Here is a 72,089-nt window from a genome sequence, read left to right on the forward strand (position 1 = left end):
AGGACCGCCTAACCACAAACACGTGGACACAGGTGAATGTGGCCAGGGACGGTACGGAGCCAGTCCACAACTTTTTTTGCTGAGAGTTGTAATTAGCTCGGTAAAAGGACTGGCATAGAGGGAAACCCTATCTACCCTGCGTGTCATTTCTCCCAGGAAGTCCTGTAATTGAGCTTGTTGCAGAAGCAATGGCAGCCCGTCCAACATCAACTCGCACTTGTCGGTTGTGCTTTGACACACACACATCTTTCTTTGCGCATTTAATGTCTTGAATACAGAGTTGGACAATGGCCTGATCTGTAATGCGTTTTGAGAAATAAGATGCATAAGCATGGCCGATCCACATTAAAAAAGCAGTCATAGAGTGTCCGGGAACCTTCCCCCACACTTTTCTTAGCCAGGGCTGCTTTTCGGCAGGGTTGGACGGGCCCACCAGACAACCAGAGACTCCTCCGGCGGGCCCTGGCTTCTCCTTCAGGAGAGTTCATAGTGCCGAGGTGAGGCCATGATGATGATAGAGGCCACCATCTGCTTAGTTTTCTGTTACTTGGAATGCAAGTGCAAGTATGCAGCCAGCCACCTACCCACCCACAGGCCGCAACACTAAACTGCCAGATTTCTGGGCAGCTCTTTTGCACTTGAAATATGGCCTTTTAAGCTCGTGTAGACGGAATCTTTTCACAACCTCATGTCAGCGGCGGCCGGGTGTCCATACTCTTTCCCCAGCCGCCACTATATTTCCCGGTATCGCCTCCGCCTTCCATAAGCACGGGTCCCACAACATTACCCGTGCCCTCCCCAGTGCACTTACTGGGAAGGACCGCCTAACCACAAACACGTGGACAGGTGAATGTGGCCAGGGACAGTACGGAGCCAATCCACAACTTTTTTTGCTGAGAGTTGTATTTAGCTCGGTAAAAGGACTGGCATAGAGGGAAACCGTATCTACCCTGCGTGTCATTTCTCCCAGGAAGTCCTCTAAAGCCGCTTGCACTTGAAATGTGTCCTGAACATTACTGCTGGTACTTTTCTGTGGGAATCTGCATGCCTCCTACCAGCCTGGAATATTTCCAGCAAACTATGGTACAACGCCATGGTATTAGCACTGCCCCCAGTACCAGTAGCGAAGCCATCCCCAATTTCCTTCTCAGGAATTTTATTTGGTAGACTGAGTGGCTGCCCAAATACATTTTCTCACAAAGGAGCTGAAGATAGAGTGGCAGTAGGTGCAAGTTTCTCCAGCTTGTTAGATATTAGAGGGTGAACGGCAGCACATTGGATCAGTGGTTAGCACTGAAGCCTTGCAGCGCTGGGATCCTGGGTTCAAATCCCAGCAAGGACAACAACTGCAAGGACTTTGTATGCTCTCCCCGTGTTTGTGTGTGTTTCCTCCTCAGTAAAAATAGAGTGTCCGGGAACCTTCCCACACACTTTTCTTAGCAAGGACTGCTTCTCGGCAGGGTTGAACGGTCCCACCAGAGAATCCTCTGGTGTGCCTTGGCTTCTACCTCAGGAAAGTTCATGATAGCGCTAACTTTGCAGCTGCTATGGGGTTCTTGAGCGAGGGAGAAAGGTTATCCCTCAGAATCAAATCCTCTGGTGGGCACAATGTTTTTCAATCTGAAACAGCTTCTCAGTGGGAGTTGTATTTCACCACAGCCATATTCTTTAGCTCGGTGAAAGGACTGGCATAGATGGAAACCGCATCTACCCCGGCTGTCATTTCTCCGTCACCAGGTTCCGCCCATTGTCACACACGACCATGCCTGGCTGTATGTTCAGCGGTGAGAGCCACAGATCAGGCTTCTGTGTTACAGCTTTCAACAACTCTGCACCGCTGGGCGGTTTGTCAATTAAGCATTAAGCATGTTATCTTCAGCACAGCCTGTTGCCGCTTGGCCAAGGCAGTGCTGCAGTGCCTTGGCCAATGACTGATGTAGTCATTTCGGAGATGGAGGAGGAGGTGCATCAGCCGGCTATGCTTTGTTGTTCCCATTATTAACAAGTGGGTCTCCTATACTGTTATTGCATATCCAGTGACTGCAAGGGCTGCCAAAAATTTGGACGCAACCCAATACCCCTTTGAAGAGACATTAGAAAGGAGAGGGTCTGCTATATAGTTATAGGGTATGCAGTGAGTCCAATGGTTGACCAACTTTAGGAAAAACCCCACTAAGAATTTAAAGACAGACAGAGCAGGGCCACAGTAACAAGGTACGACATGTTCCCATTGGAAAGGAGAGGGTCTGCTATACAGTTATAAGGTATTATTTTTGAACTTTGCGATTTATACATTTACTTTCAGTTATTTGTGTATTTTTCTTGTCTTTGGTTTCTCACAGTTATAGGGTATGCAGTGAGTCCAACAACTGACCAATTTTAGGAAAAACCCCACTAAGAATTTAAAGACACATAGAGCAGGGCCACAGTAATGGCAAATTCTCATTAGAAAGGAGAGAGTCTCCCATAGTGTTGGCCTATGCAGTGAATGCAAGGGCTGCCAAAAATTTGGAGGCACTTCAATGACCCTTGGAAGAGACGTGGAGGAGGGCCTCATAAAATAATGTTCCCATTAGAAAGGAGATGGGCCTCCTATACTTGTAGTGCCCATGCACTAAGTGTATGGGCTGACAAACATTTACCCCTGGGGGGTATACATCAACATACTGTATAATTTTTTTTTTTTTTACGGGCATCATAAACATCCTTTAAAAAAATTATGTGGGTGTTGCATCACGGACCACGGTCACCCTGGTAATATGGTGGTGGAGGATGAGGAGAAGTAGGAGGACAAGAGCAAATAGCCGAAATCAGGAAGCGTTTACCCATGTGTGGGTGTGAAAAGGTGCATGGGAATATGTGGTGCCCCTGCGGGTTCAGTCGCCACAGAGGTACTGCATCTCACCCAGAGGTGTGGTATCTCACTCTCAGGTAAGGAAGGAGTACTGCCCGGGACCCTAACACCTGCATCCAACACTACACTACTCCAGACCGGAAGGAGGGGCAAGATGCGCTGCTCCTCTGCTGAGCCCTGTCCCTAGGAAACCGGAGGCTGCAGTATTTCAGGTACTGCAGCCACAAGCCACATCTGTCTCACCAAGAAGGTGGCCATAGAGGACCCAGGGGATAGAGAAGACGTCGCCCGGCAAGGCCCGCGGTCACTGGATTGGGACACTAGGTGCGAGGCGCAGGGAGACGGCCAGAGGGAATACACAGAAGGGGGTCCCGTTACGTACTCCGGATTGCCTGAGGGTCGGCTGAACCCCTCCCTGAGTAAGCACAGAACGCCGTGGGAAGTTACTCTAGTACTGGAAACTGGAAGATTAAGAAACCGTGAGTAAACCCTGAGGACTGCACCTTACTGTCTCTGTGATCATTATCTGCGCCATCCTCTGCACTACACCATAACAGCAACATCTACACTGCCCTGGAGCTAAACTCTACCTGTGGAGAGCTAAACCAACTCTGCTGCATTCACACCAGCTCCACACAGGCGTACTTTAACAAGCAGACCTGGCAGTTCTGGGTAGGATTTGAGAAACCGCTGAACCACGAGGTTAAGCACATGGGCCAGGCATGGTACGTGTGTGAGCTAAGCATAGTAGCTTCAGCACAGCCTGTTGCCGCTTGGCCAAGGCAGTGCTGCAGTGCTTCCAGCTTGTGACTGATGTGGTCATTTCGGAGATGGAGGCTGAAGAGGAGGAGGAGGCTGAGGAGGATGAGGTGATGGAGCTGTAGACCATGGGGGCAACCCTGATTGACCTAGGGCCCGCAATCCTTGGCGTCGGGAGGACGTGTTCCGTCCCAAGGTCCGACTGGGTCCCGGCTTCCACTATGTTAACCCAGTGTGCCGTCAGCGAGATGTACCGTCCCTGCCCACAAGCACTTGTCCACGTGTCCGTGGTTAGGTGTACTTTATCGGTAACTGCGTTGTTGAGAGCACGGCTAATGTTTTGGGACACGTGCTTGTGTAATGTGGGGATGGCACACCGGGAGAAATAGTGGCGGCTGGGGACCGAGTACCGAGGGACGGCCGCCGCCATCAGGTTGCGGAATGCTTCCGTCTCCACGAGCCTAAAAGGCAACATTTCGAGCGCAAGCAGTCGTGAAATGTGCGAATTTAGTAGTGTGGCCTGTGGGGCGTTGGCTGCATATTTGCGCTTGCATTCCAAGGACTGGGGTATGGACAACTGAACGCTGCGCTGGGACAAGGACATGGACATGCTTCCTGAATCATAGAATCATAGAATCATAGAATGGTAGAGTTGGAAGGGACCTCCTGGGTCATCTGGTCCAACCCCCTGCTCAAAGCAGGATTCACTAGATCATCTCAGACAGATGTCTGTCCAGCCTCTGTTTGAAGACGTCCATTGAAGGGGAACTCACCACCTCTCGTGGCAGCCTGTTCCACTCATTAATCACCCTAACTGTCAAAAAGTTTTTTCTAATATCTAATCTGCGTCTCCTCCCATTTAGTTTCATCCCATTGCTTCTAGTCTTTCCTTGTGCAAATGAGAATAAAGATGATCCTTCTACAATGTGACAGCCCTTGACATATTTGTAGACAGCTATTAAGTCTCCTCTCAGTCTTCTTTTTTGCAAGCTAAACATTCCCAAATCCTGCAACCGTTCCTCATAGGACATGGTTTGCAGACCAGTCACCATTCTGGTCGCTCTTCTCTGAACTTGCTCCAGTTTGTCTATGTCTTTTTTAAAATGTGGTGCCCAAAACTGTACACAGTATTCCAGATGAGGTCTGACCAAAGAGGAGTAAAGACCGATAATGACTTCACGTGATCTAGACTGTATGCTTCTGTTAATACATCCCAGAATTGTATTTGCCTTTTTTGCTGCTGCATCACACTGTTGACTCATGTTCAGTCTATGATCTATTAGTATACCTAAGTCTTTTTCACATGTACTGTTGCTTAGCTCTATTCCTCCCATTCTGTATATGCTTTTTTCATTTTTATTGCCCAGATGTAGTACTTTGCATTTTTCCCTGTTAAAAACCATTCTGTTGGTTGCTGCCCACTGCTCCAGTTTATTTAGGTCTTTTTGAATCCTCTCTCTCTCTTCTCTAGTATTAGCTATCCCTCCTAGCTTTGTGTCATCAGCAAATTTAATCAGTTTACCCTCAATTCCTTCATCTAAATCATTGATAAAGATGTTGAACAATACAGGTCCCAGGACGGAGCCCTGTGGTACCCCACTTGAGACATTCACCCAGCTGGATGTGAAGCCATTTACAACCACCCTTTGAGTCCGATCACTAAGCCAGTTATGAATCCACCTAACAGTTGCCTGGTCCATTGCATACTTGGTCATTTTTTCAATAAGGATGGTGTGAGATACTTTGTCAAATGCTTTGCTGAAGTCAAGATATACTATATCTACAGCATTTCCCTGATCCACCCAGTCAGTGATTCTGTCATAGAAGGAAATTAAGTTAGTCTGACATGACTTGTTAGTTACAAACCCATGCTGGCTCTGGTTAATCACTTCATTCTTATCCATGTACTTACATACATGTTGTTTAATAATTTGTTCAAAGATCTTTCCTGGTATAGAAGTCAGACTCACCGGCCTATAGTTCCCTGGGTCCACCTTCTTCCCCTTTTTGAAGATAGGAACAACATTTGCTCTTCTCCAGTCTTCTGGGACTTCTCCTGTTCTCCAAGAATTTTCAAAGATTATGGAGAGTGGTTCTAAAATTTCTTCTACGATCTCCTTCAGTACTCTGGGGTGTAATTCATCTGGACCTGGTGACTTGAACTCATTTATGTTAGCTAAATATTCCTTCACAATCTTTCTGTTTACAGATAACTTGGATTCCTCTATTCCTTTAAAAGGACAGTGAAGATCAGTTGATGTTACATTTTCTTTCTGAGAGAAAACAGATGCAAAATAGGAATTAAAAAGTTCGGCCTTCTCAACATCCTCTCTTACCATTTCTCCATTTTCATCCTGTAAAAATCCTATAGCATCTTTGACTTTTCTTTTACTTTTGACATACCCCCAAAATCCTTTTTTATTGCTTTTGACATCTCTTGCAAGCCTTAATTCATTGTCAGCTTTAGCTAACCTGATACGTGCCCTGCAGGATCTGCAGACTGCATTATAATCTTCTTTAGATATGCCTCCCTCTTTCCATTTAATAAACATTTCTTTCTTTCTTTTTAGCATGTGTTTAAGTTCTGTGTTCATCCATCCTGGTTTCCTTAAATGCTTCCCATTCTTCCTACTTTTCGGGATTGTTAACGATTGTGCTTTGAGAATCTCATTTTTAAAAATTTCCCATCCTTCCTGGACATTTTTGTCCTTAAGGACATCCAGCCATTGGATCCCTCCTATTCTCTTTCTGAGTCTCTTAAAATCTGCCTTTCTAAAATCTAACCTTGAAGTTTGAGTCTTCACATGTCTTCCTCCTCTAGTTATCCAAAATTCTATAATAGCATGATCGCTGCCTCCTAGGGTCCCAGCCACCTTTACCTCCTCAACCATTTCCTCCCTGTTTATAAGGATTAGATCCAAAGTAGCAGATCCCCTTGTTTTCTCCCCTACCTTTTGGAAGATAAAGTTGTCAGCAAGAGAGGATAAGAATTTGCTTGACCTGTTAGTTTTACTTGAGAGAGATTCCCAACAAATGTCTGGATAGTTGAAATCTCCCATGACCACTACGTCATATTTTTTGGAGAACTTGGTCATTTGATACATAAAGAGTTCATCCATATCTTCAGCTTGCCCAGGTGGCCTGTAGTAAATGCCTACAATGGTGTCCTTTCCGTTGTTCTCTCCTTGTATTCTTACCCAAACAGTTTCCACAGAACTCCCAGTCTCTGAAGCTTCCATCTCTGTGCAGATATACGCTTTTCTAACATACAATGCAACACCTCCTCCTCGTTTATCAAGTCTGTTTCTTGCAAATAAGTTGTATCCTTTTAGCCTTTTATTCCAATCATGTGTATCGTCCCACCAAGTTTCAGTGATTCCAATGACATCATATTCCTTTTCCTGCATTAGTAGTTCCTGATGCTGCTACTTGAGAGTGTGCAACGATGGTGCAGGGCAGGAGGGGACTTCGCATGCACCATGGACAGGGGATTGGCTTGCATGCACAACAGCGGAAGAAGCAATGGTGCCACCCGCAGACACTGTTCCTGGACCCTGGGGTTCGGCCCACAAAGTCGGGTGCTTTGCTGCCATGTGCCTGATCATGCTGGTGGTGGTCAGGCAGGTCGTTTTGCCACCCCTGCTGATGCTGGCCTGGCAGGTGGTGCAAATGGCCTTTTTGGGCTTATCGGCAGAGTCTTTAAAAAACAACCAGACTCGGGAAGACCTAACAGTTGTACTGGCAACTTCCTTCATGTTGGTGTTGCGGGGAACGGTTGCCTACCTTCTGTCTGCGGCCACCACACTGCTTCTTCCTGCTTGTTGGGGTGCTCTGCCTCCCTCCCCTTGTGTGCTGCTGTCCTCGCTCTGCATGTCCTCCTGCCAGGTTGGGTCAGTTACTATATCATCCACCACCTTGTCTTCCTCTTCCGCACCCTGGTCCTCCTCCTGACTTTCTGGCAATTGTGTCTCATCATCGTCCACCTCTTGTGACACTTTCCCACCGTCGCCTTCGTGTGACCGTGGCTGCTCAAATATTTGGGCATCGCTACACGTGATCTCCTCTTGCCCCGCTTCAAGTGGACCGGGCAAGAGGCCCGAATCTATAAATGGAAAGGTGAACAGCTCTTCAGAGTGTCCAAGTGTGGGATCAGTTGTCTCTGGGTACTCGGCATGGTGGGAGGAAGGAGGATCAGGGTGAGGAATATGCGGTCCAGACGGCCTTGTCCTCCGCCTCTGCATGCACCATTACCATCAAGTCCAGTTCCCCGTCCCTTGCCACGTGCCTTGCCCATTTTAAATGGAGGACAGTATCTTCCACGCTCACTACAAATGACTGAGTTTGGAGCGAACTTATATGTGATCCGTGTGATGGAGAAAACAGAGGTTTAAATACCTGGCCTGTAGGTAAGTAGTTTGACCAGCAAACTGCTGTGAATTGCTTCACTGACACACTGAAAGAAATTTTTAATGGAGGCCAGAAATGGCAGTATTTTCTAACAAAATATATGTAATCCGTGTGATGGAGAAAACAGAGTTTTAAATACCTGGCCTGTAGGTAAGTAGTTTGAACAGCAAACTGCTGTGAATTGCTTCACTGACACACTAAAGGAAATTTTTAATGGAGGCCAGAAATGGCAGTATTTCCTTTCTAAATGGAATTTGTCATTACTGTGGCCCTGCTCTTAGTGGGGTTTTTCCCAAATTTTGGCAGCCCTTCCAGTCACAGCATGGGCATTACCACTATAGGAGACCCACTCCTTTATAATGGTAACATTTTTTTTACTGAGACCCTCCTCTATATCTCTTCAAAGGGGTATTGGGTTGTGTCCAAATTTTTGGCAGCCCTTGCAGTCACTGGATACGCAATAACAGTATAGGAGACCCCCTTGTTAATAATAAGAACAACAAAGCATAACCGGCTGATGGCTCTCTAACAATAGCGAGGGCCGACTGCTGGCCTTTTAAGAATAGTAAGGGCCGTCTGATGGTCCTCTAAAAATAGGCTTTATGACTTTCAGAGACCCTCCATCATAAATAAAACAAGATGTGTCTGGTGATGTGTCACACACCACATTGCCAGATAAGGTTGTAAAATGTTAAAATGACATTTCCCGGTGAATACATTTGTCTTAAAAAATAACGTTAAAAAAAACAAAACAATAGGATTTTTTTTATTATAAAAAACAGCATCACCAATTTAACCTCAATATAATCACATTGTTCAGCTCATGCACCTCCTCCTCCATCTCCGAAATGACTACATTAGTCACAAGCTGACAGCACTGCAGCACTGCCTTGGCCAAGTGGCAACAGGCTGTGCTGAAGATAACATGCTTAATGCTTAATTGACAAACCGCCCCGCGCTGCAGAGTTGTTGAAAGCTGTAACACAGCAGCCTGATCTGTGGCTCTCACTGCTGAACATACAGCCAGGCATGGTCATGTGTGACAATGGGCGGAACCTGGTGAAGGAGAAATGACAGCTGGGGTAGATATGGTTTCCCTCTATGCCAGTCCTTTCACCGAGCTAAAGAATATGGCTGTGGTTAAATACAACTCCCACTGAGAATCTGTTTCAGATTGAAAAACATTGTGCCCACCAGAGGATTTAATTCTGAGCGATAACCTTTCTCACCTGCTCAAGAGCCCCATAGCAGCTGCAAAGTTAGCGCTATCATGAACTCTCCTGAGGTAGAAGCCAAGGCACACCAGAGGGTTCTCTGGTGGGACCATTCAATCCTGACAAAAAGCAGTCCTTGCTAAGAAAAGTGTGTGGGAAGGTTCCCAGACAGTCTATTTTTACTGAGGAGGAAACACATGTAAACACAGGGAGAATATACAAAGTCCTTGCAGATGTTGTCCTTGCTAGGATTTGAACCCAGGATCCCAGTGCTGCAAGGCTTCAGTGCTAACCACTGATCCAATGTGCTGCCGTTCACCCTCTAATATCTAACAGGCTGGAGAAACTTGCACCTACTGCCACTCTATCTTCAGCTCCTTTGTGAGAAAATGTATTTGGGCAGCCACTCAGTCTACCAAATAAAATTCTTGAGAAGGAAATTGGGGATGGCTTCGCTACTGGTACTGGGGGCAGTGCTAATACCATGGCGTCGTACCATAGTTTGCTGGAAATATTCCAGGCTGGTAGGAGGCAAGCAAATTCCCACAGAAAAGTACCAGCAGTAATGTTCAGGCCACATTTCAAGTGCAAGCAGCTTTTGTGGACTTCCTGGGAGAAATGACACGCAGGGTAGATACGGTTTCCCTCTATGCCAGTCCTTTCACCAAGCTAAATACAACTCTAAGCAAAAAAAGTTGTGGACTAGCTCCATACCGTCCCTGGCCACATTCACCTGTCCACGTGTTTGTGGTTAGGCGGTCCTTCCCAGTAAGTGCACTGGGGAGGGCACGGGTAATGTTGTGGGACCCGTGCTTGTGGAAGGCGGAGGCGATACCAGGAAATATAGTGGCGGCTTGTGATCGAGTATGGACACCTGGCCGCTGCCGCTTCCGCCTCCACGAGCTTGAAAGGCCATATTTTAAGTGCAAAGAGCTGCCCAGAAATCTGTCAGTTTAGTGTTGCAGCCTGTGGGTGGGTAGGTGGCTGACTGCATACTTGCACTTCCATTCCAAGTGACAGAAAACTAAGCAGATGGTGGCCTCTATCATCATCATGGCCTCACCTCGGCACTATGAACTCTCCTGAAGGAGAAGCCAGGGCCCGCTGGAGGAGGCTCCGCTTCTCTGGTGGGCCCGTCCAACCCTGCCGAAAAGTAGCCCTGGCTAAGAAAAGTGTGGGGGAATGTTCCCAGACATTCTATGGCTGCTTTTTTAATGTGGATTGGCCATGCTTATGCATGTTATTTCTCAAAACGCATTACAGATCAGGCCATTGTCCAACTCTGTATTCAAGAAATTAAATGCGCAAAGAAAGATGTGTGTGTTAAAGCAAGTGCGAGTTGATGTTGGACGGGCTGCCATTGCTTCTGCAACAAGCTCAATTACAGGACTTCCTGGGAGAAATGACATGCAGGGTAGATACGGTTTCCCTCTATGCCAGTCCTTTCACTGAGCTAAATGCAACTCTCAGCAAAAAAAGTTGTGGACTGGCTCCGTACCGTCCCTGGCCACATTCACCTGTGTCCACGTGTTTGTGGTTAGGCAGTCCTTCCCAGTAAGTGCACTGGGGAGGGCACGGGTAATGTTGTGTGACCCGTGCTTGTGGAAGGCGGAGGCGATACCGGAAAAAATAGTGGGGCTGGGGACCGAGTATGGACACCCAGCCACCCCCGGCATGAGGTTATGAAAAGCTTCCACCTCCACGAGCCTAAAAGGCCACATTTCAAGTGCAAGCAGCTGTCAAAAATTTGGCAGTATAGCATTGCAGCCTGTGGGTAGGTGGGTGGGTGGCTGCATACTTGCGCTTGCATTCCAAGGAATGGGGTAGGGACAACTGAACGCTGCACTGGGACAAGGACGTGGACGGTGATTGTTGCAAGTCTGCAACGACAGGTGCATGGCGGGAGACATCTTCGCATGCGCCAAGGATCACTTATGATGGGCACACTTTTAGGCAGTGACCTAGGAGTCATAGATGCTTCCAGAGGTCTTCCCCATGCTGTTCCCATGTCTTTTCAGCACTGTATGCATGTGTCTGATGATGTGTCACACACCACATGGCCAGAAAAGGTTGTAAAATGTTAAAATGACATTTCCTGGTGAATGCATTTGTCTTGGTTGAAAGCAATGCAAAAGTGCAAAAACGCATCAAAAACGCTACGTGTGAGCATAGCCCAAGTTGTGGAGGAGTATTTTTGGTTTGGGTTATTTATTTTGCCTTATATACAAGTCATTACCCTGGAAAGGATGTTCCTTAACATATTTCCCAGGAAAATCCATTTTCGTTTCGTTTTGGAATGTTTTATTGTGAGTCCGTAAAAGCAGCGTAATACTCTTACCACGTTGTTGACAGCAGTGATCTGGGAGTCAGAAATGCTTCCAGGGGTCTTCCCCATGCTGTTCCCATGTCATTTGAGCACTGTTCCCATCGATTTGGGCAATTTTTAGGCCCTCTGCAGACCGCCGGGGGGAGCCGCCTGAAAAATGCTCGAGTTTCCCATAGACTTACATTGGGCTCAGGGGCGGACCTACCGCCCGTGCAGCCCGTTCATTGAACAGGGGCCCCGAGGGAGAGGGGGCCCCTCCAGCCTCCAGCAGGGCCGCCAACAGGGCATGACTGCCCTGACTCCAGTATGGGGCCCGGCCGGTCGGGGCCCCATCGGAGCCCCATTGGGGCCCCCCTCTTGTGCGTCTCCTCATGGGGCCCCAGCCCCATGCTAAGTGCCGGGACATCTCAGCGCTGCAGCGCTGCTGCGGCAGCGCCTTCATGATTCCCCTGACTTCCGGTCATGTGACGGCACCATCACCTGGCCGGAAGTCAGGAAAACCTGGTGGAAGCGACGTGGACGAGCGCCAGGATTCTGCAGGGATCGCATGGGGGTAAGTATAACAAGTTTTATTTTTTTTAAATACAATTAATTAACTAGGAATGGGGGGAATCAGAGATGCATGGGGGTATGAGAGATGCACGGGGGGGATGAGATGCACATGGGGGGGATGAGAGATGCACGGGGAGGTGATGAGATGAACGGGGGGGTGAGATGCACGGGGGGGATGAGATGCACGGGGTGGGGGATGAGATGCATGGGGGGGATGAGATGCACGAGGGGGGGTGAGATGCACGGGGGGGATGAGAGCTGCACTTGGGGGGGATGAGAGATGCACGGGGGCGATGAGAGCTGCACATGGGGGGGATGAGAGCTGCACATGGGGGGGTGAGAGATGCACATGGGGGGGATGAGAGCTGCACATGGGGGAATGAGAGATGCACATGGGGGGTGAGAGCTGCACATGGGGGGATGAGAGCTGCACATGGGGGGCATGAGAGATGCACATGGTGGGGATGAGAGATGCACATGGGGGAATTGGGAGACAATGAGCTGCACATGGGGGAATTTGGAGTAGGGGGAGAATGAGCTGCACATAATGAATGTGGGGTGGGGGAGAGTAAATGATGAATGATGATGGGGTGGGGAGAGCACGGACATGACATAATGAATTGGGGCCGCGGGTGCATGTAAATAATGAATCGGGGGAGCAGGAGGTATAGAGTAGGGGGCGTTGCAGATGCAGGAGTGTGACTGCTAACAAATTGGCGGAAAGAGTACAGGTTCTAATTAATTCACATATTTATTAAGTGCCTATTTACAGTTAATGGGGGCACCGTGGTGGATTACAATTTATATTTGGAATGGTGGGTTGCATAATAACTAACTATATATTGCTGGTGGATGCACGTCTGTATTCAGCTGCGTAATGTAGAAGTTGGGGAATGTGCTCTAGATAACTGTGTTATTTTATGCAGAGACGAGTCCTGGCTGGAAGACGTGATGGCGGTCTGTGCTGGATGAAGGAGAAAAGCGTAGCTGAAGGACTTCACCTAGAGACGTCACCAGTGAGTCAGTGTATTACATGTACACTTACACTATATACTATGTACCGGGCTCCTGTGTATAATGTCACTGGTGATCACTGTATTACCTGTACACTATATACAGAGCTCCTGTGTATAATGTCACTGGTGATCACTGTATTACCTGTACACTGACACTATATACAGAGCTCCTGTGTATAATGTCACTGGTGATCACTAGATTACCTGGACACTTACATTATAAGCTGTATACCATGTATAGAGCTCCCGTGTATAATGACACTTATGGTAATATTAGTATTGTGTTCTTTTATTATTTACAGCAAAAGCCATGGTCCACAAACAGCTTACAACACAGCAAAGGATCTCCTTGTTGAAAGTTATCAGTCATGAGAAGTGTACAAAAATATTCCAATGCATTAGTTCTAGAAGGGAACACTGTGAAGATTGTCTGCAAGAAGTGGCATAATAGTGACATTACTTAGAACCGGATGTCCCTCAAAAATTGATAAAAATTGGTCTGGGAGGCAGCCAAAAGACCTTAAGCAACATCAAAGGAGCTGCAGGAATTTCTAGCAAATACTGGCTGTGTATTACATGTGACAGCTGTTATGAGTGCACAAGCACATGCACACGAGTAGCTTACAAACCAGGGAGAAAAATACCTGAACCTGACAGAGCCCTATTGAGACTGGTAAAAGCCCTACTCTGACCCTTGTCTGACCCTACCTCACCGTTGAGGTTGGCACCCTAAGATAACACAATGGCGCCCCCATTCGATGGCGGCTCACCTTGAATGCTCCTAACAGCTCCTAGTATATCTATGCCTGTGTAGCAATTCAGTCAGGAAAATAAGTTATACCGGTTCCTGTGCAAACTAGATATCCTGACTCCGCAGTGCCTAGTGGTACTTGCGGGTGCAGAGATAACCAAGACTAGGAGATGGCAACTCTGGCCTAAACTGCTTAAAAGGCCAACGACTTGCTTCACGTTCCTCCTAAAGAACCGGAGGGCAGAACAGAGTGGGATTTAACTACAAGAAGAGAAGTGTGCTGAACAAAGGAAAGATCCCAAAGTGAGTAAAGTAAATAAATAAGAAACAAAGAATAAAGCAAGTAGTGTTAACAAATATACTTCCTACTTCCTAATGATGTACAGAAGATAGGTGCAAAGTATAGCAAAGAAACAGCAAAGCGAAAACACTTAGCTAGAATATCCAAATGAATCTAACACCAGCAGGAAACGCCAGCAGGCGGACAGAATATAAAGCTGCACCCAAATTGTGATAGGCACAAGAATGAAAACTCCTGTGTTAAGCTAAGCAGACTGCAACCAGAAAAGCAGAACCCAAACACGCAGAAAAAAGGTGTGTCTCCTGTGGCACTGGCAGAAAGAGAAGCCGACCACAGAATTCAAGGGATAAAATCCAGGAGCATGACAACAAAAATCTTCAATATTCTTCGTATGTCTGGCCTGTGGGGTAGGCTGGCAAAAACAGAAGTATTTTCTTACAAAGAAACGCATCCATGCCGAGATATGTTTTGCCAAAACCTACATTAAGATTTTTTGTTGTACCACTATATATGGTCTATGTTATCATTTGACCCTACATTGGATTCCTTCTTTTTGGTTTTCCTGCTTATGATTGGGCAATTCATAAAAAGAGAAGAAGTACCCACCCCCAGTAAAATGATCTGATAACGCCCACATGGATTTAATAAAATTTAACTCATTAGGTGCCAAATACTTTGTTTGCTAACATATCTGCGATGGAAAGACAAAATTGAAAAAAATAGAAATAAAGTTTTATTTCGCTCTGCAGCCACTATAAGGGTATGTGCACACAATGCAGAAATGCTCAGGATTTTTTCCTGAGCGTTTCTGCATCTCTCTGGCAGGAAAAAACGCATGCGGATTGTACATGCGGATTGTACATGCGGTTTCCTGCCAGGGACATGCGGAAATGAAGCGGTCTTCACTTTCATTTCCGCATGCGGGTTGACAAGCGCTTCCCAAGCGATTTTAGCATCACTTGGAAAGTGCTTGTCAACTTCACACTATATAAATCCATGCAACCGGCATGGATTTATATAGTGTGTGAATGTCAAAAAATAAAAAATAAATCTATACTTTACCCTCTGATGGCCCCCGGTGTCCTGCTTCATCGGTCCCGGCTGCCGGCAGTGAAGACTGTAGGACCTTCCGACGTCAGCGTCACGTGACCCGTCACATGACTCTGACGTCAGCGAAGGTCCTTCATTCAACCGCGAAGTGCGCGGGAAGCCGGCAGGACGCAGCGCGGGCCGTCAGAAGGTGAGAATATATATATTTTTTATTTTTATTCTTTTTTTTTTAATGGTACCTGGGTCTGGATGAGAGTCCTCTCCTCCACACCCGGGTACCATCCGCACATTAGACCGCATGAAAAGCGCATCAACATATACAGTGATGCGGATTCCATGCGGTCTAATGCAAGTCAATGGCGGCAAAAGAGCAGCGTTTCCGCAAAACTAATTGACATGCTGCGGATTTTTGACCGCAGCGTTTACGCTGCGGAAAAATCCGCATCATGGGCACAGCACATGCGGATTTCCATTGGGGAACATTGCTGCCCTTCTACCATGCGTTTTTCATGCGTTTCCGCGGCGTTTCCGCAACTGCAAAAACGCCGCGGAAACGCATGAAAAACGCATCGTGTGAACTCAGCCTTACATGAAAGGTCTTCTTTAAAAGACACATGCCCATCAAGTTCAACCGATAGATGGGAACAGAGAAAAGGAGGAAGTAGAGGAACATTTTTAATATATGATGAATTCTGATGAATATAATTTTACCTCCCTGATTGCATTTATTGATTTACTTGACCAAACATTTAGAAAATAACTGTACACATTTGCAGAACCTTTTTTGAAACCATTAATGGTTCCCTCTGTGACCATCTCCTGGGGTAGACTATTCCGCAGATTAATAGTTCTTATGATAAAGAATGCCTGTCTTTCTCATTTGGAAACTCCATGCACTTTCGACCAAGTGTGCATGTGTATGGGAGAATCGGCAGAAAAACAAGCATTTGGCTGACTGCTAACTAAGGTATATGGACCCCTTCAGCCTGACTAATAGGGGACCTGATGACTTAAAGTGCCTAGGGTAGCATGGACTCCAAAAACAGGCATGGATACAACATAAGAAATGTCTATTTACAGGCCTGATCCCCTCTACGCACATAAGTAATTGGTTTCAATTACAGCTTTCTTCGAAAGTAATGACCATTGTTAACATACAGCTGTAGATCTACTATCGATAGAATCAAAGGTTCTCACATCAAACATTTCCTACTATAACTTCATATTAGTAGAAAAATAATGAACAGGCGCCTCTGGGATCAGAGAATAAGCAGGAAATATGACAAACCATTATTTTCATCAAGACATTTTATATTTTTCAAAAGCAGATAATTTTAGTTGATGAGATTCCCCGCTTAGACTTACTAAGTCATTAAACATTAAATAAGCTATACTTATTAGACTATTATTAGAATACTGTTACATTACAGCAATCATTACACATTGATTGACATAGAATTATAGATTTTTGATGTTTGTAGGAAATAGATTATTATAGGGTCAAGAAGATACTTTATTCCATAGCTGGCTTTGAAAAAATAATTTATAATTTTAAAATCCCTAATAATAATATAAAAATAATAATTTCTATGTGCTGCCTGAGCCATTAGAAAAAAATAATGAAGTCATGCAAGAGGTCATGTGTGACATCTGGAACTTAGTATATTCATAAATGTAAACCAAAGCCTTTTCAATCTGGCATGAAGGGAAGAAGATCTGGAAGACAGTGGTAGAATAGTGATACCTTAAGTTACCCCTGAGGAAGCCAATTCACAATGTGATACGCATGGGGTCCTCATTCCCACATAATGACTTAGAGATGTGAGGATCTTTTGAAATTCAAAATTGCCGGCTTTGCCAAATTTTCTCCGGAAATTTAATTAGTTGAGAATAAATTTGCCTGAATCTCAATACTGGAAAGCTTGTAATTGCTTGCAAAATACATCTGTAAGGACAGAGAGAGAGAGAGGACCCTGCTGACCATAAGAGCTTACACCTTACAAGACAGAGTGAGGACCCCCCTGACCATAAAAGTTTACATTTTACAAAAGAGACAGAGAGGACCTCGCTGATCATAAGATCTTACACTTTACAGGAGAGAAAGAGAGAGGATCCCGCTGACCATAAGAGTTTATACTTTACTGGGGAGAGAGAGGATCCTGTTGACCATAAGAGCTTACACTCTACAGGGGAGAGAGAGGATCCCGCTGACCATTAGAGCTTACACTCTACAGGGGAGAGAGAGGACCCCGCTGACCATTAGAGCTTACACCTTAACAAGACAGAGAGAGAAACCCCCTGACCATAAAAGCTTACATCTTACGAGAGAGAGAGAGAGGATCCCTATTACCATAAGAGCTTACACTCTACAGAAGAGAGAGAGGATCCCGCTGACCATAAGAGCTTACACAATACAGGGGAGAGAAAACCTTGCTGACCATAAGAGCTTACACTCTACAGGAGAGAGAGAAGATCCCTCTGACCATAAGAGCTTACACTCTACAGGAGAGAGAGAAGATCCCTCTGACCATAAGAGCTTACACTCTACAGGAGAGAGAGAAGATCCCACTGACCATAAGATTTTACACTATACAGGAGAGAGAGGACCCCGCTGACCATAAGAGCTTACACCCTACAGGAGAGAGAGAGGATCCCACTCACCATAAGAGCTTACACTCTACAGGAGAGAGAGGACCACGCTGACCATAAGAGCTTACACTCTACAGGAGAGAGAAGAACTTATTGACCATAAGAGCTTACACTCTACAGGAGAGAGAGGACCCCGCTGACCATAAGAGCTTACACCCTACAGGAGAGAGAGAGGATCCCACTGACCATAAGAGCTTACACTTTACAGGGGAGAGAAGAACTTACTGACCATAAGAGCTTACACTTTACAGGGGAAAGAGAGGACCCCATTAACCATAAGAGCTTACATTCTACAGGAAAGAGAGAGAGAGGACCCCACTGACCATAAGAGCTTACACAATACAGGGGAGAGAAAACCTTGCTGACCATAAGAGCTTACACTCTACAGGAGAGAGAGAAGATCCCTCTGACCATAAGAGTTACACTCTACAGGAGAGAGAGAAGATCCATCTGACCATAAGAGTTTACACTATACAGGAGAGAGAGGACCCCGCTGACCATAAAAGCTTACACCCTACAGGAGAGAGAGAGGATCCCACTCACCATAAGAGCTTACACTCTACAGGAGAGAGAGGACCCCGCTGACCATAAGAGCTTACACTCTACAGGAGAGAGAGAGGATCCCACTGACCATAAGAGCTTACACTTTACAGGGGAGAGAAGAACTTACTGACCATAAGAGCTTATACTCTACAGGGGAGAGAGAGGATCCCATTAACCATAAGAGCTTACACTCTACAGGAGAGAGAGAGAGAGGACCCCACTGACCATAAGAGCTTACACTCTACAGGAGAGAGACAGAACCACACTGACCATAAGAGCTTACACTTTACAGGGGAGAGAAGACCTTAAGAGCTTATTCTCTACAGAGGAGAGAGAGGACCCCATTAACCATAAGAGCTTACACTCTACAGGAGAGAGAGAGAGAGAGAGACTTTCCCAGTGACCTTGGAGCTGAAACGCAAAATGATATTAGCCTGCTCTCTGTTGCTTTGGCAGTGTGGAAAATGGTGCTGAGGAAGTTTTTATTTTTTTTTTTAGCCACAAATTGAATTTCAAAGTGTTTGAATTTGCATGAAACCAAGAATTTAAAGAAATTTGATTCAAACTCGCTCCTCTGTAGATTGATCCTCTCATCTCTAATGCTTTATCTATGAATTCACCCAGGTGATTATGCACACGGCGCTCTATTTCACAGTGTTACTGTTTACTTCTGTTATATTCTTTTGATACTGCATTATTCATGTAATATTATCTGTACTTGTGTCCTGCAACATTTTCAGATTTCAATACTGCCTGACATCACTTTAGGAGTACTGTATTTGTATCTATTTCAAATACCCTTTATATTTATATGGCTCTGTTGACTGCAATGTCCGTCATATGGTTTGCATCCCAAGTGCCTGGTTTTGGCACAAGAAGCAGTTTCGTGCCCAATATGAGTATTATACGTGTCTTTCCTCCTTTTTGGGCTATTTATGCTTTATTTTTACATTATTTTTATGCCGTCACTGTCCCCACCTTCGGACGTACACGCTGGAACGGCGCAGCCACAGGAGTTGAGTATAGGTTTTTTTATTTTAATGGAGGCAAACATTCAGGTTGAGAAGGAGTTGTCCACCACTATGAAAATAGGGAAACCATCGCTGTTCCTTTCCCAGTTATGGTCATACTTCCTCTTCTTTAATGGAATATGCCGGTAAATCTTTCCTCCCGTCGCCAGCTTCCTCTCTACTGCATCAACAGTGATGTGCACCTATACACAGGATCACTACACCACATTCTCACTGAAGGCTCCTCCAACTCTTAAATCATAGCATCTTCTAGTTCTTCCTATCACCTGTCACCAGAACATTGATAAAACTCTTTCCTTCTCTGTGTTACAAAGTGCTATATAGTTGAAAAAAAAACTTTTTACTCTCTGCACCACCCATATGATTGGAAGCAACTGGTTACATGGAAGGTTAAGTTAGTTTTCTCCCTTTAGCCGCTACTCCAGTAAGGCATCCAGGCAGGATTTTAATGCTATTTAGCTGAAAATATTTATGTTATGTTTTACATCTCAAAATAATCTACTCCAGAGATGTCCATTTTTACACTACATCCCCTTCTTTAATTTCTGTTAGCCATTAAAGGGGTTGACAAATATGTCCCCCTGAGGAAGCAGTGTGCGAAACACGCATCGGGGTGTGGTTATTCTTAGGTTGCTCTGGGAAATTATTTTTTATGGTATTAATTTGACATGCTATAGATCATGTTCTCAATGTTACACAATCATGTTTAGACATATTTATTCACATGCACTATTCATTTAAAAGGATCTAATTATTTTTGGTTTATGTTAGATATTACAATGGTCATCAGTGTGATTTACTGATCTTATTGATTACATCATTTATATCATTATTTATCATTCATTATTATTTTTTATTACATCCTCACCAATAAATACCTGCATAATATGCTTAATATTTCCCTGGAACTTGTTTATATATTCTTTCTACTTTTGATATAATGAAATATGTATTTTAAATTGTTTAATAAATAGTACATTTTATCTTTCTGTCAAAGTGTGCTACTTTTTCTTTGTAGGATTTAAAAAATATTTTAAACACTACATTCAATAATAACAGTAAATATGAAAATAATATAATCCATAATAAGGATATATAAGTGATCGTGCTACATACTTACAATTGCACTTGGAAACAGTGTAGATAAAATACTACATATAATAATTAGAGAATACATAAAAATACTATAAACTGTAATGCAGCAAATGTGAAAATACCACATAGAATATGGTATTAAAAGTCCACATACAACAATAACATGTGTCACTATTTTCTATAAAATAATATTAGTATATGTTAAATAACAAAAAAAAACTGTTAATACAAAATTTGAAGATTTGCAATATCCTCCTAATCTCTATACTGGGCTGAGTAAACATTTCCCAACGCAACAGTTTATTTTCTTCAAGACATTTCATTTCCCTGTGTTTATTCTACAACAATACTCAATATATCACTGCTATGTCTGTGCTTATATTTCATCCTGTCCCATTGCCCAGGATTATTTTTTTATGAGTTTGTGAATTGTGTGTTCTTTCAGCCATCTGCTGCTTTTTAATTCAAAATCTAAAATTATTTGCATGTTAATTATTATTCCCTTTGCACAAATCAGAAAATGGAGGAAGATAATTCTTATTCAATCCCCAAAAAGACCTCAAGCTTCTCTGCGTTTCTTTTTTTATAATCAGTTCAAGGTACAAAAAAAAAAATTGGTCCAAAGAATTAAAGAAAGAAAGATTCTAAGATCGATATTTTAAATCCATATATATATATATATATATATATATATATATATATATATATATATATATATATATATATATATATATATATATATACAGTTATATGAAAAAGTTTGGGCACCCCTATTAATCTTAAGCTTAATGTTTTATAAAAATTGGTGTTTTTGCAACAGCTATTTCAGTTTGATATATGTAATAACTGTTGGACACAGTAATGTTTCTGCCTTGAAATGAGGTTTATTGTACTAACAGAAAATGTGCAATCTGCATTCAAACAAAATTTGACAGGTGCATAAGTATGGGCACCCTTATCATTTTCGTGTTTTAAATACTCCTACCTACTTTTTACTGACTTACTAAAGCACTTTTTTTGGTTTTGTAACATCATTGAGCTTTGAACTTCATAGCCAGGTGTATGCAATCATGAGAAAAGCTACTTAAAGTGGCCACTTGCAAGTTGTTCTCCTGTTTGAATCTCCTCTGAAGAGTGGCATCATGGGCTCCTCAAAACAACTGTCAAATGATCTGAAAACAAAGATTATTCAACATAGTTGTTCAGGGGAAGGACACAAAAAGCTGTCTCAGAAATTTAACCTGTCAGTTTCCACTGTGAGGAACATAGTAAGGAAATGGAAGAACACAGGGACAGTTCTTGTTAAGGCCAGAAGTGGCATGCCAAGAAAAACATCAGAAAGGCAGAGAAGAAGAATGGTGAGATCAGTCAAGGACAATCCTCAGACCACCTCCAGAGAGCTGCAGCATCAACTTGCTGCAGATGGTGTCACTGTGCTTCGGTCAACTATACAACGCACTTTGCACAAGGAGAAGCTGTATGGGATAGTGATGCGAAAGAAGCCGTTTCTGCAAGCACGCCACAAACAGAGTCGGCTGAGGTATGCAAAAGCACATTTGGAGAAGCCAATTTGAAAGAAGGTCCTGTGGACTGATGAAACCAAGATTGAGTTGTTTGGTCATACAAAAAGGCGTTATGCATGGCGGCAAAAAAACACAACATTCCAAGAAAAACACTTGCTACCCACAGTAAAATTTGGTGGAGGTTCCATCATGCTTTGGGGCTGTGTGGCCAATGCCGGCACCGGGAATCTTGTTAAAGTTGAGGGATGCATGGATTTCACTCAGTATCAGCAGATTCTTGACAATAATGTTCAAGAATCAGTGACAAAGTTGAAGTTACCCAGGGGATGGATCTTTCAGCAAGACAATGATCCAAAACACTGCTCCAAATCTACTCAGGCATTCATGCAGAGGAACAATTACAATGTTCTGAAATGGCCATCCCAGTCCCCAGACCTGAATATCATTGAACATCTGTGGGATCATTTGAAGAGGGCTGTCCATGCTCGGCGACCATCAGACTTAACTGAACTGGAATTGTTTTGTAAAGAGGAATGGTCAAAAATACCTTCATCCAGGATCCAGGAACTCATTAAAAGCTACAGGAAGCGACTAGAGGCTGTTATTTTTGCAAAAGGAGGATCTACTAAATATTAATGTCACTTTTCTGGTGAGGTGCCCATACTTATGCACCTGTCAAATTTTGTTTGAATGCAGATTGCACATTTTCTGTTAGTACAATAAACCTCATATCAAGGCAGAAACATTACTGTGTCCAACAGTTATTACATATATCAAACTGAAATAGCTGTTGCAAAAACACCAATTTTTATAAAACATTAAGCTTAAGATTAATAGGGGTGCCCAAACTTTTTCATATAACTGTATATATATATATATATATATATATATATATATATATATATATATATATATATATATATATATATATATATATAATATATATATATATATATATATATATATATATATATATATACAGTACAGACGAAAAGTTTGGACACACCTTGTCATTTAAAGATTTTTCTGTATTTTCATGACTATGAAAATTGTACATTCACACTGAAGGCATCAAAAACTATGAATTAACACATGTGGAATTATATACTTAACAAAAAAGTGTGAAACAACTGAAAATATGTCTTATATTCTAGGTTCTTCAAAGTAGCCACCTTTTGCTTTGATGACTGCTTTGCACACTCTTGGCATTCTCTTGATGAGCTTCAAGAGAACCAGGGGAGGAGTCCTGAGGAGATAATTTGCATATTCCCACTGCATTTTGGGGTAAGTGAAGAGTCTCCGCGAGATCAAAGAACACTGGATTTTGGCTGTTGGAGCTGAAAAGAGGACATCGGTAAACCAGGGGAGGAGTCCTGAGGAGATAATTTGCATATTCCCACTGCATTTTGGGGTAAGTGAAGAGTCTCCGCGAGATCAAAGAACACTGGATTTTGGCTGTTGGAGCTGAAAAGAGGACATCGGTAAACCAGGGGAGGAGTCCTGAGGAGATAATTTGCATATTCCCACTGCATTTTGGGGTAAGTGAAGAGTCTCCGCGAGATCAAAGAACACTGGATTTTGGCTGTTGGAGCTGAAAAGAGGACATCGGTAAACCAGGGGAGGAGTCCTGAGGAGATAATTTGCATATTCCCACTGCATTTTGGGGTAAGTGAAGAGTCTCCGCGAGATCAAAGAACACTGGATTTTGGCTGTTGGAGCTGAAAAGAGGACATCGGTAAACCAGGGGAGGAGTCCTGAGGAGATAATTTGCATATTCCCACTGCATTTTGGGGTAAGTGAAGAGTCTCCGCGAGATCAAAGAACACTGGATTTTGGCTGTTGGAGCTGAAAAGAGGACATCGGTAAACCAGGGGAGGAGTCCTGAGGAGATAATTTGCATATTCCCACTGCATTTTGGGGTAAGTGAAGAGTCTCCGCGAGATCAAAGAACACTGGATTTTGGCTGTTGGAGCTGAAAAGAGGACATCGGTAAACCAGGGGAGGAGTCCTGAGGAGATAATTTGCATATTCCCACTGCATTTTGGGGTAAGTGAAGAGTCTCCGCGAGATCAAAGAACACTGGATTTTGGCTGTTGGAGCTGAAAAGAGGACATCGGTAAACCAGGGGAGGAGTCCTGAGGAGATAATTTGCATATTCCCACTGCATTTTGGGGTAAGTGAAGAGTCTCCGCGAGATCAAAGAACACTGGATTTTGGCTGTTGGAGCTGAAAAGAGGACATCGGTAAACCAGGGGAGGAGTCCTGAGGAGATAATTTGCATATTCCCACTGCATTTTGGGGTAAGTGAAGAGTCTCCGCGAGATCAAAGAACACTGGATTTTGGCTGTTGGAGCTGAAAAGAGGACATCGGTAAACCAGGGGAGGAGTCCTGAGGAGATAATTTGCATATTCCCACTGCATTTTGGGGTAAGTGAAGAGTCTCCGCGAGATCAAAGAACACTGGATTTTGGCTGTTGGAGCTGAAAAGAGGACATCGGTAAACCAGGGGAGGAGTCCTGAGGAGATAATTTGCATATTCCCACTGCATTTTGGGGTAAGTGAAGAGTCTCCGCGAGATCAAAGAACACTGGATTTTGGCTGTTGGAGCTGAAAAGAGGACATCGGTAAACCAGGGGAGGAGTCCTGAGGAGATAATTTGCATATTCCCACTGCATTTTGGGGTAAGTGAAGAGTCTCCGCGAGATCAAAGAACACTGGATTTTGGCTGTTGGAGCTGAAAAGAGGACATCGGTAAACCAGGGGAGGAGTCCTGAGGAGATAATTTGCATATTCCCACTGCATTTTGGGGTAAGTGAAGAGTCTCCGCGAGATCAAAGAACACTGGATTTTGGCTGTTGGAGCTGAAAAGAGGACATCGGTAAACCAGGGGAGGAGTCCTGAGGAGATAATTTGCATATTCCCACTGCATTTTGGGGTAAGTGAAGAGTCTCCGCGAGATCAAAGAACACTGGATTTTGGCTGTTGGAGCTGAAAAGAGGACATCGGTAAACCAGGGGAGGAGTCCTGAGGAGATAATTTGCATATTCCCACTGCATTTTGGGGTAAGTGAAGAGTCTCCGCGAGATCAAAGAACACTGGATTTTGGCTGTTGGAGCTGAAAAGAGGACATCGGTAAACCAGGGGAGGAGTCCTGAGGAGATAATTTGCATATTCCCACTGCATTTTGGGGTAAGTGAAGAGTCTCCGCGAGATCAAAGAACACTGGATTTTGGCTGTTGGAGCTGAAAAGAGGACATCGGTAAACCAGGGGAGGAGTCCTGAGGAGATAATTTGCATATTCCCACTGCATTTTGGGGTAAGTGAAGAGTCTCCGCGAGATCAAAGAACACTGGATTTTGGCTGTTGGAGCTGAAAAGAGGACATCGGTAAACCAGGGGAGGAGTCCTGAGGAGATAATTTGCATATTCCCACTGCATTTTGGGGTAAGTGAAGAGTCTCCGCGAGATCAAAGAACACTGGATTTTGGCTGTTGGAGCTGAAAAGAGGACATCGGTAAACCAGGGGAGGAGTCCTGAGGAGATAATTTGCATATTCCCACTGCATTTTGGGGTAAGTGAAGAGTCTCCGCGAGATCAAAGAACACTGGATTTTGGCTGTTGGAGCTGAAAAGAGGACATCGGTAAACCAGGGGAGGAGTCCTGAGGAGATAATTTGCATATTCCCACTGCATTTTGGGGTAAGTGAAGAGTCTCCGCGAGATCAAAGAACACTGGATTTTGGCTGTTGGAGCTGAAAAGAGGACATCGGTAAACCAGGGGAGGAGTCCTGAGGAGATAATTTGCATATTCCCACTGCATTTTGGGGTAAGTGAAGAGTCTCCGCGAGATCAAAGAACACTGGATTTTGGCTGTTGGAGCTGAAAAGAGGACATCGGTAAACCAGGGGAGGAGTCCTGAGGAGATAATTTGCATATTCCCACTGCATTTTGGGGTAAGTGAAGAGTCTCCGCGAGATCAAAGAACACTGGATTTTGGCTGTTGGAGCTGAAAAGAGGACATCGGTAAACCGCGCGCCTACGGGCGCGCGCATTTTGAAGCTTTTTTTTTAAGCTTTTTTCACTGTTTTCAGAACATTAACAATAAGAACATGGAAGAGTCCAGGAGCCATTTGGTGAGCTGCATATCCTGCTACATGTTCACAGACTTGCCAGTGGAAAAGCCAAACTTCACATGCCAGAAATGCAAGCTTGTGTCCCTGTTGGAGGAAAAGTTGCGAAATCTAGAAGAGAGGTTAACTACCTTGAAAATCATTAAGGAAGGTGAAGAGTTCTTAGACAGAGCAGAATTATCTCTTCATGATTCAGAAAGAGAAGAAATTCGAACTGCACCTGACGAAACAGAGGAATGGAAGCATGTGACCCACAGAAGCAGGAGGATCGAGAGGCAGTCAGCACCCATACTGCTCAGGAACCAGTACCAGGCTCTCACGCAGGAGAACCATGAAGAAATACAGCAAGATAAGACTTTGTCAGCAATGAATAACCTTGTAAGCCCTCAGAATCCTCCTGGATGGAGAAAGAAGAATGTTGTGAAGAAAAAACGGAGAGTGGTGGTCATGGGGGATTCCCTGTTAAGAGGAACAGAGGCCGCTATCTGCAGACCAGACATAACCTCAAGAGAAATGTGCTGTCTTCCAGGAGCAAAAATTAAAGATGTGTCTGACAGGATATCAAGACTCTTCAGACCTACAGATCACTACCCATTCCTGCTAATACATGTGGGGACAAATGACACCGCAAGAAAGGACCTGGAAACCATCTGCAGTGACTTTGAAGACATAGGCAAGAAAGTGAAAGAATTGGGAGCGCAGGTGGTCTTCTCATCCATCCTCCCAGTGGATGGCCATGGAACAATGAGGTGGAATAAGATTCTACAGGTGAACAACTGGCTACGTCGATGGTGCCGTCAACAAGGATTTGGATTTCTGGATCACGGAATGAATTACCTATACGATGGACTACTTGCTAGAGATGGGGTGCACCTTACGAAGACTGGAAAACATGTATTTGGAAGTCGCCTTGCTACACTCATCAGGAGAGCTTTAAACTAGAACAATGTGGGAAGGGAAGCAAAAGGCCAGAAAAAGCCATACAGCTGACAAATACTATTGAGATCTCTGCTACTGGAAGTGGAAAGGAAGAACAAAGACAAAACAATTTAAATAATAAAAATATGGGAGGAAGAGAAACCAATCACAAACTAAAATGTTTTTATACAAATGCACAAAGCATGGGCAACAAACAAGGAGAATTGGAACTACTAATGCAGGAAAAGGAATATGATGTCATTGGAATCACTGAAACTTGGTGGGACGATACACATGATTGGAATAAAAGGCTAAAAGGATACAACTTATTTGCAAGAAACAGACTTGATAAACGAGGAGGAGGTGTCGCATTGTATGTTAGAAAAGCGTATATCTGCACAGAGATTGAAGCAGAGACTGGGAGTTCTGTGGAAACTGTTTGGGTAAGAATACAAGGAGAGAACAACGGAAAGGACACCATTGTAGGCATTTACTACAGGCCACCTGGGCAAGCTGAAGATATGGATGAACTCTTTATGTATCAAATCACCAAGTTCTCCAAAAAATATGACGTAGTGGTCATGGGAGATTTCAACTATCCAGACATTTGTTGGGAATCTCTCTCAAGTAAAACTAACAGGTCAAGCAAATTCTTATCCTCTCTTGCTGACAACTTTATCTTCCAAAAGGTAGGGGAGAAAACAAGGGGATCTGCTACTTTGGATCTAATCCTTATAAACAGGGAGGAAATGGTTGAGGAGGTAAAGGTGGCTGGGAACCTAGGAGGCAGCGATCATGCTATTATAGAATTTTGGATAACTAGAGGAGAAAGACATGTGAAGACTCAAACTTCAAGGTTAGATTTTAGAAAGGCAGATTTTAAGAGACTCAGAAAGAGAATAGGAGGGATCCAATGGCTGGATGTCCTTAAGGACAAAAATGTCCAGGAAGGATGGGAAATTTTAAAAAATGAGATTCTCAAAGCAAAATCGTTAACAATCCCGAAAAGTAGGAAGAATGGGAAGCATTTAAGGAAACCAGGATGGATGAACACAGAACTTAAACACATGCTAAAAAGAAAGAAAGAAATGTTTATTAAATGGAAAGAGGGAGGCATATCTAAAGAAGATTATAATGCAGTCTGCAGATCCTGTAGGGCACGTATCAGGTTAGCTAAAGCTGACAATGAATTAAGGCTTGCAAGAGATGTCAAAAGCAATAAAAAAGGATTTTGGGGGCATGTCAAAAGTAAAAGAAAAGTCAAAGATGCTATAGGATTTTTACAGGATGAAAATGGAGAAATGGTAAGAGAGGATGTTGAGAAGGCTGAACTTTTTAATTCCTATTTTGCATCTGTTTTCTCTCAGAAAGAAAATGTAACATCAACTGATCTTCACTGTCCTTTTAAAGGAATAGAGGAATCCAAGTTATCTGTAAACAGAAAGATTGTGAGGGAATATTTAGCTAACATAAATGAGTTCAAGTCTCCAGGTCCAGATGAATTACACCCCAGAGTACTGAAGGAGATCGTAGAAGAAATTTTAGAACCACTCTCCATAATCTTTGAAAATTCTTGGAGAACAGGAGAAGTCCCAGAAGACTGGAGAAGAGCAAATGTTGTTCCTATCTTCAAAAAGGGGAAGAAGGTGGACCCAGGGAACTATAGGCCGGTGAGTCTGACTTCTATACCAGGAAAGATCTTTGAACAAATTATTAAACAACATGTATGTAAGTACATGGATAAGAATGAAGTGATTAACCAGAGTCAGCATGGGTTTGTAACTAACAAGTCATGTCAGACTAACTTAATTTCCTTCTATGACAGAATCACTGACTGGGTGGATCAGGGAAATGCTGTAGATATAGTATATCTTGACTTCAGCAAAGCATTTGACAAAGTATCTCACACCATCCTTATTGAAAAAATGACCAAGTATGCAATGGACCAGGCAACTGTTAGGTGGATTCATAACTGGCTTAGTGATCGGACTCAAAGGGTGGTTGTGAATGGCTTCACATCCAGCTGTATGAATGTCTCAAGTGGGGTACCACAGGGCTCCGTCCTGGGACCTGTATTGTTCAACTTCTTTATTAATGATTTAGATGAAGGAATTGAGGGTAAACTGATTAAATTTGCTGATGACACAAAGCTAGGAGGGATAGCTAATACTAGAGAAGAGAGAGAGAGGATTCAAAAAGACCGAAATAAACTGGAGCAGTGGGCAGCAACCAACAGAATGGTTTTTAACAGGGAAAAATGCAAAGTACTACATCTGGGCAATAAAAATGAAAAAAGCATATACAGAATGGGAGGAATAGAGCTAAGCAGCAGTACATGTGAAAAAGACTTAGGTATACTAATAGATCATAGACTGAACATGAGTCAACAGTGTGATGCAGCAGCAAAAAAGGCAAATACAATTCTGGGATGTATTAACAGAAGCATACAGTCTAGATCACGTGAAGTCATTATCGGTCTTTACTCCTCTTTGGTCAGACCTCATCTGGAATACTGTGTACAGTTTTGGACACCACATTTTAAAAAAGACATAGACAAACTGGAGCAAGTTCAGAGAAGAGCGACCAGAATGGTGACTGGTCTGCAAACCATGTCCTATGAGGAACGGTTGCAGGATTTGGGAATGTTTAGCTTGCAAAAAAGAAGACTGAGAGGAGACTTAATAGCTGTCTACAAATATGTCAAGGGCTGTCACATTGTAGAAGGATCATCTTTATTCTCATTTGCACAAGGAAAGACTAGAAGCAATGGGATGAAACTAAATGGGAGGAGACACAGATTAGATATTAGAAAAAACTTTTTGACAGTTAGGGTGATTAATGAGTGGAACAGGCTGCCACGAGAGGTGGTGAGTTCCCCTTCAATGGACGTCTTCAAACAGAGGCTGGACAGACATCTGTCTGAGATGATCTAGTGAATCCTGCTTTGAGCAGGGGGTTGGACCAGATGACCCAGGAGGTCCCTTCCAACTCTACCATACTACTATGATTCTAAGAGGTAGTCACCGGAAATGGTTTTCACTTCACAGGTGTGCCCTGTCAGGTTTAATAAGTGGGATTTCTTGCCTTATAAATGGAGTTGGGACCATCAGTTGTGTTGTGCAGAAGTCTGGTGGATACACAGCTGATAGTCCTACTGAATAGACAGTTAGAATTTGTATTATGGCAAGAAAAAAGCAGCTAAGTAAAGAAAAACGAGTGGCCATCATTACTTTAAGAAATGAAGGTCAGTCGGTTCGAAAAATTGGGAAAACCTTGAAAGTGTCCCCAAGTGCAGTTGCAAACACCATCAAGCGCTACAAAGAAACTGGTTCACATGAGGACCGCTCCAGGAAAGGAAGACCAAGAGTCACCTCTGCTTCTGAGGATAAGTTTATCCGAGTCACCAGCCTTAGAAATCGCAGGTTAACAGCAGCTCAGATTAGAGACCAGGTCAATGCCACACAGAGTTCTAGCAGCAGACACATCTCTTCTTTGTAGCACTTGATGGTTTTTGCAACTGCACTTGGGGACACTTTCAAAGTTTTCCCAATTTTTCGCACTGACTGACCTTCATTTCTTAAAGTAATGATGGGCACTCGTTTTTCTTTACTTAGCTGCTTTTTTCTTGCCATAATACAAATTCTAACAGTCTATTCAGTAGGACTATCAGCTGTGTATCCACCAGACTTCTGCACAACACAACTGATGGTCCCAACCCCATTTATAAGGCAAGAAATCCCACTTATTAAACCTGACAGGGCACACCTGTAAAGTGAAAACCATTTCCGGTGACTACCTCTTGAAGCTCATCATGAGAATGCCAAGAGTGTGCAAAGAGGTTGTGACGCCTCTTCTCGGAAGCCCTTGTCTTTATCCTGGGAGATGGGGGACTCGGAGTCGGGTCCTGTGATGGAGAGATAGGGTGCAGCTGTGGCCCGGACCCGACCCGTGCTCAGGGCCGTCACATTGAAAAGGATGGTGTGGGCTTATCCGGGTTGAGTGGCTGATTTACGACTATGCCACCTGTGGCACCTGGTGAAGGCCACCAGCGCCGCTGCAGTCCGCTGAGGCATGGTGTCATGGCAGCCAGAGTTATTACTACTCCCCACAGGCGGAGCAAGGCCTCAGGGCAGAGGGACAGGATGGAGGGGGTAGTAGTAGAGGAGAACGGGCACCACGTCGTGCGGTGTAGCGCAGAATGAACAGTCCGGAGGCCATAGGGGTGAACTTCCAAGGCTTTACTCACATCAGAGATGGCAGAAGGAAGGCAACTCCCTGCTCCCCGCGGAGTCCTGCGGTCACCAGGGATGGGGGTCCGACAACCTCCGAGCAAGTCCAACATTGGATCGGACCCTGCACCAGAGTGTTCCTGAACTACAGACCGAATCCTTTCCTGTCTGTGTGTGTAGATAGGCCGGGTCTCCCTCTGAGGTCCTCTCAGAACAAGGGTACGGGTGGCAGCTCCGCTCCTTCCAATACCCGGTGGGATCCTCAGGGCCTACCGGGCTTTCCCGACCAGGACATGGAGTAGCAAGGTCAGGTGTCGGGGGCCGGTACCCCTCTTGCAGCCGGACTCCCTCTGAATATATCAGGTGGTGAGGACAGGTGGCGTACGCCGCTCCGTCTGCATCCTCCCCGGAATCCATTTGCTATGGAGCCACACTCTTACGCTCCGGGCCTTCTTGGTCCTGGTCCTCTACCGGGTTGAGACATTCCTGGTCTACAACCTGCCCCTCGACCCAAGGCCAGGGTCCGAGGGCTGTGTCTCCATCCGCTGTAGGCCCACACAGGATCCACTAACAGGGTAGGAGATCACAGTACTTGACCGCCAAGAGACTTGACCAACAAGGTCTAGGCTACGAAGGACTAAAAAGCCCTAAAAGGACCCAGAACCAAAATGGCTCTTTATTAAATATGAAATTTACAGTGTCACTAGATTGTGAGTCCTCCACCCTCACCCACTAACTGGTTCCCCTATCTCTTGGTTCTCCAGTCTCCCTGTAACCAGGAGGGCAGCACCTAGTGCATTCTAGCCCCCTCTGGTGGAGAAATGTGGTGTTGGATGTAAAGGTAGGGTCCCGACCATCACGTCGTTCTTACCTCAGAGGAGGAACACCACACTCCATTAAAGAAGTGCAGCATCCCTGTGGCGGTCGAACCCTCAGGGGAACCACAAAGTCATCAAAGTAAAAGGTGGCTACTTTGAAGAAACTAGAATATAAGACATATTTTCAGTTGTTTCACACTTTTTTGTTAAGTATATAATTCCACATGTGTTAATTCATAGTTTTGATGCCTTCAGTGTGAATGTACAATTTTCATAGTCATGAAAATACAGAAAAATCTTTAAATGAGAAGGTGTGTCCAAACTTTTGGACTGTACTGTATATATATATATATTATATATATATATATACATATATATATATATATATATATATACACTGCTCAAAAAAATAAAGGGAACACTCAGGCTGTGTGCCCACTATGCGTTTTTTAAGCGTTTCTGCAGCGGCAATTCCGCTGCAGAAATGCTTAAAAAACTCTTGGTAAAAGGTCTGCCATGTTCCCAATGATAATCCGCATGTGCTGTGCACATGCTGCAGATTATCATTGCGGAAAAATGCGCAGCACTACCAATTAGATTCGAATTCCATACGTTTCAATGTGTGCATGGTACCCAGGTCTGGAGAAGAGGAGACTCTCCTCTGGACCCGGGTACCATAGAACCTGTAAAAAAAAGAATAAAAAGAATAAAATAAATAATAAATATTATACTTACCTTCTGATGGCCCCCGGAGTCCTTTTATCGGCTTGCCGGCAGCTCGCGGTAGATTAATAGACCTGCGCTGATGTCATTTAGTTGTGTGACGGGTCACGCGACCGCTGACGTTGGCAGGTCCTTAAAAATCTACCGCAAGCTGCTGGGAAGCAGAGACAAGGACTCCGGGGGCCATCGGAAGGTCCGTATATACTGTATTTATTTTTTATTTTTTACCATTCTTTCGGTCACACTATATAAATCCATGCCGTTTGCATGGATTTATATAGTGTGACCAAGTTGTCAAGCACTTTCCAAGTGATGCTAAAATCATGCTTGTCCCTGGCAGGAAAAACGCATGTACAATCCACATGTACAATCCGCATGCGTTTTTTTTCTGCCAGGGAGATGCAGAAACGCTCAGAAAAAAATCCGGAGCATTTCTGCATCGTGGGCACATAGCCTTAGGCTACGTGCCCACGATGCAGAAATGCTGCATATTTTTTACGCTTCTCCCTGGCAGGAAAAATGCATGCGGTTTTTACATGCGTCTTTCCTGCCAGGTAGAAGTGTTTGTCAAGCTTTTTTGCATGCATTTCTGCATGCGGGTTATCAAGCGTGTTTCCAAGCGATTTTAGCATCACTTGGAAAGTGCTTGACAACTTGTTCACACTATATAAATCCATGAAACCGGCATGGATTTATAGTAGTGTGACCAAGTTAGTTAAAAAAAAGAATAAGAATGGTAAAAAATAAAAAAATAAAGTTTATACTTGCCTTCCGATGTCCTCCCGGTGTTATCTCCGCTGCGTCCGGTGTGTTGGGCGGCTCGCGCTGTTGTGAAGGACCTGCGGTGACGTCATTGAGCCATGTGATGGGTCACATGACTCAGTGACTTCATGGTAGGTCCTTCACAACAGCGCGAGCATTGCAATAGACCGGTCGGAGCAGAGAACATCGGGAGGACATCGGAAGGAAAGTATAAACTTTATTTTTTATTTTAAATTCTTTTTTTTACAGTTTCTATGGTACCCAGGTCTGGATGAGAGTCTCCTCTCCCCCAGACTTGGGTACCATCCGCACATAGAAATGCATAATATCCATGTGTACAAATGTACTGACACAGATATTATGCGTTTCAATGCAAGTCAATGACGGCGATTACGCTGCGTGTCCGCAAAATTAATGGACATGCTGCGGATTTTTGAGCGCAGCATAAACGCTGCGGAAAAATCCGCAGCATGGGCATTGACATTGTGGCTTGTCATTCAGGACCATGGGGGCGGATTACCAAGCGTTTCCCAAGCGTTTATGCTGCGGAAATTCCACAGCATAAACGCTTGGAAAACGCATAATGGGCACACAGCCTTAAATAACACATCCTAGATCTGAATAAATGAAATATTCTCATTGGAAACTTTGTTCTGTACAAAGTTGAATGTGCTGACAACAAAATCACACAAAAATCATCAATAGAAATCAAATTTATTAACCAATGGAGGCCTGGATTTGGAGTCACCCTCAAAATTAAAGTGGAAAAACGCACTACAGGTTGATCCAACTTTGATGTAATGTCCTTAAAACAAGTCAAAATGAGGCTCAGTATTGTGTGTGGCCTCCACGTGCCTGTATGACCTCCCTACAATGCCTGGGCATGCTCCTGATGAGGTTGTGGATGGTCTCCTGTGGGATCTCCTCCCAGACCTGGACTAAAGCATCCACCAACTCCTGGACAGTCTGTGGTGCAACGTAACGTTGGTGGATGGAGCGAGACATGATGTCCCAGATGTGCTCAATTGGATTCAAGTCTGGGGAACGGGCGGGCCAGTCCATAGCTTCAATGCCTTCATCTTGCAGGAACTGCTGACACACTCCAGCCACATGATGTCTGGCATTGTCCTGCATTAGGAGGAACCCAGGGCCAACCGCACCAGCATATGGTCTCACAAGGGGTCTGAGGATCTCATCTCGGTACCTAATTGCAGTCAGGCTACCTCTGGCGAGCACATGGAGGGCTGTGCGACCCTCCAAAGAAATGCCGCACCACACTACTACTGACCCACTGCCAAACTGGTAATGCTGAAAGATGTTGCAGGCAGCAGATCGCTCTCCATGGCGTCTCCAGACTCTGTCACATCTGTCACATGTGCTCAGTGTGAACCTGCTTTCATCTGTGAAGAGCACAGGGCGCCAGTGGCGACTTTGCCACTCCTGGTGTTCTGTGGCAAACGCAAAGTGTCCTGCACGGTGTTGGGCTGTGAGCATAAGCCCCATCTGTGGACGTCGGGCCCTCATACCACCCTCATGGAGTTGGTTTCTAATGGTTGTGCAGACTCATGCACATTTGTGGCCTGCTGGAAGTAATTTTGCAGGGCTCTGGCCATGCTCCTCCTGTTCTTCCTTGCACAAAGGAAGAGGTAGCGGCCCTGCTGCTGGGTTGTTGCCCTCCTATGGCTCCCTCCACATGTCCTGGTATCTGCTCCATGCTCTGAACACAGCTATCCTTCTTTCCACAGCTCGCACTGTTGTGCCATCCTGGATGAACTGAACTACCTGAGCAACTTCTGTGGGTTGTACTGTAGACACCGCCTCATGCTACTGTACCTCTAGGGGTGAGAGCAATGGCAAAATGAAAAAGTGACCAAAACAACAGCCAAAAAGGATGAGAACAGAGAAATGGTCTGTGGTCACTACCTGCAGAACCACTCCTTTTTAGGGGGTATCTTGCTAATTGCCTATCATTTCTACCAGTTTCTGTTCCATTTGCACAACAGCAGGGGAAACTGATTCACAATCAGTGTTGCTTCATAACTGGACAGGTAGATTTCACAGAAGTGTTATTGACTTGGAGTTACATTGTGTTGTTTAAGTGTTACCTTGATTTTTTTGAGCAGTGTATATATACAGTCATGGCCAAAAGTTTTGAGAATGACACCAAAATTATATTTTCACATGATCTGCTGGCCTCTGGTTTTTATTAGTGTTTGTCTGATGTTTATATCACATACAGAAATATAATTGCAATCATATTATGAGTACCAATAGGTTATATTGACAGTTAGAATGAGTTAATGCAGCAAGTCAATATTTGCAGTGTTGCCCCTTCTTCTTCAAGACCTCTGTAATTCTCCCTGGCATGCTCTCAATCAACTTTTGGACCAAATCCTGACTGATAGCAGTCCATTCTTGCATAATCAATGCTTGCATTTTGCCAGAATTTGTTGGTTTTTGTTTGTCCACCCGTCTCTTGATGATTGACCACAAGTTCTCAATGGGATTAAGATCTGGGGAGTTTCCAGGCCATGGACCAAAAATCCCTATGTTTTGTTCCATGAGCCATTTAGTTATCACCTTTGCTTTATGGCAAGGTGCTCCATCATGCTGGAAAAGGCATTGTTGGGCGCCAAACTGCTCTTGGACGGTTGTGAGAAGTTGCTCTTGGAGGACATTCTGGTACCATTCTTTATTCATGCCTGTGTTTTTAGGCAAGACTGTGAGTGAGCCGATTCCCTTGGCTGAGAAGCAACCCCACACATGAATGGTTTCAGGATGCTTTACAGTTGGCATGAGACAAGACTGGTGGTAGCGCTCACCTCTTCTTCTCCGAATAAGCTGTTTTCCAGATGTCCCAAACAATCGAAAAGGGGATTCATCAGAGAAAATGACTTTGCCCCAGTCCTCAGCAGTCCACTCCCTGTACCTTTTGCAGAATATCAGTCGGTCCCTGATGTTTTTTCTGGAGAGAAGTGGCTTCTTTGCTGCCCTCCTTGAAACCAGCTCTTGCTCAAAGAGTCTCCGCCTCACAGTGCGTGCAGAAGCACTCACACCAGCCTGCTGCCATTCCTGAGCAAGCTCGGCACTGCTGGTAGTCCGATCCCGCAGCTGAAACAGCTTTAAGATACGGTCCTGGTGCTTGCTGGTCTTTCTTGGGCGCCCTGGAGCCTTTTTGACAACAATGGAAGCTCTCTCCTTGAAGTTCTTGATGATGCGATAGATTGTTGACTGAGGTGCAATCTTTGTAGCTGCGATACTCTTCCCTGTTAGGCCATTTTTGTGCAGTGCAATGATGGCTGCACGTGTTTCTTTAGAGATAACCATGGTTAACTGAAGAGAAACAATGATACCAAGAACCAGCCTCCTTTTAAAGTGTCCAGTGATGTCTTTCTTACTTAATCATGACTGATTGATCGCCAGCCCTGTCCTCATCAACACCCACACCTGTGTTAATGGATCAATCACTAAAACGATGTTAGCTGCTCCTTTTAAAGCAGGACTGCAATGATGCTGAAATGTGTTTTGGGGGTTAAAGTTAATTTTCTGGGCAAATATTGACTTTGCAAGTACAGTAATTGCTGTTAAGCTGATCACTCTTTGACATTCAGGAGTATATGCAAATTGCCATTACAAAAAATGAAGCAGTAAACTTTGGAAAAATTACTATTTGTCTCATTCTCAATACTTTTGGCCATGACTGTATATTGTAATGCAGCGCCTTGCTGCATTGCTAAAATGTTCAGGGGGTGTGTTCTGGCTGACCATGTGCCTCCCCTCAGGTGACTGATCACATGACTGTGACATCATCACAGGTCCTGTGTGCACAGACTGACATATAAACCATGGTAGTTTTGAAACAGGTGTGAAAGGCATGAGGCCTGATCCCTGTGTGTGGGACACCATTAGCTTGGAGAGGCTGGAAGAGAGAGGCCTGGTGAGGCAAGAGGCTAGATCCCTGTGTTTGGGACGCAGTAGCCCTGGAAGGCATGTGGCTTGGAGACCACGGCTGGGGAGCCTTAAAGCCACAGCTGTGGCAGAACAGAGCTGAGAGAAGCAGCTAAGACCCGGCAAAGGTAAAAATGGTTCTTTATATGGACATTGATGTTGCATAGCTGCCACTGAAGAGGCTCTACATGTGTAACATGCCTGCGAGCCACTGAGATGAACTGTGTTATAAGCAGTTTATGACGTGTAATAAACTGCTGGACTTTAGTTTACAGGAAAACGTGGCTTGTGTGCTTTAATTGACCCGGTGAAGTGAGTGCCCCCCAAGATGATCAATACCGCTACCTTACAATTGGTTAGAGAATGCGGGCAACTGCAGCTTGGTTGCTAGGGGTAACGGCACAGGACGACGAACGTGGATGCAAGCATCTTGCTGTGGTCGGTGGGGTCACAAAGATTAAAACATCTGGCTGTAACTTGGCGGGGTTACGAAAATTGTCGTCGCACTCAAACCTGGTTTGCTGTGGCTCGGCGGGGCCACGAAAATTAAAGCATCTGGCTGTAACTCGGCGGGGTTGCAAAAATTGTCGTCGCACTCAAACCTGGTTTGCTGTGGCTTGGTGGGGCCACGAAAATTTTTCCGGGGAGAGCGGTGTGAGCAGTATCCCCAGACGAAATGGAGAAGGGGTTAAATGACCGGCTGCAAATACTCTTCAACAAAATAGAGTATCCTGAAGAAATGCAGGAGCTGATAAAGATGGCTGTGAAGGGAGCAGCAAATGAGACTGAAGCTATTGAGCAATTAAAGTGCCTGCAGCAGGTATTTGAAAAACAACAGCAGGTATTCGAGAAACGACAACAGGACTTGGCGCAGGAACGGCAGGAGCGGTTGGCACTTTACAGAATGGTGGCAGCGGACCATTCCTTGAGTTCTCCTGTGGCGCCGGTACTATCCCAGAGTGCCCAGGGAGGTAGTAAGAGATGTTGTGAACTGAGTCCTAAGACTGTTGCGGGTTTTTTTGTTAAAGTACCCCCTTTAGGTGTGGTTGTCCAAAAGGGGGCAGAGTCTAAAAAGGGGGCGGATTTTCAAAAGAGCGTGGAGTATAGAAAACCAAAATTTGTTACTGATTGTGGGTTGGTACGGCCTAAAAATGACAATTTGACCGTTGATAACGGGGTAGCTACACTAGAAGGGGTTGACGTCAAGGCGGGAGGTGACTTGCTGGTCCACGACACCATGGGGAGTGACACAGTCCCCACAACTGATGGTGACGCTATGAAAGTAGAAAGAGAGTTCAGTCAGGAGGGGCTAGACGAGGGGAGAAAGTCCTCCGCTCGTCGTCAACGTCGTAAGGGCCACAAAAAGGTTGCTCCTGTAGTCTTTGCTGAAAGTGAAAATAAAGAAAATGTAATGCTGTGTGCCTTTGTTCCAAGTGTGCATCCTCCTTTAGAGGCAGAAGAGGAGGTGACGTTGCCAGTAGCAACCTCCGGTACAGTACTGAGACAGAAGGATCAGGATCTGACAGCCCTGAAAGAGGAGGTGGCCAGTCATGACCAAGAGCTGGAGCCTATCAGGCAGCAGTGTCAGAGTGATGTGCAGCAAAAACTGGAGGAAAGCAGCGAGGAAATCAACAAATGGAAGATGTTCCAGAAAATTAAAGCGGACCTCCGCAGAACCCAAGAGGAGGTTGTTCAGTTGCAGTTTGATAAAGCGATGTCTGAAGATGAGCTCTGCGAGATGAAAGATCATTTCTCCCTGGTACAGTTAGAACTGATGCAGGAGAAGCAAAAGCTGGATGAGGGTCTACTCCAGAGAGACCGGGAGCTATCCACCCTGAAAGAGGCAGAAATGAGGCATGAAAAGTTCAATAGGGAACTGCAACAAACTAAGAGAGACTATGAGGATCTCCTCAAGGTTAAGGAAAAACTAGAGGATGATAAGGCGAATGCAGAGCACAGGCGCCAAGTTATTGAGACCACTCTGCAGGACACCCGTGATGTAAATGATGATCTCCGCAGAAAGACCCTAGGTCTGGAAGCTCAGGTGAAGGATCTGCAGACGTTCTGTGATAATCTCCAGAGGGCAGAGACGTGCCTTAAGGAAAGAATCAGCAAGATGGAAGCTGAGCGGAAAAAGATGAAGGAGTCTATCGGAGAAGCCACAGACCAGGGCCAGGAATTGGCCACTGGAGATGGGAGGTATGAAGCAATTACCTCCTCGAATATGGCGAGCTCGGATGATTCAGTGGATGTTAGAGCCGAGATCAAGGAGCTCAAGGAGACGCTACAAGCCCATTTGAAGCAAGAGAAGTTTGAGAGACTGGCTGTTGAGAGCCGAGTGGGCGCATTGGAGACAGAGAGGTCTGAGAGAACTCTACTGTTAAAGGAGCAGTTGAAGCAGGAAGAGCTTCAGAGATGGGCTGCTGAGAGGCGAGTAACTGAGCTAGAGGAAGAAGTTTTCGAGCTCCAAGGTCGCCTGGCAAAGTATCACTCAGTGAACGAGGCCTCCTTGGAGAAGGAAAAGGGCAAACAAGTTGCACTTACTCCTTTATACTGTGAGAAGGTGGACCTGAGGAGAGCTAAGAGAGTGTTAACAGAAGATAAGTATGAAATGGAAGTGGTCAAGATGAAAATTCTTGAATTTGTAGCTGTGAGTCAGCTCAGGGGAAGCATACAGGGTGAAGAAGCTGAAAGTCAGTTGCCCCTGAAACCTGAGCCAGATGATCGTTTGGAGACCACTGGTGAGACAGAAACCTCTCGGTACAAGTGCCTCATAGATGTACCTAAAGATTTGAGAAAAGAATGCACCAGAGAGTCAGTGCATGAAGAGTTTAAGAAGGCCGTCGGAGCCTGTAAGGTGTACTCAACCTCAGAAGCTAAACAGCTGGTGGTCCTGTCCACGACCGAAGTCACAGTGAAGAGGGTGGCGATCCTAAGTGACATGCACTGGCGATGTATTCGCACGAAGCGGTTTCTCCGGTTGAAGACTGAACAAGCCGTTAGACAACTGGAGCTTATGAGAAAAGCTCACAGTCTGCGGAAAGAAGTCATCCGGGTGCCTCATGTTCTGGTGAGAAAGCTCATTGGGAGATATGGCCAAGCCATGCAAATGATGGTAAAGAAGTCTGGTGTGATGAAAGTAAGCTGTCCACGTGATCGTCAGGACTGGATACCAGATGAACAGGGCCGGCTCCAGGTTTTTCTGGGCCCCGGGCGAAAGAGTCTCAGTGGGCCCCTTTTAACACATACACGATTCATGATGCACAGATACCGCAGAGAAATATATATATAGTACACAGGGCCCAGCCTGCCACCTCATCCTTCACAGATGCAGACATGCGCGCACACACACACACACACACGGTACGCAGACATGCGCACACACACACGGTACGCAGACATGCGCACGCACACACACACGGTACACAGACATGTGCACGCACACACACGGTATGCAGACATGCGCACGCACACACATGGTACGCAGACATGTGCACGCACACACACGGTGCGCAGACATATGCACGCACACACAGTACGCAGACATATGCACGCACACACACGGTACGCAGACATATGCACGCACACACGGTACACAGATATGTACACATACAGACATACACACATTTTTACACGAATTCTTAAAAACATATATAAAACATACAAATATATATACACAGTTATACACACTGACATTCACATACATGCACTCACACAGACCCATTACAAATATTTTTAATATGGGGATTGGGGAAGCCTCACTCACCTGTCCCCAGTCCAGTGTCCTGTCCAGCAGCTCCTCAGGTATGGGGCAGTGCAGGGCCCCCGTCGTGTCACAGACATCATGGCCCTGGACCATCAGAGGGGCCCGCTTGCGGTCGGGTCCGGGCCGCTCCCCCCCATCTGTGCAGGACCTCCGATGGTGCTTGATTGCCGGCACTCCCCCAGACATGGCCGCGCGCTGTGCGGCTGTGTTTGCTAGTAATGACGCGGCAGGGGCGACACACAAGCACAATTAAAGGTGCAGTGCCGTCGACCCTTCCGTGTCATTACTAGTGTCTGGGACTGGGGGAGTGCCGGCAATCAAGCAGCGCCTGCGTCACTGAACAGGTGCCGAGGGAGCGGTCAGAGCCCAGACAGTGAGTGGGCGGTGGGCCCCGACAGTGAGTGGGCGGTGGGCCCCTCTGATTTTCCAGGGTCCCGGCCCTTGCCCGTGTATGCCGGGTGCTGACGCCGGCCCTGCAGATGAAGACGGCATGGTGTCATTCTCCGCTGTAGGAACAGAAGAAAATCTTGCATATATACGCATGCTGATGGAATACCGAGTGACCTACCTGCGAGAGGTAGAACAGTTGAATCTCGCCAGACTGCGAGTGGAAAGACAGCATCGCCTGAGCGGCAGAAGGTGGCAGCCGTCTAGAAATTGTGAGACCAGACAGAGAAAGGGTCCCCTAAATAACACAACAGCTACAGCTGAAGTTAGGGACCTTTCAAGATGTCCTGAGGATAATGGGCGTGGGTTTAGAGGTAGTGAGACCTCCAGTAACTCAGGTCTGAGAGGCCCATACAAACAACCCAATAGAGTACGAGACCGTACGGAGTCGGACCGGACCTTAGATACAAGGGCAAGTGAGTCACACTGCTGTATTGACCGCTGAGAGCGGGGGAGGTCTGACAAGGTTACGACTGACCACTGGGAGCGGGGGAGGTCTGACAAGGTTACAACTCGGAAATGTGACTTGACGAAGTTAGTGACAATGACAGATGGTAGGTTCCTAAGGAATGGGCTAATGTTGATGACTAATGTTCCAGGGGCTGAGCAGCGCAATTGTCAAGTACATGGTCTCTGTGTGAACCGTGGGTTATAATGTGATTGTGTATATTATGTGTTCAACCACACAAGTTTGAACAGAGGGGGGGGATATGTAATGCAGCGCCTTGCTGCATTGCTAAAATGTTCAGGGTGTGTGTTCTGGCTGACCATGTACCTCCCCTCAGGTGACTGATCACATGACTGTGACATCATCACAGGTCCTGTGCACAGACTGATATATAAACCCTGGTAGTTTTGAAACAGGTGTGAAAGGCATGAGGCCTGATCCCTGTGTGTGGGACACCATTAGTCTGGAGAGGCTGGAAGAGAGAGGCATGGTGAGGCAAGAGGCTAGATCCCTGTGTTTGGGACGCAGTAGCCCTGGAAGGCACGTGGCTTGGAGACCACGGCTGGGGAGCCTTAAAGCCACAGCTGTGGCAGAACAGAGCTGAGAGAAGCAGCTAAGACTCGGTAAAGGTAAAAATGGTTCTTTATATGGACATTGATGTTGTACCTTGCTGAAGTCTGTATCTAAAGCCAAGCGGGCATAGCTGCCACTGAAAAGGCTCTAGGACATTACATGTGTAACATTCTTGCGAGCCACTGAGATGGACTATGTTATAAGCAGTTTATGACGTGTAATAAACTGCTGGACTTTAGTATACCGGAAAACATGGCTTGTGTGCTTTAATTGACCCGGTGAAGTGAGTGCCCCCCAACATGATCAATACCGCTACCTTACAATATATATATATATATATATATATATATATATATATATATATATATATATATATATATATATATACAGTATATATAAAATAGAAAACTATGTAAAATTATTAAGTTACTGTATATATGAAAATAAAAAAAATCTATAATATAGCCAGGGATGCGTGTCTCTGTCTGAAGCCTTTATAGACTGCGCATGTGCGATGCTCAGGCTGGCTCCAGACAGAAGCACGCATCCAGCCATTACAGGTAAGAGGAGTGTATGGCACCGGAGATCACGGTATGCGTAGACACCGAACGCATACTGCGATTTCCGGCGCCATACTTACTTACTTGACCGTGAGGAGCGTTGCCGCGACGCCTCTCTTCGCCAGAGACTGGGGCAGGAGTGAGGCATCGGATCGGCGCATGCGCATAGCACTATCCGACGCCATTTTACTGAAGACACATTTGCAGTGTCTTCAGCAAAATGGCGCCGGACAGATCTGTATGGGCACACGCGTACTCAAGAACCACACTCCTCCCACGGCCTCCGGCAGAAGAGGACACCACAGCACTGGAGCACAGGGAAGAAAGGTGAGTATAAGTGTTTGTTTTTTTGCATGTGTGTACAGCGTGATAGGGATGAGAGGGCCACACATACCAGGATTGGGGAGTGAGGGGGCCACACATACCAGGATTGGGGGGTGAGGGGGCCACACATACCAGGATTGGGGGGTAAGGAGCCACACATACCAGGATTGGGGGGTGAGGGGTACCACACATACCAGGATTGGGGGGTAAGGGGACTATGCATACCAGGATGGGGGGGTGAGGGGACCATGCATACCAGTATAAGGGGTACCATGCATACCAGGATTGGGGAGTGGGGGGACCATGCATACCAGGATTGGGGGTTGAGGGGTGCCATGCATACCAGAATAGGGATGAGGGGTACCATACATACCAGGGTAGGAATGATGGGCACCATGCATACCAGGATGAGGGATGGGGTACCATGCATACCAGGATGAGGGGTACCATGCATACCAGGATAAGGATGAGGGGTGCCATGCATACTAGGATGAGGGATTGGGTGCCATGCATACCAGGTTTCTGGGATGAGGAGGCCATACATACCAGAATTGGGATCAGGGGTACAATGCATACCAGGATGAGGGGTACCATACATACCAGGATTGGGGATGAGGGAGCCATGCATACCAGGATTGGGGATGAGGGGTGCCATGCATACCAGGATTGGGAATGAGGAAGCCATGCATACCAGGATTGGGGATGAGGGAGCCATGCATGCCAGGATTGGGGATGAGGGAGCCATGCATACCAGGATTGGGGATGAGGGAGCCATGCATACAAGGATTGGGAATGAGGGAGCCATGCATACAAGGATTTGGGATGAGGGTGCCATGCATACCAGGATTGGGGATGAGGGAGGCATGCGTACCAGGATTTGGGATGAGGGATGCCATGCGTACCAGGACTGAGGATGAGGGAGCCATGCATACCAGGATTGGGGATGAGGGAGCCATGCATACCGGGATGGGGGATGAGGGGTGCCATGCATACCGGGATTGGGGATGAGGGGTGCCATGCATACTGGGATTGGGGATGAGGGGTGCCATGCATACCGGGATTGGGGATGAGGGGTGCCATGAGTACCGGGATTGGGGATGAGGGGTGCCATGCATACTGGGATAGGGATGAGGAGTGCCATGCATACTGGCATAGGGATGAGGAGTGACAGGCATACCAGGATGGGTGTGAGGGGTGCCATGCATACCAGGATGTGAGTGAGGGGCCCATGCATACCAGGATGAGAGATACCATACATATCAGGATAAGGATGAGGGATGGGGTACCATGCATACCAGGATAGTGATGAGGAGTACCACACATACCAGGATAGGGATGAGGAGTACCACACATACCAGGATTGGGGATGAGGAGTGCCACGCATACCAAGATTGGGGGTGAGGGGTGCCATGCATACTAGGATTGGGGATGAGGGGTGCCATGCCTTCCAGGATTGGGGTTGAGGGGTGCCATGCATACCAGGATTGGGGGTGAGGGGTGCCATGCATACCAGGATTGGGGGTGAGTGGTGTCATGCATACCAGGATTGGGGGTGAGGGGTGCCATGCATACCAGGATTGGGGGTGAGGGGTGCCATGCATATCTAGATAGGGATGAGGGGTGCCATGCATACCAGGATGGGGATGAGGGGTGCCATGCATACCAGGATAAGATGGTGGGGACAGAATGGGGGCAGCACAAATACCAGGAGGGGGGCAGCACATACCAGCATGGGAGACCATATACCAATAAAAATGCTCACCACCTGGGCGTTTAATGGGTTCAATAGCCAGTATAATATACTGTATATATATATATAAAATTATATTACAATGTCTATAAAATGTATAAATAATATTCTAAGCTAATCTAATGGAAAGCTGTAGAAGTAGATTCTCAGGCAGATCAATGTCCGGCCCATAGATCTTAACAGCTCATTTATATGTTTAGAAAAATGTGTATTTATCTGTAATAAAACATCAGATTGCAGATATCAAGTTATTTTTTTATTCAAATTTCCACAACCTTCATGCCCATATAAACAACTTAGTAGGATTGACCGTACTTAAAGATTCCCAATAACTTCAAGTACCTAAATATGGTAATATTGGCGTCTCTCAGCTAATATTAAATTGTTTTAGGTGTTAGAACGAGCAATATGTCATAAATATGTCATTATTTTCTTAGCAACCTACAATGAAGTCTAAAGACATGAACAGAACACTCAAGGGTCTGACTTAACGTTGTCGTTATTTATTAAATATATAAAGAGAAAAAGAGGTATAATCACAAGGCACTAGCCAGGGCCGGCGTCAGCACCCGGGCAAGTGCCGGGGCCCTGAGCAGGCGAGGTGGCCTTCGCTGTCGGGCACCCCGCCGCGCTATGGGACCCGTGATCGGAGGAGAGCGGTGCCAGCGCCTGCTTCCCCCCGCTTGCTCAGGGCCCCGGCACCCGGCGCAATACTTACCTCTCCCCGTGCCTCCGGAGCAGCTCTGGTCTCTTCCGTGGCTGCTGCACAGTGACGTCTCAGGTCCGAGGGTGTGGTGACGTCTTTCCACTGCGCTCTCTCCTGAGCCATCACAGAGCAGAGCGGGAAGACCCAGGCGACGCTGAAGAGACCGGATCAGCGGCAGCAGGTGAGAAGCAAAGTGAGTACTTGATTTTTTCTTTTTTATTGTATGGAGGCATGGGGCATTATATGATGGGGTGGGGTGGGGGTGAGTGACATCCTACATGGGGCATTATAAGGGAGGGGTGTGTGTGACATCCTGCATGGGGCATTATAAGGGGGGGGTGACATCCTGCATGGGGCATTATAAGGGGTGGGGTGTGACATCCTGCATGGGGCATTATAAGGGGGGGGTGACATCCTGCATGAGGCATTATATGAGGGGGAATGACATCCTGCATGGGGCATTATAAGGGAGAGGGGAGTGTGACATCCTGCATGGGGCATTATAAGCGAGGGGGGGTGTGACATCCTGCATGGGGCATTATAAGGGGGGGTGACATCCTGCATGGGGCATTATAAAGGAGGGGGGTGTGACATCCTGCATGGGGCATTATAAGGGGGGGTGACATCCTTCATGGAGCATTATAAGGGGGTGTGTGTGACATCCTGCATGAGGCATTATATGGGGGGAATGACATCCTGCATGGTGCATTATAAGGGAGAGGTGGGGGTGACATCCTGCATGGGGCATTATAAGACAGGGGGGGTGACATCCTGCATGGGGCATTATAGGGGGGTGACATCCTGCATGGGGCATTATAAGGGAGGGGGGGTGTGACATTCTGCATGGGGCATTATAAGGGGAGGTGACATCCTACATGGGGCATTATAAGGGAGGGGGGTGTGACATCCTGCATGGGGCATTATAAGGGGGGGTGACATCCTACATGGTGCATTATGTGGGGGGAACAGCCTGCATGGGGCATTATGTGGGGGGAACAGCCTGTGTGGGGCATTATGTGGGGGCACAGCCTGCATGGAGCGTTATATGGGGCCAGCATTCTGTATGGAGCGTTATATGGGGGCTAGTATTCCATATGGAGCATTATATGGGGGCCAGTATCCTGTATGGAGTGTTATATGGGGGCCAGGGGAGCATGGGGACCACACCATACGTTTGTCCCCTTTTATGCACATAACAGCCAGAGATGCAGATGTGTTATGTGCAGCATGAGACGGGGCATTATCATGCATGAAATGATCTCAATGGTCCAGATGGATGGAGTGGAGGATGGCTGGTTGATGGACACCCCATGCAAACATGGCTACGGCGCTAACAAGGAGGAGGTGGGGTAATGTTTTGGGCTGGAATCATGGGGAGAGAGATTGTCGGCCCTTTTAGGATCCCTGAAGGGGTAAAGATGAACTCCATAATGTATGTTGAGTTTCTCAAACAGCACTTCCTGCCATGGTTCAAGAAGAAGAACTGTGCATTCCGCAGCAAGATCATTTTCATGCATGATAATGCCACGTCTCATGCTGCACATAACACATCTGCATCTCTGGCTGCTATGGACATAAAAGGGGACAAACTTATGGTGTGGCCCCCATGCTCCCCTGACCTCAACCCCATTGAGAACCTCTGGAGCATCATCAAAAGGAGTGTCTATGATGGCGGGAGGCAGTTCACATCTAAGCAACAGCTCTGGGAGGGTATTCTGTCCTCATGCAAAACAATTGAAACAGAAACCAACCAAAACCTGACAAATTCAATGGACGAGAGAGTTCAGAAGCTCCTTTCGAACAAGCGGTCCTATGTGCAAATGTAACATCACCTAGAATAAAGTTTTGAGTTGAAAACTGCTTGATTTCAGTTTCTAATAACCTGCTAATGCTTATAATTGCAAAAATGACCATTTTTTTGTTCTTTATTAATATTAAAAGGTTGAAAACTCTGCTGTGCATAATAATTTGGAACATGCATTTTGAGTGCAGTTTGAGTATTTTATTTTTTAAAAAATATACTGTTATCATATTCAGTTTGTACAAAAACCTTTCAATTGTACTCTAATAGTTATTTGACTGGAAAATTACCAAGACTGCAATTCATATAGGTAATTTGGGAAAATCTGAGAAAATATTATTTGCATAATAATTTGGAATACAGTGTAAGAAGTGAAATCTTTGCATTGTACTATATATATATTTCTCTGTGGTATCTGTGCATCATGAATCATGGTATGTGTTAAAGGGGCCCACTGAGAGTCTTTCACCCGGGGCCCACAAAAACCTGGAGCCGGCCCTGGCACTAGCTGTGCCGAGAAATAAAAACAATCACTGAGGGAAGGGAAATAACAATAGAAGTTATTAACTTGCTACTCAATTCCTAAAAGAACAATAACACAAAATGAACATTAAGGAGCAAGATGAGAAAGTACTGGATAAAATCGCCGAGGCTGAGAGGAGTAATCCTGTCAAAAGAGTAGACGAAGAAGAAAGAAGAATAATGGAAAAAGAGAAAAGCAAAAGAAGCAAGAGAAGAGGGGGGGAGGGAGGTACGGAAGGCGATAGGGAAAGGTGTTCCAAGGTGGGGCCCAAAGAATGCAGATTACAGATTTCCCCGATAAGGGCCAGATAGTCAAAGTTCTAAGTTCCAGCCTATAAAAACAAGTTTTATAAAAACAACCATAAGAGTTATCAATCGTAGAAGCGAGCTCCTCCATTAACATTATCTCATTCATTTTAGTAAACCAGAGGGAGATTATCGGAGCATTATCTTTTTTCTATGGTACAGGGATGCACGATCTTGCAGTCACGATTAAGTGTTTTAATATCGAATGTCTGTAGGTCTTCAAAGGGATGTCACAGTGATGGAGAAAAACAAGAGCAGGGTCCAGGTCTGAAATCAGATCTGTGATTTCACTTGCTGCACTTTTTCCCAAAAAGGAGAGAGAAGCTTGCAGGACCAGAAAATGTGTAACAGAACACCCTCACCACATCTCCAACACATGGGACTAGCTTCCGGAAAGATAGAGTGTAGTCGAGTTTGGCCCCTATATTACTGAGAGAGCAATTTGTAGCCGGCCTCATTTAAATGGGAGTAGATATATGATCTATGTGTTAAAGATACGGTGAAGATATGTCTCCACTGCTCCTTCGATAGAGAGAGGCCCAAATCGCCTTCCCATTGGGATTGAAAATTGGTATTAGGTTGCTCTGAGGGTTCAATCAGCATCGAGAATGAGAAAGATAAAGTGTGTCTTAACGTTCCTGAGTCTGCACATGCAATTTCGAAAGGCATCTTGTCATTGTTATAAAAATCTCCAGGAGGGAGTGAGTGGAAAAAGTGTGAAAGCTGACAAACTCTCCAGATTCCCACTGGAGAGTGAGTAGAGAGGCCGAGAAGATGTTCCGTTGAGGGCCAAATTTATAAAGTTTCAAACTGAGACACTATAAAAAAACAACCCCTACTTAGCCAGTTACGAAAGACTTTATCCTCTAAACCCAGGGGGAAAAGCAGATTTCCCAAAATGGGAAACATAGAGGAATATAGTGCTAAGATATGAGAATGGACAATAGGATGAGTACAACAGGCAAGGGTAGCCCCAATCGTGGAATGAGATTTAAGCAATGTAACCAAGGACAAGTCCAGCCACAGAGCACCCGTCAGAGTGATAGTTGTAAAACTGTGCCCGATCCTAACCCAGGCTTTCCACTTACCATTTCTATACCAGTCCAAAATTCTAGAATGGTGGGCTGCTATACAATAATATCTGAGTTCAAGCAAGGCTATACCCACTAAGGACTTAGAACGATATAATATGGTTCTGCTGATAGGGAAGAGGGGTTTACCAGACCATACGAACTTGGTTTGGACTGACACAAGACTCCTGAAGAAGAACGAAGGGACCCCAATTGGAAGAGCTTGAATGACATACAAAATCCGCAGGAGAATGTTCATTTTAAAGTTTGCACTTCTACCAAACCATGTAAAGGCATTCCTCATCCATCTTGAACAGTTCTCCTGCAGTGATTGGAGGAGTTTAGGGAAATTAGGAGAGTATGTCAAGCTTATGTCTCTTGGTAACTGTATCCCTAGGTATTTTATAGCTGAATTAGCCCATTTGAAGCTGAAGGCAGCTTTCAGGGGCGCTAAGATAGAGGGGAAGGTGTTGATGTTCAGTCACTCTGATTAAGAGATGGTTGATTTTAAAATTAGACAGGCCATTGTATGCGCGGAATTCTGCCATCAAATTTGGGATTAAAGTGGCCGGGTTATTAATGAAAAAAAGCAGATAATCTGTGTAGGCCACAATCTTGTAAGGTAACAAAGAAAATGACGGCACTTCCACTACAAAAACTAGGTGTGAACAGGTGCTTACTAAGAGCAGCTACCTCCATATATAATGAACACATAAAGTAGCACACTGTAACACTGAGTATATAGATATGAAATATGAAATATGAATAGCTTAACTACTGTAGAAAATAGAAATAAATGAAAAAAATTTTTTGAAAATTTTTTTTGCGCATGTAAATATGAAGTATGGAAAATGAATAGCATTACTGCTGTAAATAAATGAGAAATCTTAGCGCATAAATTGGCCAATTCATGTGTACCTGACAGCCGCGGTAAGGCGTTTCTCGATGTCAGGACCTATAATGTGAATACCTCTCTAAGAGACCTCCGTCTGCTTATGTGTGGGAAAGACAGATCCTGATGCATTTAAAACCACCTGCGGCATGGGGGTGGGGGTGGAGTGCTCAGTCAACGCTAAATCTAGTAACAAAGAAAATGACGGCACTTCCACTACAAAAACTAGGTGTGAACAGGTGCTTACTAAGAGCAGCTACCTCCATATATAATGAACACATAAAGTAGCACACTGTAACACTGAGTATATAGATATGAAATATGAAATATGAATAGCTTAACTACTGTAGAAAATAGAAATAAATGAAAAAAATTTTTTGAAAATTTTTTTTGCGCATGTAAATATGAAGTATGGAAAATGAATAGCATTACTGCTGTAAATAAATGAGAAATCTTAGCGCATAAATTGGCCAATTCATGTGTACCTGACAGCCGCGGTAAGGCGTTTCTCGATGTCAGGACCTATAATGTGAATACCTCTCTAAGAGACCTCCGTCTGCTTATGTGTGGGAAAGACAGATCCTGATGCATTTAAAACCACCTGCGGCATGGGGGTGGGGGTGGAGTGCTCAGTCAACGCTAAATCTAGTAACAAAGAAAATGACGGCACTTCCACTACAAAAACTAGGTGTGAACAGGTGCTTACTAAGAGCAGCTACCTCCATATATAATGAACACATAAAGTAGCACACTGTAACACTGAGTATATAGATATGAAATATGAAATATGAATAGCTTAACTACTGTAGAAAATAGAAATAAATGAAAAAAATTTTTTTAAAAATTTTTTTTGCGCATGTAAATATGAAGTATGGAAAATGAATAGCATTACTGCTGTAAATAAATGAGAAATCTTAGCGCATAAATTGGCCAATTCATGTGTACCTGACAGCCGCGGTAAGGCGTTTCTCGATGTCAGGACCTATAATGTGAATACCTCTCTAAGAGACCTCCGTCTGCTTATGTGTGGGAAAGACAGATCCTGATGCATTTAAAACCACCTGCGGCATGGGGGTGGGGGTGGAGTGCTCAGTCAACGCTAAATCTAGTAACAAAGAAAATGACGGCACTTCCACTACAAAAACTAGGTGTGAACAGGTGCTTACTAAGAGCAGCTACCTCCATATATAATGAACACATAAAGTAGCACACTGTAACACTGAGTATATAGATATGAAATATGAAATATGAATAGCTTAACTACTGTAGAAAATAGAAATAAATGAAAAAAATTTTTTGAAAATTTTTTTTGCGCATGTAAATATGAAGTATGGAAAATGAATAGCATTACTGCTGTAAATAAATGAGAAATCTTAGCGCATAAATTGGCCAATTCATGTGTACCTGACAGCCGCGGTAAGGCGTTTCTCGATGTCAGGACCTATAATGTGAATACCTCTCTAAGAGACCTCCGTCTGCTTATGTGTGGGAAAGACAGATCCTGATGCATTTAAAACCACCTGCGGCATGGTAGATTTAGCGTTGACTGAGCACTCCACCCCCACCCCCATGCCGCAGGTGGTTTTAAATGCATCAGGATCTGTCTTTCCCACACATAAGCAGACGGAGGTCTCTTAGAGAGGTATTCACATTATAGGTCCTGACATCGAGAAACGCCTTACCGCGGCTGTCAGGTACACATGAATTGGCCAATTTATGCGCTAAGATTTCTCATTTATTTACAGCAGTAATGCTATTCATTTTCCATACTTCATATTTACATGCGCAAAAAAATTTTCAAAAAATTTTTTTCATTTATTTCTATTTTCTACAGTAGTTAAGCTATTCATATTTCATATTTCATATCTATATACTCAGTGTTACAGTGTGCTACTTTATGTGTTCATTATATATGGAGGTAGCTGCTCTTAGTAAGCACCTGTTCACACCTAGTTTTTGTAGTGGAAGTGCCGTCATTTTCTTTGTTACTAGATTTAGCGTTGACTGAGCACTCCACCCCCACCCCCATGCCGCAGGTGGTTTTAAATGCATCAGGATCTGTCTTTCCCACACATAAGCAGACGGAGGTCTCTTAGAGAGGTATTCACATTATAGGTCCTGACATCGAGAAACGCCTTACCGCGGCTGTCAGGTACACATGAATTGGCCAATTTATGCGCTAAGATTTCTCATTTATTTACAGCAGTAATGCTATTCATTTTCCATACTTCATATTTACATGCGCAAAAAAAATTTTCAAAAAATTTTTTTCATTTATTTCTATTTTCTACAGTAGTTAAGCTATTCATATTTCATATTTCATATCTATATACTCAGTGTTACAGTGTGCTACTTTATGTGTTCATTATATATGGAGGTAGCTGCTCTTAGTAAGCACCTGTTCACACCTAGTTTTTGTAGTGGAAGTGCCGTCATTTTCTTTGTTACTAGATTTAGCGTTGACTGAGCACTCCACCCCCACCCCCATGCCGCAGGTGGTTTTAAATGCATCAGGATCTGTCTTTCCCACACATAAGCAGACGGAGGTCTCTTAGAGAGGTATTCACATTATAGGTCCTGACATCGAGAAACGCCTTACCGCGGCTGTCAGGTACACATGAATTGGCCAATTTATGCGCTAAGATTTCTCATTTATTTACAGCAGTAATGCTATTCATTTTCCATACTTCATATTTACATGCGCAAAAAAAATTTTCAAAAAATTTTTTTCATTTATTTCTATTTTCTACAGTAGTTAAGCTATTCATATTTCATATTTCATATCTATATACTCAGTGTTACAGTGTGCTACTTTATGTGTTCATTATATATGGAGGTAGCTGCTCTTAGTAAGCACCTGTTCACACCTAGTTTTTGTAGTGGAAGTGCCGTCATTTTCTTTGTTACTAGATTTAGCGTTGACTGAGCACTCCACCCCCACCCCCATGCCGCAGGTGGTTTTAAATGCATCAGGATCTGTCTTTCCCACACATAAGCAGACGGAGGTCTCTTAGAGAGGTATTCACATTATAGGTCCTGACATCGAGAAACGCCTTACCGCGGCTGTCAGGTACACATGAATTGGCCAATTTATGCGCTAAGATTTCTCATTTATTTACAGCAGTAATGCTATTCATTTTCCATACTTCATATTTACATGCGCAAAAAAAATTTTCAAAAAATTTTTTTCATTTATTTCTATTTTCTACAGTAGTTAAGCTATTCATATTTCATATCTATATACTCAGTGTTACAGTGTGCTACTTTATGTGTTCACAATCTTGTAAGGTGACCCGAGAATATAAGGGTCCATGATGTTCCTGTTGGAGACAGCGGGCACTCTTGACTTGTACCATTCCATATAGCGAACTCCTGAGATAAGACTCCATTCACCTTTACGCTGGCTGTCGGCTTCATGTATAGTGCGGATATCCAACATAACATGTTAGATTTTAGGCCTACACCACTGAGTGTCTGATTCATGAAGGTCCAGTTTACCCTATCAAAGGCCTTTTCTGTGTCAGTAGATAAAAGCATAAGGGGCTGAGATTTCATTTTGGCTCTATGTATGAGGTTCAATGCTTTAGTTGTATTGTCTCTAGCCACTCTACCTCTCATGACTGTCTGACGTCTTTATCCATTTTATTATGCGGCTACAAACAGCCAAAATCTCCATGTAATCTCAGACATAAATTGACTGGGTATCATGTTAGAATTTAATTCTGTATCGGTCAGATGTCTCGATTTGCTTTTGAAAGTGCTTGACAAAAACAATTGTAAAACCTGCAATATTGGGTCCAACTGCTGTCACCTACCTCAATTTACTAGAACAAAAATGGTAGGGGTGCAAGGGAACATTTTTATTATTTACAGTGCCTACAAGTAGTATTCAACCCCCTGCAGATTTAGCTGGTTTGATAAGATGCAAATAAGTTAGAACCTTCAAACTGCAAACGAGAGTAGGTTTTATGAACAGAAGCATAAATCTTACAAACCAAAAAGTTATGTTGCTCAGTTGAATTTTATTAAATTTTAAACATAAAAGTGTGGGTCAATTATTATACAACCCCTATGTTTAATATTTTGTGGAATAACCCTTGTTTGCAATTACAGCTAATAATCGTCTTTTATAAGACCTGATCAGGCCGGCACAGGTCTGTGGAGTTATCTTGGCCCACTCCTCCATGCAGATCTTCTCCAAGTTATCTAAGTTCTTTGGGTGTCTCATGTGGACTTTATTCTTGAGCTCCTTCCACAAGTTTTCAATTGGGTTAAGGTCAGGAGACTGACTAGGCCACTCCAACACCTTGACTTTTTCCCTCTTGAACCAGGCCTTGGTTTTCTTGGCTGTGTGCTTTGGGTCGTTGTCTGGTTGGAAGATGAAATTACGACCCATCTTAAGATCCTTGATGGAGGAGCGGAGGTTCTTGGCCAAAATCTCCAGGTAGGCCGTGCTATCCATCTTCCCATGGATGCGGACCAGATGGCCAGGCCCCTTGGCAGAGAAACAGCCCCACAGCATGATGCTGCCACCACCATGCTTGACTGTAGGGATGGTATTCTTGGGGTCGTATGCAGTGCCATCCAGTCTCCAAACGTCACGTGTGTAGTTGGCACCAAAGATCTCGATCTTGGTCTCATCAGACCATAGAACCTTGAACCAGTCTGTCTCAGAGTCCTCCAAGTGATCATGAGCAAACTGTAGACGAGCCTTGACATGACGCTTTGAAAGTAAAGGTACCTTACGGGCTCGTCTGGAACGGAGACCATTGTGGTGGAGTACGTTACTTATGGTCTTGACTGAAACCAATGTCCCCACTGCCATGAGATCTTCCCGGAGCTCCTTCCTTGTTTTCCTTGGGTTAGCCTTGACTCTTCGGACAAGCCTGGCCTCGGCACGGGAGGACACTTTCAAAGGCTGTCCTGGCCGTGGAAGGCTAACAGTAGTTCCATAAGCCTTCCACTTACGGATGATGCTCCCAACAGTGGAGACAGGTAGGCCCAACTCCTTGGAAAGGGTTTTGTACCCCTTGCCAGCCTTGTGACCCTCCACGATCTTGTCTCTGATGGCCTTGGAATGCTCCTTTGTCTTTCCCATGTTGACCATGTCTGAGTGCTGTTCACAAGTTTGGGGAGGGTCTTAAATAGTCAGAAAAGGCTGGCAAAAGAGATCTTTAATCCACACATGTGAAGCTCATTATTCTTGGTGCCTGAACTACTTCTTAATACTTTTGGGGGACCAAACAGAATTCTTGTGGTTTGAGGGGTTGAATAATAAATGACACTCTGAATTAACTTTTAATGTTTTAAAAAAAAAAAAAAAAAAATTGCTGCAGTGCATTTCCCACTTCCAGGCTGATCTACAGTACAAATGTCACAATGCCAAGTTAATTCCGCATGTGTCAACCAGCTAAATCTGCAGGGGGTTGAATACTACTTGTAGGCACTGTATATCGTACGTGTCCCACTAACAGTACCTGCCCTGTCTGTGCTTCCAGAGTTGGTCCACCATATTTTTTTAAATCTGTGGTAGCGGTGATGCATTAAATACCACTGCAGCCAATAATTGGTTGAAGCAGCGCTGTGCCCATACATGAAGAAAGTGGAAGTGGTGAGAATTGATTCGCAAGAGCCAGTTCAGCAGACTGGTCTATATTCTGTGGCCGTTGGATGTGAGCCCTAGGAACCACCTCCTTCCTCTCGGCATCTGTGGCTCTTCTTTTGATTAGCCAGCCTGGCCCAATGTCAAATGAGAATCACGCCACAGTGATGCCGTTATGCTAATCAAAAGAGGTGCTGAGGATGTCATACAGTAGGAGGTGGACACAGGGGTCTCATCCTATGGTCACAGGTTACGGACTTGGTCTCTGTATCAGGTCCTGTGCATTGATTCACACCCTCTCTAGTAGCAAGTAGAGTGACAGAGGAACCAGGCACCACAAGTAGTGAAAGTGCAGGGAATCTGGTGATTTTTATTTGTAGAACATTCCAGGTAACTTTTTTTAGCTTTAGAAATTATGGAAAATCCATGTATAGTAACAAAAGATAACATTGTTGAAGGTCCTGACAAAGATTACCCCAATAATAAAGCTATGGTACGTCTTCAAATGAATATTGGTCTGAGGTTATTTTATGTTTCCATGTGCTCTTCTCATACGTGTCCATAAAAATATATGATCATTTTGACTATATTTCTCTTTATCTACAATATTGTGTGAACTTCATGCACACATCTAGAATAAGTGCTAGGACAAATTTACAGTAGAAAAGAAGAATTTCAAGCCCTGATCTCAATCCTATTGAAAATTTATGGGCAAAGCTGAAAAGGCAGGTGCGAGCAAGGCGACCTACAAACCTGGATCAGTTACACCAGTTTTGTCAGGAGGAATCGGCCCAAATTCCGACCAACTATTGTGAGAAGCTTGTGGAAGGATATCCCACACGTTTGACCCAAGTCATTCAGTTTAAGGGCAGTGGTACCAAATCGTAATGAAATGTATGGAAACTTTTGACTTTGCAGTAAGTAATAAAAATGCCTTAAAACATTCTCTCTCTCTCTCTCATTATTCTGGCATTTGGCAAATATTAAAAATTATGGTAATCCTAATTGACCTAAAACGGGAAAGGTTTATTCTGATTTAATGTCAGATATTGAGAAAAACATGCATATGTGTCTTTTTATTTAGTGCATGTAAACTTCTGGTTTCAACCGTATATGCCCCCCATCCTGGTATAATGCCCTTCATCATGAGCCTTTTCCAGTAGTAGATGTCCCCCATCCTGGCATAATGTGCCCCATCCTAGGCTTCTTCTTCTTCACAGTGACTCAGTGGCTAGCACTGCAGCCTTGCAGTACTGGGGTCCTGGGTTCAAATCCCACCAAGGACAACATCTGCAAGGAGTTTGTATGTTCTCCCCGTGTTTGTGTGGGTTTCCCCCGGGTTCTCCAGTTTCCTCCCATACTTCAAAGACATACTGATAGAGAATGTAGATTGTGAGCTCCAATGGGGACAGTGCCCATAATGTCTGAAAATTGTAAAGCGCTGCGGAATATGTTGGCGCTATATAATTAAAAAAATTATTATTTTAAATTCTTCTTGACGCGCCCCCTGGGCCATATTCTTTAGGGGAATACCCGGAGCCGGATCAGATGGGGGTTGTAGTCTCCGAGTGGCTGTGACCCGGTCCGTGCCCAGGGTGTCAAGCTCAGAGTATGTGGCAGTCCTACAGATGTTACAAAGTTCTTTATGTCGACTACGCCACCCGTTGGATTGCGGTCACTACGGCCGCCGCTGCAGCAGGGTCCGCTGAGGCTGATGGTGTTGGTGCAGCTTTAGATAGTATAACCCCCAACGGGAGGGGTATAGCCTCAGGGGGTCAGGTGCAGAGGATGGGGGTTGTGGTGGTGCAGCGTAGATGATAAGTCAAGACAGAGTCGGGTTGTGCAGTTCAGGGTGTTTACTTACTGCAGATATTCCGGTCACTCCGGCCTTGAGTGACCACCCGAGCCGTGCTGCGTCCACCAGGTCCTGGATTCAGCCAACCCCCAAGCAAGTCCGTAGCGTGTCCCTGAGCCCTCCTTCTTGTCCTTTCGTCTGGCCGTCCCCACCAGGGATCCACCTAGGTCCAGCTCCCTCGGGCCTTCTGTTGGGAGACCCTTGGCCTTGGGTTCCCTGACCCTACACGTGGTTTGCCTTCAGGGTGGATGTGGTGGGTGGCCGTGGCAGATCCTGCCCACGGCCTCCGGTCTCTGGCTGAGGTATGCTTTAGCCCCCACCAGTTTGGGATCCGGTACCCTATTGCCAACTCTTCACCCTGTGTTTGTATGTGGGTTCTCAGAGTTCCTTCTGTCTCCCTCTCTGGGTCTTTCTTGCTCCACTCTCACTCTCTCTCTGGGCCTTGGAGCTGCTCTTCTCCTCTGCTCTCTTCAGGTTACACTCTGACAGACTGACTGACTGACTGACCCTGATCTTAGATGGTGCCCACCTTATATACTCCCTCTATGTGTGAGCTCAGGTGACCAGCACCCAATGAGCTCCTAGCTTTACCCAGGCTGCTCCCCCTATCTGCCCCTACACTACTGGGATGTTCCACGCCCCTCCCACTCCAGCCAGGAACAGACTCTGTCGTACCTGCACATTTCTCTAGTGGGAGTACCATCGGTCTGTTCCTCGGAAATGGGATGTGTGTAGTGCATGCAGCTAACTGAGCTCAGTTCCACACTCCATCCTTACCCGGGAGTGGAATATCACACCTCTGGGTTGAGGTGCAATACCCCTGTAGCAGCCGAATCCTCAGGGTGCTACATTCCCCCCTGGTAAATCACAGCACGTCCTCGGGCTGTAAGATATAAACATCCACAAACATACATTTTTTTTTTTTCATAAAACATCAACATATAAACATATAAAACATCATCAGCAGCAATAAACTTTTCATATAAACATTCTTGTTTCTGGTTCCTCCGGTCACGGTGCAACTTGTGACCGGGTAAAGTGCGACAGTCTCTCTTGGAATAAATGGTTTTCCTATAAAACCGGTAGGGGGCGCTTTAGGAAGCGCAACTATTTACAAGGGGTAGTAGGGCCGCTCTCAGTCCTCGGCCAGCTAATGGGAATAGGGATGACCGCTCTCAGTCCTCGGTCAGTGGGATTAAGGGAAATACGGGTAACAGTTCAATTCTCTGGTCCCAACGGGGACTATATTAGCAACAGTTCACTGTGCCCCGACGGGCAACTATATACAGCTTGTACTCTGCTGTACTTAACGACGACGTCCTCCTGCTCTTTCTTTGTGGTTACCTTTAGCTTCAGACCCGTCCGGGTCCTCTTGCTCTTCCTCACACCGCAGCTCCTCCTCCGTCAGGCGATGCACATGGAGGGCGTAGGGTCCTTTGGCACACTTGTGCCGGGTGAAGGTGACCTCGTCCCCTATATACAGGTCACGTCCTCTGTGTCCCTCCGGTAGGTGGGACTCAACGTCTCTCCTGGTCACGAAGACGTCGCCTGGGGTGCGGTGATCTCGGATGAAGCCCCACCCATGCTGCAGATTGAACTTTATCACAGTCCCGATGGTACGGGGACCATGCGCTGCACGGGGGTTTCTCCTGGTCCGGCTCTTCTGCTCCGCGCTCCTTATTTGGGCTTGTTGTTCCCGGACCCGCCTCTCTCTCCGCTCCCTCTCAAAGACCTCGAGCTGTTGCCGGCAGCACTCTGCACGCTCCTCTGCAGCTGCCCGGGTCTCCTGAGTGAACCCCATGAGGTCTTCTCCGGTGGGGTCCCACTCAAACTGTGCCTCCTCTAGCGGGGGCGAGGTCCTTTTTACGGGCTTCGGAACCGGAATCAGGGGCTCGTCTAGGGGTCTCTCTTTCCGGAGTCGGGGATGGTGAAACTCCGGTGGCCATATAAAGGGCTGCCCATCCGGGCACGTATGTTGGGCGAACAGATCTTCTCCCAGATGCGGCACTCTTGGTTTTATGGGCGCGGTGGTGGTGGCGCCCGGGTTGCCCAGGCCTTGCGGCCAGGCCTGGGGCACCTGGAAAGTGAAGGGCACCGTAAGGACGGCTGCGCCCTGGGCTACTTGGCCCTGCGACCAGGCCGGTGGCTCCGCGGAGGTAGGGGGCGCTGTTGGTATTGCGGCGCCCGGGGGTACTAGGCCTTGCGACCAGGCTGGTGGTACTTCCTGCTTGGTCACGCTCGGGGTCGAGGCGTGTGACGTCACAGGGGTCGCGGCTCCCGTTTGAGGCCTAGTCTGCGGCGGTGACGTTGCAGCGACGGGCACGGCAGGGGATACTTCGGGCTCTGCGACGGGGAGCTGGGGCAGGTACACGGTTTCCCGGTTTGGGGTAGAGACGTCCCCTTTACCTGCCTCCCTTCGTTCGGCTCCCTTCTCGGCGCCGTCTCCGGCCTTCAGTCCTCCTGCACCATCCTCAGAGGCGGTCTGTCTCCTCGTCTCGGGTGGCGTGCTCCGCTGACGAGTTCTTGTCTGCTGGACCATCTCACGGCTCCATTCTGCTAACGTCTCTCGCTGCACCCGGGCCATCCTCCGTGCGAGGCCCTCCAGCGCAGTCTGTGCACACTCCCGATCTCGGGGGAGCTGTGCCAGGACCTCCACTAAGCCTAGTGGGGTCGTTGCTTCTAGCAGGCTCCTGACCAACGGGTCGGTGCTGCTCTGCTCTCCTTCCGTTGTCTCCAGCAGGCTCCTGGCCAGCGGGCCGGTGCTGCTCTGCTCTTCTTCCATCTCCGGGTAAGCTTCTTCTGGACTCAGCTCTAGGCTTCTTGTCTCCGGGTGCGCTCTCTCCAGACTCCTCCAGGCTGCACCCATCTTTTCTCTCTCCTTCTCAGTCCTCCCACTTCGGGGGCGGTTCCGGGGCCACTTGGTGATTGTCAGCTCCAGGGGCAGTTCTTTCACGCTGACAGACACCTCTAGCATCACAGTCTCTGTTGGTGGGGGCGGTTTCCACTTTTGGTGCCATTTTCGGTCCTGGCCCACGATGGGAGGTGGCCTCTTGCCACCCTCTGGCACGCCCATAATGGCGTCCGCTCTGACAAGGCGGGAAACCTTCGGAAATGGCGGGAATCGTCTCCCAGTGGCGGGAAACTCTGCAGATGGCGGGAAAAAGCTGTTAATGGCGGACAACCGGCGGGAATCGACCTGTGATGGAGTCCGATGGCGGGAACCCTCCGGAACCGGCAGGAGACTTCTTTTTGAGGTAAACTTGTTCTTTTCTTCAGGCACGCAGTACCCGGGTGTTGCGGGCACGTTATCCTGCCGACTACGCCAAAGTTGACGCACCCCCTTGGGCCATATTCTTTAGGGGAATACCCGGAGCCGGATCAGATGGGGGTTGTAGTCTCCGAGTGGCTGTGACCCGGTCCGTGCCCAGGGTGTCAAGCTCAGAGTATGTGGCAGTCCTACAGATGTTGCAAAGTTCTTTATGTCGACTACGCCACCCGTTGGATTGCGGTCACTACGGCCGCCGCTGCAGCAGGGTCCGCTGAGGCTGATGGTGTTGGTGCAGCTTTAGATAGTATAACCCCCAACGGGAGGGGTATAGCCTCAGGGGGTCAGGTGCAGAGGATGGGGGTTGTGGTGGTGCAGCGTAGATGATAAGTCAAGACAGAGTCGGGTTGTGCAGTTCAGGGTGTTTACTTACTGCAGATATTCCGGTCACTCCGGCCTTGAGTGACCACCCGAGCCGTGCTGCGTCCACCAGGTCCTGGATTCAGCCAACCCCCAAGCAAGTCCGTAGCGTGTCCCTGAGCCCTCCTTCTTGTCCTTTCGTCTGGCCGTCCCCACCAGGGATCCACCTAGGTCCAGCTCCCTCGGGCCTTCTGTTGGGAGACCCTTGGCCTTGGGTTCCCTGACCCTACACGTGGTTTGCCTTCAGGGTGGATGTGGTGGGTGGCCGTGGCAGATCCTGCCCACGGCCTCCGGTCTCTGGCTGAGGTATGCTTTAGCCCCCACCAGTTTGGGATCCGGTACCCTATTGCCAACTCTTCACCCTGTGTTTGTATGTGGGTTCTCAGAGTTCCTTCTGTCTCCCTCTCTGGGTCTTTCTTGCTCCACTCTCACTCTCTCTCTGGGCCTTGGAGCTGCTCTTCTCCTCTGCTCTCTTCAGGTTACACTCTGACAGACTGACTGACTGACTGACCCTGATCTTAGATGGTGCCCACCTTATATACTCCCTCTATGTGTGAGCTCAGGTGACCAGCACCCAATGAGCTCCTAGCTTTACCCAGGCTGCTCCCCCTATCTGCCCCTACACTACTGGGATGTTCCACCCCCCTCCCACTCCAGCCAGGAACAGACTCTGTCGTACCTGCACATTTCTCTAGTGGGAGTACCATCGGTCTGTTCCTCGGAAATGGGATGTGTGTAGTGCATGCAGCTAACTGAGCTCAGTTCCACACTCCATCCTTACCCGGGAGTGGAATATCACACCTCTGGGTTGAGGTGCAATACCCCTGTAGCAGCCGAATCCTCAGGGTGCTACATTCTTATTATTATTAATAATGCCTTTGTTCTGCAGCTCTACTCTGACAAATGTAAAAAAATTAAACGATTCTACTCACTTTCCCCTACTCCCATGCCGTGTGGCTTCCTCTTCTGTAGCCGGCCAGGAGCCAGCAGCTGACTTCAGTGTGCAAGTGCCGGGCAGTGCATGACTCCGCTGCCATGTGCTGCCAGTAACTTTCACGCCAACGTCAGCTGCTGGCCTCTGATTGGCTGGCAGCGTGTATTGCAGTGCAGTGGCCCAGCAGGTCTCTGCGCCACAATTGATTTTAGCTGAATGTAGATCTTAGGATGCACATCCATCTGAAATAGCTGCTGGCGTCGTTGGACCCCCTTCTCTGCAACGGCGATCGTTACGCCCTGTTTCAATACTGAGTTAAGTAAATACATTTTTGACTCCAGTTGCAAAACATCGGTGCCTACAATGAGCCGACTTGGAAATGGTGGCCTGAAATAAAATTCCATTGTTGCAGGCACAGATAAGTTTTCATAAACGGCTGGGAAAAGACTCAGGTCACCAAAATAGTTCTGCATCAATAACTAGTATGACAAAGGCAGAGTGAGATCCAACATGTGTGTAGATGCCACTCAAGCCCATCCCTGTCCTGCGCCTATAAAATTTATGCCTAGCACATGCTAAATATTTTTGGATTTTGGACAACGGTAGGAAAGTCTCAGCGCTTACATTTGCACAGTAATAACATTCAGGATTCTACTACCCATTGCAACTCTGAACCAAAATTTTATGCTATGCATCTCCAAAATCCAAACATTTTTCCTGTTTGATATTGGTTAAGCAAATAAAAAAAACTTTCTATTACCACCACGGGAAGGCACAGCAGAGGCAATGTCTCATAGGAGCTAATAAAGCCATTTCAATGCATTTCTTTCCAGTCATTGAGCTCATTAGAATTTATAATTTTCCATCTCTGAATTCCTGTTGGATCTAATCATGGAGAGTAATGGAATAGTGGGCACATTGGCGCATGTAAAAAATATACAATTGGAGCTCTCTATGGTGAGTTACATCTGTGATAACTTAATTAAGTGAGTAATTAAACTATAGGAGGAATATTATATCCCCCTGGGTAGCACAGCTGATAAATCTTTAATGACAGACATTTATACATTTGCTTTCATTCACAACAAGTCATCACATTCGTATTCGCTGTGCAGATAGGTGATGGCATTATCATTTTATATGAAATTGTACAATATTATATCCGATGGGTTCGAATAAACAACATTTACTTCAAGCTTAAAACTGCAACTCAATAATTATAGGGGCTGTAGGCAATTTTTTAGAAGCCGAGAAATCTTGGTTTGTATTTTAATATCTGAGAATGGAACAACAATAATATTATTAATAATTACAATAATAATAATACAAAACAAAAAAAATAGATTTGGTACAAGACTGGGTCTTGCAGTCATGCATGCTCAACAAAACACCAATTAAAAAAATAGGTATTTAGGAATGAATTACTAGAGTACTGCAGGTGGTAGTTTAATAAGGTCCATTTCATTAAAGGGTTTGTAGCAAGATGTGTTTTCACCTATTCATATGATCGGTGATAAGCTGCTGATCTCTGGGGGGGTCTGACTGTTAGGACCTCCTTCAATCCCGAGAATGGGGCTCTGCAGAACCATGTCTGTATGGAGTAGAAGTTGATTATGTGTTCCACTGCTCCATTCATGGTCTATAAGACTACTGGACATTGCTTGGGTTCAACTTGTCGCGGTGGGATGGTTTTTATGTTTTTTTGATCAAAATAGTGTTAACCAAGTCTATGTTATTTACATGTACTATTACTATGTACGTATTTACTTACTACAGGGTATATGCTCATTTTGTTTTTTTTCTTGGGTTTTGTCTGTGAAATGGTCACATTGTGAACGTGCTTCTACATTGCACACATACCAACTTATGCTCCAGCTCACTTCTTTGGTTTTGCCATACCTACAGTAAGTCATGTAGTAAGCTATCTCTGGCGGTTCCATAGACAATAAATGGTTCAGCCACATTCTCAGGATTGGTAGGGGTGTAAGCAGTCACCCTTCCTCCGTAATGCACTTTAGCATTGAATGGGACCAACTTCATAAAGGTGGAGTGCCAGCTAATATATGAATAAAGTAACAAAATGCAAAAGAGAAAGTCACTCGTTCATATACAGTGGGGAAAATAAGCACTTGATACTCTAACGATTTTGCAAGTTTTCCCACCTACAAAGAATGTAGAGGTCTGTATTTTTTATCATAGGTACATTTCAACTGTGAGATACAGAATCCCAAAAAAATTCCAGATAATCACATTGTATGATTTTTACATAATTAATTTGCATTTTATTGCATGAAATATGTATTTGATACATTAGAGAAACAGAACTTAACATTTGGTACAGAAACCTTTATTTGCAATTACAGAGGTCAGATGTTTCCTGTAGTTCTTGACCAAGTTTGCACACACTGCAGCAGGGATTTTGGCCCACTTCTCCATACAGATCTTCTCCAGATCTTTCAGGTTTCAGGGTTATCGCTAGGCAACATTGAGTTTTAGCTCCCTCCAAAGATTTTCTATTGGGTTCAGGTTTGGAGACTGGCTAGGCCACTCCAGGACCTTGAAATGCTTCTTACGGAGCCACTCCATAGTTGCCCTGGCTGTGTGTTTCGGGTCGTTATCATGCTGGAAGACCCAGCCATGACCCATCTTCAATTCTCTTACTGAGGGAAGAAGGTTGTTGGCCAAAATCTCGCTATACATGACCCCATCTATCCTCACTTCAATACAGTGCAGTCGTCCTATCCCCTTTGCAGAAAAGCACCCCCAAAATATGATGTTTTACCCACTATGCTTCACGGTTGGGACGGTGTTTTTGGGATTGTACTCATCCTTCTTCTTCCTCCAAGCAGTCTGCGAGTGCAGTTGATACCAAAATATTCTATTTTGGTCTCATCTGACCACATGACCTTCTACATGCCTCCTCTGAATCATTCAGATGGTCATTAGCGAACTTCAAATGGGCCTGGACATGTGCTGGCATGAGCAGGGGGACCTTGCCTGCCCTGCAGGATTCAAATTAATGCCGGCGTAGTGTGTTACTAACGGTAATGTTTGAGACTGTTGTCCCAGCTTTCTTCAGGTCATTGACGAGGTTATCCCATGTAGTTCTGGGCTGATTCCTGACCTTTCTCAGAATCACCCTTACCCCATGAGGCGAGATCTTGCATGAAGACCCAGACGGAGGAAGATTGACAGTCATCTTGTGTTTTCTTCCATTTTCTAATAATTGTGCTAACAGTTGTTGCCTTCTCGCCAAGCTGCTTGCGTATTGTCCTGTAGCCCATCCCAGCCTCGTGCAGGTCTACAATTTTGTGCCTGATTTTCTTAGACAGTTCTTTGGTCTTGGCCATGGTGGAGAGGTTGGAGTGTGATTGATTGTGTGGACAGGTTTCTTTTATACAGGTAATGAGTTCAAACAGGTACAATTAAAACAGGTAATGAGTGCAGAGTAGGAGAGCTTCTAAAAGAAAAACTAACAGGTCTGTGAGAGCCAGAATTCTTGCTGGTTGGTAGGTGATCAAATAATTACACTGCTCAAAAAAATATAGGGAACACTCAAATAACAAATCCTAGATCTGAATGAATGAAATATTCTCATTGAATACTTTGTTCTGTACAAAGTTGAATGTGCTGACAACAAAATCACACAAAAATGATCAATGGAAATCAAATTTATTAACCAACGGAGGCCTGGATTTGGAGTCACCCCCAAAATTAAAGTGGAAAAACACACTACAAGCTGATCCAACTTTGATGTAATGGCCTTAAAACAAGTCAAAATGAGGCTCAGCATTGTGTGTGGCCTCCACGTGCCTGTATGACCTCCCTACAACACCTGGGCATGCTCCTGATGAGGTTGTGGATGGTCTCCTGTGGGATCTCCTCCCAGACCTGGACTAAAGCATCCGCCAACTCCTGGACAGTCTGTGGTGCAACGTGACGTTGGTGGATGGAGTGAGACATGATGTCCCAGATGTGCTCTATCGGATTCTGGTCTGGGGAACTGGCGGGCTAGTCCATAGTTTCAATGCCTTCATCTTGCAGGAACTGCTGACACACTCCAGCCACATAAGGTCTGGCATTGTCCTGCATTAGGAGGAACCCAGGGCCATCCACACCAGCATATGGTCTCACAAGGGGTCTGAGGATCTCATCTCGGTACCTAATGGCAGTCAGGCTACCTCTGGCGAGCACATGGAGGGCTGTGCGGCCCTCCAAAGAAATGTCACCCCACACCATTACTGACCCACTGCCAAACCGGTCATGCTGAAGGATGTTGCAGGCAGCAGATCGCTCTCCACTGTGTCTCCAGACTCTGTCACATCTGTCACATGTGCTCAGTGTGAACCTGCTTTCATTTGTGAAGAGCACAGGGCGCCAATGGCGACTTTGCCAATCCTGGTGTTCTGTGGCAAATGCCAAGCGTCCTGCACGGTGTTGGGCTGTGAGCGCAACCCCCATTTGTGGATGTCGGGCCCTCATACCACCCTTATGGAGTCGGTTTCTAACTGTTTGTGAAAACACATGCACATTTGTGGCCTGCTGGAAGTCATTTTGCAGGGCTCTGGCAGTGTTCCTCCTGTTCCTCCTTGCACAAAGGCGGAGGTAGCGGTCCTGCTGCTGGGTTGTTGCCCTCCTACGGCCCCCTCCACGTCTCCTGGTGTACTGGCCTGTTTCCTGGTAGCACCTCCAGCCTCTGGACACTACACTGACAGACACAGCAAACCTTCTTGCCACAGCTCGCATTGATGTGCCATCTTGGATGAGCTGCACTACCTGAGCAACTTCTGTGGGTTGTAGAGTCTGTATCCTGCTACCACGAGTGTGAAAGCACAACCAACATTCAAAAGTGACCAAAACAACAGCCAGAAAGCATTGGTACTGAGGTGTAGTCTGTGGTCCCCACCTGCAGAACCACTCCTTTATTGATGGTGTCTTGATAATTGCCAATAATTTCCATCTATTGTCTATTCCATTTGCACAACAGCATGTGAAATTGATGGTCAATCAGTGTTGCTTCCTAAGTGGACAGTTTGATTTCACAGAAGTTTGATTTACTTGGAGTTATATTCTGTTGTTTAAGTGTTCCCTTTATTTTTTGAGCAGTGTATTTCATGCAATAAAATGCAAGTTAATTATTTAAAAATCAATTTTATTTTCTGGTTTTTCTTTTCAGATGCTGTCTCTCACAGTTGAAGTGTACCTATGATAAAAATGACAGACCTCTCCATTCTTTGTAGGTGGGAAAACTTGCAGTGTATGAAATACTGATTTTTCCCCAATGTAAATAAAAAAATATCAATGCTTTATTATTCTGATACAAAATATGGTCAAATACACACAATTATAAAAAATACTAACTGTTATACAGTTCAAGGTCTAGTCCCATGATAAGGCCACAGAATACCCCATACAGCATCCAAAAGAAAAAGCACAAGCTTATATAATAAGTATCAATATTACATGCAAAAAATACACATATAATTGCTCTTTTGAATGGTAGGGGTAAATAGAACACCATTAGTCCAAAGGCCAAAAAAACCCCAATAAATTCCTGAACTAAAACTTAACTTATAAATTAGAAATACATAAAGTGGAGGAAGATAAAGTGTATCATTAAAAACACGCCTCATCCTTGGTCAATTGTTAGTATAATATTTGCTCAAGGGCAATTAAGGTAAGAAAAGACCCTAAATATGCTGTCAATATACTAGTAATAAATAATTTGAGCATATCGGATAATTCTAGTATATTGCGGTCGTAGGTAATACTGTATCTATTGTAGAGTTAATACACTCAAGTGGCACATTAGCATTACCAGTGGCAAGTATCCTAAAGTATTAATTCCCTAAGGAAAACATCCTTCAGTGCTTATAGGATGTCTTGTACATTTGTATACTGAGATGTCAAATATTGATATTTACCAAAAGAACCTAGGCATATATTATTATTAATCAGTATAATAGGGTAGTACTTACATTAAATCATCAACAACCGACAGCATAATTGGCCTGACGGCGGCTGCAGTCCACTGAGGGTTATGATTTTTGAACTGTATTATGAATTAAATCACTTATTAAACTTTGGATGAAGCTGTAATTTAAAAAGCAACAAGGCCTCCCCAACATGTTTCACCCTACAAGGGCTTCATCAGTGTATTTACTAGCCTCATTACTAACCTCAATGAATGATCAGGAGGAGAACGAAATTGATTTCTCCAATAAAATATATCACAAATTTGCTTATTTTTACAATTACTATTAATTTATAGGAAAAATAAATAAAAGGACAGTTCTTTTTTAAGTAATTTACTGTAACACCCCTTTAAGCTGCCTCCGTAGGCAGGGTGTTTGGTAGTTCTCACCTCAATATAGCGCAGTGCCTCCACCCAAATCTTGCTGGGAGTAGTAGTGGAATGCAGGAGGGTCTTCCTCTTCTACCAGGTTCAATACTTAAACAGGTTTATTGTGGAGGAAGGTACCGTATTTTTCGGACTATAAGACGCACCGGCCCCTAAGACGCACCTAGGTTTTAGAGGAGGAAAATAGAAAAAAAATTTAAGCAAAAAATGTGGTGACGATGCACTGTTAAGGGGGAGCGGGTCTGCTGCTGACACTGGTGTAGGGGTAATGTCCCCCAATTCTGATTATATTCCCCATCCTGGTAGATATGCCCCCCTTCCTATTATATGTGACCCCATCCCCATCCTGGTATGCATGGCACCCCTCCATCCTGATATGCATGGCACCCCTCCATCCTGATATGCATGGCACCCCTCATCCTTATCCTGGTATGCATGGCACCCCTCATCTTTATCCTGGTATGCATGGCACCCCTCATCCTTATCCTAGTATGCATGGCACCCCTCATCCCTATCCTTGTATGCATGGCACCCATCATCCCTATCCTGGTATGCATGGCACCCCTCATCACTATCTGGTATGCATGGCACCCCTCATGCTTATCCTGGTATGCATGGCCCCCTCATGCTTATCCTGGTATGCATGGCACCCCTCATCCTTATCCTGATATGCATGGCCCCTTCATCCTTATACTGGTATATATGATCCCCCTCATCCTTATACTGGTATGTATGATCCCCCTCATCCTTATCCTGGTATGTATGGCCCCCTCATCCTTATCCTGGTATGTATGGCCCCCTCATCCTTATCCTGGTATGTATGGCCCCCTCATCCTTACCCTGGCATGTATGGCCCTCTCATCCTTATCCTGGTATGTATGATCCCCCTCATCCTTATCCTGGTATGTATGGTCCCCTCATCCTTACCCTGGTATGTATGGCCCCCTCATCCTTATCCTGGTATGCATGGTCCCCCTAATCCCCATCACGCTGCACATAAAAAATAAACACTCCTACTCACCTCCTACTTCTATCTCCTCCAGCGCTGCATCCTGTCTGCCCACACTGATCTCTCCATGTGAGCTGCGCATGGCATCACTGCCATGCGCGGCTCACAAGGAGAGATCGGCTGCCGGAAGTCACTGCTCCCCACGTCAGGACTGTGTGCGCGGGGAGCAGTGACTTCATGCTCCTTAATAGCCGGCACACAGCGTAGCCGCAGCACGGCTCCTGCTGCTGCCGGGCGATCGCGTGTGCCCGCTATTAAAGGGCATGACTAATAATAATAATAATCATTTTTATTTATATAGCGCCAACATATTCCGCAGCACTTTACAATTCAGCGGGGACATGTACAAACAATAAATTCAATACAAGGTGAGACAGTTTAACAGTTACATCAGGAGTGAGGTCCCTGCTCGCAAGCTTACATTCTACAAGGAAATGGGGTGACACAATAGGTGGAAAATGCTTTTTATTTCAGGTCAGGCAATTATAATAAGTCGGGATTATCATATAAAGCTGTATGATCCGGTCATCAGCCTGTATGTTCAAGTGCAATACTCAATTACGGAGTTCAGTTATCGGGTGCATGGAGGGTGTAGAAACAGATGAACAGTAGGGGGCAGATTCTGAATAGTATTTAGGAGGGTACAGGGGAAAGTTAGTTTACTGGGTATTTGAGATGGTAGGCTTGTTTAAAGAGATGGGTTTTTAAAGCGCGCTTGAAGACATCGGGCTAGGCATCAATCGGATCGTCTGGGGTAGAGTATTCCAGAGAACTGGCGCAGCACGAGAGAAGTCTTGGAGACGGAGGTGCGAGGTTCGGATTATGGGGGATGTTAGTCTTAGGTCATTTGTGGAACGGAGGGCACGTGTAGGACGATAGACTGAGATGAGAGAGGAGATATAAGGTGGTGCAGAACTGTGGAGAGCTTTGTGGGTGAGAGCAATGAGTTTATATTGGACCCTGTAGCGAATGGGTAACCAGTGTAATGACTGGCACAAAGTGGAGGCATCGGTGAAGCGGCTGGACAGAGATACGACCCTGGCTGCCGCATTCAGGACAGATTGGAGAGGGGAAATTTTGGTAAGAGGGAGACCGATCAGAAGAGAGTTGCAGTAGTCCAGACGAGAGTGAATAAGCGTAACAGTAAGAGTTTTAACAGTTTACAAAGTGAGAAAAGATCGGATTTTGGAGATGTTTTTAAGATGCAGGTGACAAGAGCGAGTGAGTGATCGGATATAGGGAGTAAAGGAAAGGTTAGTGTCGAATATGACCCCAAGGCAGCGGGCGTGCTGCTTGGGAGTTATGGTTGACCCCTCCAAGGTAATTTCGATGTTAGATAGAGTTAGGTTAGTAGAGGGGGGAAACACAAGAAGTTCAGTTTTGGAGAGATTCAGTTTAAGATAGAGGGAGGACATGATGCTAGACACAGCAGACAAACAATCCTTGGTATTTTGTATTATTTTGACTATTTTGACTATTCACCCCCTCTCCACGCCCATGCCACACTCGATCACCCGGCAGCAGCAGGAGCCGAGCTGCTGATACACTGTGTGCCACTATTAAGTAGCATGAATATTCAGTGCTCCCCACGCCAATGGGCATGGGGAGCAGTGAATATTCATTTTCTTCAGCAGCGGGAACAGTGTAAGCTGCAGCAGGCGACTGCTGCCTCCTGTGCCCTGCTCCCCCCACATAGTATATATATATACCTTCCCAGCAAAATTTGGACTATAAGACTCACCCCCCATTTTCCTCCAAAATTTTGGAGGAAAAAAGTGTGTCTTATAGTCCGAAAAATACGGTAAATGGTAAATATGGTAAGGGCGATGGCAAGTAACAATAAATCAATAGCTGAAGAAGCTATCCTTCACAGATAGTCCT

The sequence above is a fragment of the Phyllobates terribilis genome, unplaced genomic scaffold (assembly GCF_046119375.1).
Source record: "Phyllobates terribilis strain yellow unplaced genomic scaffold, ASM4611937v1 Scaffold_3__8_contigs__length_932513732, whole genome shotgun sequence".
In the NCBI taxonomy this organism is placed as follows: Eukaryota; Metazoa; Chordata; class Amphibia; order Anura; family Dendrobatidae; genus Phyllobates; species Phyllobates terribilis.